This window comes from Melozone crissalis, unplaced genomic scaffold (assembly GCF_028551555.1).
Source record: "Melozone crissalis strain CALT ecotype California unplaced genomic scaffold, PUWL_Pcris_2 ptg000495l_1, whole genome shotgun sequence".
NCBI lineage: Eukaryota > Metazoa > Chordata > Aves > Passeriformes > Passerellidae > Melozone > Melozone crissalis.
The window spans coordinates 1-67820 of NW_026536204.1; the positions used below are offsets into that span (position 1 = coordinate 1).

At 62.6% G+C, this 67820-nt stretch overlaps 6 protein-coding genes across 6 annotated transcripts; 2 read left to right on the forward strand and 4 right to left on the reverse strand.

Annotated features, from left to right (window-relative positions):
* Window positions 1–3913: 3913 nt before the first annotated feature.
* On the forward strand, window positions 3914–8931 carry RDH5 (retinol dehydrogenase 5). Its single transcript, XM_054295084.1, has 4 exons — window positions 3914–4229; window positions 5163–5421; window positions 6497–6660; window positions 8691–8931. Exons 1-4 carry the CDS (start codon window positions 3914–3916, stop codon window positions 8912–8914), a joined length of 963 nt encoding a protein of 320 aa, XP_054151059.1. The 3' UTR covers window positions 8915–8931.
* Window positions 8932–10343: 1412 nt separating this feature from the next.
* CD63 (CD63 molecule) lies at window positions 10344–18641 on the reverse strand. The gene is made up of 8 exons (XM_054295086.1): window positions 18578–18641; window positions 17898–17975; window positions 15551–15730; window positions 13516–13590; window positions 12930–13025; window positions 11924–12067; window positions 11759–11842; window positions 10344–10560 (listed from the first exon to the last, which is right to left on the reverse strand). The coding sequence occupies exons 2-8, from the start codon at window positions 17961–17963 to the stop codon at window positions 10495–10497; spliced, it is 711 nt and encodes a 236-aa protein (XP_054151061.1). The 5' UTR covers window positions 17964–17975; window positions 18578–18641; the 3' UTR covers window positions 10344–10494.
* A 1104-nt stretch (window positions 18642–19745) lies between these two features.
* On the reverse strand, window positions 19746–23756 carry INPP1 (inositol polyphosphate-1-phosphatase). The gene is made up of 5 exons (XM_054295087.1): window positions 23553–23756; window positions 23416–23476; window positions 22551–22754; window positions 21660–21834; window positions 19746–20454 (listed from the first exon to the last, which is right to left on the reverse strand). Exons 1-5 carry the CDS (start codon window positions 23754–23756, stop codon window positions 19746–19748), a joined length of 1353 nt encoding a protein of 450 aa, XP_054151062.1.
* A 3339-nt stretch (window positions 23757–27095) lies between these two features.
* GDF11 (growth differentiation factor 11) lies at window positions 27096–38199 on the forward strand. Its single transcript, XM_054295083.1, has 3 exons — window positions 27096–27447; window positions 35119–35492; window positions 37819–38199. The coding sequence occupies exons 1-3, from the start codon at window positions 27096–27098 to the stop codon at window positions 38197–38199; spliced, it is 1107 nt and encodes a 368-aa protein (XP_054151058.1).
* A 9416-nt stretch (window positions 38200–47615) lies between these two features.
* On the reverse strand, window positions 47616–55851 carry SARNP (SAP domain containing ribonucleoprotein). The gene is given in 14 exon segments (XM_054295085.1): window positions 47616–47701; window positions 48661–48723; window positions 49825–49905; window positions 50700–50726; window positions 50728–50769; window positions 51257–51282; window positions 51557–51585; window positions 52168–52241; window positions 52385–52436; window positions 52563–52599; window positions 52602–52629; window positions 53695–53741; window positions 53850–53949; window positions 55799–55851. Coding segments are annotated over 13 exon segments (621 nt in total). The 5' UTR covers window positions 55835–55851; the 3' UTR covers window positions 47616–47701; window positions 48661–48681.
* A 1381-nt stretch (window positions 55852–57232) lies between these two features.
* Window positions 57233–66454, reverse strand: DNAJC14 (DnaJ heat shock protein family (Hsp40) member C14). Its single transcript, XM_054295088.1, has 6 exons — window positions 65234–66454; window positions 65047–65153; window positions 63292–63411; window positions 60110–60270; window positions 58230–58332; window positions 57233–57479 (listed from the first exon to the last, which is right to left on the reverse strand). The coding sequence occupies exons 1-6, from the start codon at window positions 66452–66454 to the stop codon at window positions 57260–57262; spliced, it is 1932 nt and encodes a 643-aa protein (XP_054151063.1). The 3' UTR covers window positions 57233–57259.
* Between the last annotated feature and the right edge of the window lie 1366 nt (window positions 66455–67820).

A 67820-nucleotide genomic window follows, 5' to 3' on the forward strand; every position in this document is an offset into this window, starting at 1 on the left:
ACCACCCCAAAACTCATCCCAAACACACCCTAAAACTCGCCCCAAAACTACCCCAAAACTATCCCAAACTCACCCCAAAACACACCCCAAAACTCACCCCAAAACCCCCCAAAACTACCCCAAAACCCACCCCAAAACTCACCCCAAAACTACCCCAAAACCCAGCCCAGAGCAGGTCTTGAGGAGCATCCAGGGGGTCCTGAGGAGCACCCAGGGGGTCTTGGGGAACATTTGGGGGTCCTGAGCAAAATCTTAGGGGTCTCAGGCAGCACCCAGGAGGTCCTAGAGGACCTTGAGGGACATCTTGGGGGTCTTGGGGAACATCTTGGGGGTCTTGGGCAGCACCCAGAGGGTCCTGGGGGGTCTTGAGGAACATCCTGGGGGCTTTGGGGAATATCTTGGGGGTCTTGGGGAACATTTTGGGGTCTTGGGCAGCACCCAGGGGGTCCCAAGGGGCACCCAGGGCGTCTTGGGGAACATTTTGGGGGCCTTGAGTGGCACCCAGGGGGTCTTGGGGGATCTTGAGGAACACCCAAGGGGTCTTGGAGAACATCTTGGGGGTCTTGGGCAGAGCTCAGGCGGTTCTGGGGGGTCTTGAGGAGCATCCAGGGGGTCTTGGGGAACATTTTGGGGAACATCTTGGGGGTCTTGGGCAGCACCCAGGGGGTTCTGGGGGACATCTTGGGGTCTTGGGGAACATCTTGAGGATCTTGGGCAGCACCTGGAGTGTCCTGGGCTGTCCTGAGGAGCACCCAGAGGGTCCCAGGGAGCCCCCAGAGCCCCTCAATGGAACAGGATGGGTGCCCCCCCGCCCAGGGGTGAGCCCCCTCCCCAAAATCCCCAAACCCCCCCACCCTCAGGAGATCGGCGACGTGGAGAACTGGGCCAGGAGCATCGAGCTGGACATGAGGACCATCGCCACCGCCCTCGAGTACGTCTACAAGGGGCAGCTGCAGCCCTCCAGCACCTGAGGGACCCCCAAAACCCCCCGCGACCCCCCAGAAACCCCCAGACCCAAATAACCAGTGGGGGTCTCACCATGCTGCCGCCCCCAGCATTGACAGCAATGGAATAAAGAGGGGGGTGTGGAATAAAGGGGGGGGGCACAGGGGGTGTGGAATAAAGGGGGGGGGGGGGGTCAGGCCGGGCCAGGGGGACCCTGGCACAGCCCCCCCCCCCCCCCAAATCCCCCCCTAAGCCCCCTCATCCTCTTTAGTACTTACCGAGGCTCTGAGGCTGCTTGATTGGGGACAAAGGGGCCATTTTTTGGGTGCTCGGAGCCCCGGGGGGGGTCCCCCTCATCCGGGGGGTGGGAGGGGTTTAATTCCATCATGGGGGGGGGGCGTGTTTGTTTTGGGGTGATTTTCCCCCATTGTGGGGGTTCAGGGCCCATTTTGTGGTGATTTTCCCCATTGAAGGGTCAGGGCCCATTTTGGGGTGATTTTCCCCATTAGGGGTATCAGGCTCCATTTTGGGGTGATTTCCCCCCATTGAAAGGGTGTTAAGGCCCATTTGGGGTGATCTTTCCCCATTGGGGGGACTCAGAGCCCATTTTGGGGTGATTTCCCCCCATTTAGGACTCAGGGCCCATTTGGGGGTGATTTTCCCCCATTGTGGGGGTTTCAGGTCCCATTTTGGGGTGATTTTTCCCCATTGAGGAGTTCAGGGCTCATTTTCCTGTAGTGGGGGGAGGTCAGGGCCCATTTTCAGGGCCCCATTTTGGGCTGATTTTCCTCCATTTTGGGGTGATTTTCCCCCATTGTGGGATCACGGCCCCATTTTGGGGTGATTTCCCCAAAGTTGCTCACCCCCCCTCCCCCCCCCGGGGATCTGTGGCCGTGCCTGGCACGGGGAGGAGCGGCCTTGGCCCCCCCCCCCCGCCGCCCCCCCCGCCCCAAATCCCCCCGGACCCCTCCCCTGCTCCCCGCCCCCCCCCGGCTCACACGGCCCCGAGGCCGCGGCCGGAGCAGCGCCCGCAGCCCCACAGCCCCCCAGGTACGTGGGGACCCCCCCTCTGCACCCCCAGGTACGTGGGGACCCCCTGAGGGACTTAGGGACCCCCGGAGGGAATTGGGGACCCCCCCCTCTGCAACCCCGAGGGTTGTGGGGACCCCCCGAGGGAATTGGAGACCCCCCTCTGCAACCTTGAGACAGTTGGGGACCCCCACTCTGTCCCAGTAAGGAGGTGGGGACCCCCCCCTTTGCCCCCCCAGAGGGACTTGGGGACTCCCCCTCAGCCCCCGAAGGATTTGGGGACCCCTCCTCTGTCCCCAGGAAGGATTTGGGGAGCCCCCTCCCCCCTCTGCACCCCCCCCATACCGGGGGTCTCCTGTTTGGGGGGGCTCTGGGAACACAGGGCGGACCCCCGGGGTCACCCTCAAACGCCAGGGTGAGGGGTAAAGGGGGGTCCTGAGACCCCAAATCCCTCTGGATGGGGGTCCTGACACCCCAGATTCCTCCGGATGGGGGTCCTGACACCCCAAAGCCCCCGAGGGGGGTCCTGGAGGGAGGGCACAGGACAAACCCCGGGTGTCCCCCCAAATCCGATGGTGGGGAGGGGGGTCCCTGCCGCCCCTTTGGGGGTCCGACCCCCAAACCAACAATGGGGGAGTCCCGACCCCCCAAAAACACCCCGGATGGGGGTCCTGAGACCCCAAAGCCCCCCCCAGGGGGGTCCTGAGACTGCAAGGTCCCCCGGATGGGGGTCCTGAGACCCCCAAATCCTCACTAAAGGGGTCCTGACACCCGAACCCCCCCCATGAGAGTCCTGAGACCCCAATTCCCCCATGGGGGTCCCGCAGGGGGGGCCCGGGGCCGTGGGGGGGTCACAGGGCCCCCATGGGCCCCCTCCCCACTCGGGCACAGCCGGGCCGGGGGTCCCGGGCCGGGGGTCCCGGGCTGGGCAGGGTCTGTCCCGGGGGTCCCGGGTCGCCGCTGCCCCGGGCGGGGGGATCGGGCCCGAGGGGACCCCCCCGGAGCCCCCCCGTGCCCGGCGGTGACGCGGCCCCGTTAATCCGGGCCTGGCCCGGGCCAGAGCGGGACACGGCGGGGCTGGGGGGGAGCTCCCGGCTCGGCCCGGCCCGGGAGGGGCTTTGGGGGGACCCCTCCCCACCCGACAGGGCCGGGACCCCCCCCCAATCGGGCACCCGTGGGGACACAGGAGGCGGAGCCAGGACCGGGGCCAGGCACGGGTCAGTCCTGAGGGGTCAGTCCCGAGTGACCGCTCTGTCCATGGGGAGAGACCCCCGTGCTCGGGCTAGGGTGGGGGGCTGGGGGTCCTGGCGGGGGTCCCATGTGTCCCTGATGTCCCCCCAGGCCATGTGGCTGTACCTGGCACTGGTGGCAGTGCTGGCACTGGCAGCGTCACACAGGGTGGGGGTCTCTCTCTCGGGGGTGTCTCTGGCAGGGATCCCTGATGTCCCCTGTCCCCGCAGGCCATGCGGCTGTACCTGGCACAGGGTGGGGGTCACACGTGTCCCCTGCCCTCCCAGGCCATGTTCCTGTACCTGGCACTGGCAGTGTCACACGTGTCCCCTGTCCCCCAGGCCATGTTCCTGTACCTGGCACTGGCAGTGTCACACGTGTCCCCTGCCCTCCCAGGCCATGTTCCTGTACCTGGCACTGGCAGTGTCACACGTGTCCCCTGTCCCCCAGGCCATGTTCCTGTACCTGTTGCTCCTGGCCCTGCTCTGGGCCCTGGTGGCACTGCCAGTGTCACACAGGGTTGATGTCCCTGTCCTCCAGGCCATGTTCCTGTACCTGGCACTGTCAGTGTCACACACGGCTGATGTCCCCTATGTCCCCAGGCCATGTTCCTGTACCTGTCGCTCCTGGCCCTGCTCTGGGCGCTGCTGCGGGACAGGGTGGGGGTCTCTCTCTCGTGTGTCCCTGATGTCCCCTGTGTCCCCAGGCCATGCTGCTGTACCTGTCGCTCCTGGCCCTGCTCTGGGCGCTGCTGTGGCTGCTGCGGGACCGGCGCACGCTGCCGTCGGTGCGGGACAAGCACGTGTTCATCACGGGCTGCGACAGCGGCTTCGGGCGCCTGCTGGCGCGGCGCTTGGCCCGCCAGGGCTACCGGGTGCTGGCGGCGTGCCTGACCCCGCAGGGCGCCGAGAGCCTGCGCGGGGACACCCCCGGGGGACACCTGAGGACCGTCCTGCTCGATGTCACCCGCTCCGACAGCATCCGCCGCGCCGCCGAGTGGGTGCACAGGGAGGTGGGGGACAAAGGTGAGGGACGGGAAAGAGGGGAGGGGGATTGGGGAAGGGGGAAAGGGGCTGGGGGCTTCGGGAGGGGCTGGGTGCACAGGGAGGTGGGGGACAAAGGTGAGGGACGGGAAAGAGGGGAGGGGGATTGGGGAGAGGGGGAAAAGGGTCTGGGGGCTTCGGGAGGGGCTGGGTGCACAGGGAGGTGGGGGACAAAGGTGAGGGACGGGAAAGAGGGGAGGGGGATTGGGGAGAGGGGAAAAGGGTCTGGGGGCTTCGGGAGGGGCTGGGTGCACAGGGAGGTGGGGGACAAAGGTGAGGGACGGGAAAGAGGGGAGGGGGATTGGGGAGAGGGGGAAAAGGGTCTGGGGGCTTCGGGAGGGGCTGGGTACACAGGGAGGTGGGGGACAAAGGTGAGGGACGGGGCGGAAAGAGGGGAGGGGGATTGGGGAGGGGCTGGGGGCAAGTGGGAGAGGGGGAAAAGGGGATGGAGGTTGGGGAGGGGAGAAAAGGGTCTGGGGGATTGGGGACAAGGTGGAGTCTTTGAGAGAGGGGAGGGAATGGCTCTGAGGGATTGGGGAGGGGGAAAAAGGGTCTGGGGGCTTGGGGAGGGGCTGTAGGGCAGGGCGGACGTGGAGGGACAAGGAGCAAAGGAGGGGACAGGGGACACAGGGGATGTGGAGACCCCAAGCAGGGGCTGGGACATGGGGGGGCACAAGGACCTGGGGAGGGGCTGTGGGGGATGTGGGGACACTCTGGGGGTCCCAGGGGACACTGGGGGTCCCATTTGGGAGTCCCCCACCCTCCATGTGTCCCCCAGGACTGTTTGGGCTGGTGAACAACACGGGCATCGCCAACCCCACTGACCCCAGGGCACACGGGGACACTCTGGGGGTCCCAGGGGACACTGAGGGTCCCAGGGGACACACTGGGGGTGCCATTCTGGGGTCCCCCCAGGGCTGTTTGGGCTGGTGAACAACGCCGGCATCGCCAACCCCATCGGGCCCACGGAGTGGATGGACATCGAGGATTTCCGGCGCGTGCTGGCCGTGAACGCGCTGGGCGCCATCGAGGTGACGCTGCAGCTGCTGCCGCTGCTGAAGCGCGCGCGGGGCCGCGTGGTGAACACGTCCAGCGTGCTGGGCCGCATCTCGGCCAACGGCGGCGGCTACTGCATCTCCAAATACTGCATCGAGGCCTTCTCGGACAGCCTCAGGTGGGCACCGAGCCCTGGGCACCCACTGAGGGCCGTGGGCATGGAGTGAGAGCCCTGGGCATGGACTGAGAGCTCTGGGCATGGACTGAGAGCCATGGGTATGGACTGAGATCAATGGGCATGGACTGAGAGCCCTGGGCACCCACTGAGGGCCGTGGGCATGGAGTGAGAATGGTCTGAGGGCCCTGGGCATGGACTGAGCCCTCTGGGCATGGACTGAGAGCCCCGGGCATGGACTGAGAGCTCTGGGCATGGACTGAGAGCTCTGGGCATGGACTGAGAGCTCTGGGTATGGACTGAGATCAATGGGCATGGACTGAGAGCCCTGGGCATGGACTGAGAGCCATGGGCACCCACTGAGGGCCGTGGGCATGGACTGAGAGCCCTGGGCATGGACTGAGATCAATGGGCATGGACTGAGAGCCCTGGGCACCCACTGAGGGCCGTGGGCATGGAGTGAGAATGGTCTGAGGGCCCTGGGCATGGACTGAGCCCTCTGGGCATGGACTGAGAGCCCCGGGCATGGACTGAGAGCTCTGGGCATGGACTGAGAGCCCCGGGCATGGACTGAGAGCTCTGGGCATGGACTGACCCCTCTGGGTGTGGACTGAGAGCTCTGGGTATGGACTGAGATCAATGGGCATGACTGAGAGCCCTGGGCATGGACTGAGAGCTCTGGGTATGGACTGAGAGCTCTGGGCATGGACTGAGGGCCATGGGTGTGGATTGACCCCTCTGGGCACAGACTGACCCCTCTGGGTGTGGACTGAGAGCCCTGGGCATGGACTGAGGCCTCCTGGTTTTGCCCTGACCCCTTTGGCCACCCCTCTAGCCACCCCTGTGACTCCTCTGACCACCCCTGACCATGGCCTGACCCCTCTGACCCCCCTGTGCCCCTCCCCAGGCGGGACATGCGGCACTTTGGGGTCAAGGTCAGCGTTGTGGAGCCGGGGTTCCTCAAGAACCCTCTGACCACATTCTGACCCCTCTGGCCACCCCATGACCCCTCTGCCCACCCTGTGACACCCCTGCCCACCCCATAACCCCTCTGTGACCCCCCTGTGCCCCTCCCCAGGCGGGACATGCGGCACTTTGGGGTCAAGGTCAGCATTGTGGAGCCGGGGTTCTTCAAGACCAACGTGACGGACCTGGACTCGCTGGAGGCGTCGCTGCGGCAGCGCTGGGAGCGCCTGGAGCCGGCCACGCGCAGCAGCTACGGGGAGCACTTCCTGCCCCAGTGTGAGCCCCCAGCCCCCCTTTCCCGACCAGCTGCGCACCCCCCGGACCCCAAAATTCATCGTCTCACCCTGCCTCAGTTTCCCTTTTCCTGCATTCCCCAAACCCCAAAATTCAGCGTCTCATCCCTGCCTCAGTTTCCCTTTTCCTGCATTCCCCAAACACCAAAATTCAGTCTCATCCCTGCCTCAGTTTCCCTTTTCCTGCATTTCCCAAATCCCAAAATTTGGCATCTCACCCTGCCTCAGTTTCCCTTTTCCTGACCAACTGTCCACCCCTCACAGACCCCAAAATTCATCATCTCACCCTGCCTCAGTTTCCCTTTTCCTGCATCCCCCAAACCCCAAAATTTGGCATCTCACCCTGCCTCAGTTTCCCTTTTCCTGCATCCCCCAAACCCCAAAATTCAGAGTCTCATCCCTGCCTCAGTTTCCCCTTTCCTGACCCTTCCCCACCTCCCAAGACCCCAAAATTGAGCATCTCATCCTTGCCTCAGTTTCCCTTTTCCTGACCCTTTTTCCACCTCCCTCCTCCCCTTTCCTGACCCTTTTCCACTTCTCAAAGTTCAGCATCTTTCCCCTGCCTCAGTTTCCCTTTTCCTGACCCTTTTCTACCCCCAAAATTCATCATCTCTCCCTGCCTCAGTTTCCCTTTTCCTGCATCCCCCAAACCCCAAAGTTCATTATCTCACCTTGCCTCAGTTTCCCCTTTACCGACCCTTTTCCACCCCTCACAGATCCCAAATTTCAGCATCTCTTCCCTGCCTCAGTTTCCCTTTCCTGACCCTTTTCCCTGCCTTTCAGCCCCCCAAAGTTTCCCTTTTCTTGCACTCTCCACTCCTGACCTTTTTCCACCTCCCCAGACCCCAAAGTTCAGCATCTCACCCCTGCCTCAGTTTCCCCTTTCCTGACCCCCCACCTCTCACCTCCCCTTTCCTGATCCTTTTCCCTGCCTCAGTTTCCCTTTTCCTGTATCCCCCAAACCCCAAAATTCAGCATCTCGCCTCTGCCTCAGTTCCCCCTGCAGACCCTTTTCCTGCATCCCCCAAATTCCACAATTTCACCCTCCCTGTCCCTTTTTGTCCCCCCAGACCTGCGCGTGCAGCGCCTGCTGCTGTCCCTGCTGTGTGACCCCGACCCTTTTCCACCTTTCACTTCCCCTTTCCTGACCCTTTTCCCTGCCTCAGTTTCCCTTCTCCTACATCCCCCAAAGTTCAGCATTTCACCCTGCCTCAGTTTCCCCTCCTGACCCTTTTCCTGCATCCCCCAAACCCCGAGTGTCACAATTTCACCCCTGCATCCCTGCCTCAGTTTCCCTTATCCTGACCCTTCCCCACCTCTCCAGACCCCAAAATTCAGCATCTCATCCTTGCCTTAATTTCCCCTTTCCTAACCCTTTTCCACCTCTCACAGACCCCAAAATTCAGTGTCTCACCCTGCCTCAGTTTCCCCTTTCCTGACCATTTTCCCTGCCTCAGTTTCCCTTCTCCTACATCGCCCAAACCCCAAATTTCACAATTTCACCCCTGCCTCAGTTTCCCCTTTCCCACCACCTCCCAGCTGTCCCCAAACCCCCCCTGACCCCTGTCCCTGTCCCTTTTTGTCCCCCCCAGACCTGCGGGTGCAGCGCCTGCTGCTGTCCCTGCTGTGTGACCGGGACCTGTCCCATGTCCTTGTGCCCCCCAGCTGTCCCACTGCCCCCTGACCCTTGTCCCTCACACCTGTCCCCAAACCCCCCTGACCCTTTTTTGTCCCCCCAGACCTGCGGGTGCAGCGCCTGCTGCTGTCCCTGCTGTGTGACCGGGACCTGTCCCATGTCCTTGTCCCCCCCACCTGTCCCCAAAGCCCCCTGACCCCTGTCCCTGTCCCTTTTTCTGTCCCCCCCAGACCTGTGCGTGCAGCGCCTGCTGCTGTCCCTGCTGTGCGACCGGGACCTGTCCCATGTCCTTGTGCCCCCCAGCTGTCCCACTGCCCCCTGACCCTTGTCCCTCACACCTGTCCCCAAACCCCCCCTGTCCCTTTTTTGTCCCCCAGACCTGCGGGTGCAGCGCCTGCTGCTGTCCCTGCTGTGTGACCGGGACCTGGCCAAGGTGACGCGCTGCATGGAGCACGCGCTGCGGGCGCAGCACCCGCGCAGCCGCTACAGCGCGGGCTGGGACGCCAAGCTGCTCTGGCTGCCGGCCTCCTACCTGCCCTCGGCCCTCGTGGACCTGGCCCTGGCCCTCATCCTGCCCAAGCCGGCCCTGGGCGGCCGCTGAGAGACCCCAGACCCAAATTAAACCCACCCAGGATGGGGAATAAATGCCCCAAGGATTGGGAATAAACGCCCCAAACTCACCTGTCCTTGCTCTGTCTAAGGTTAAAAGGGGATTTGGGGACACGGAGGTGGCACTTGGGGCATCACAGACCCGGCCCTGGCCGTCATCCTGCCCAAGCCGGCCCTGGGCGGCCGCTGAGAGACCCCAGACCCAAATTAAACCCACCCAGGATGGGGAATAAATGCCCCAAGGATTGGGAATAAACACCCCAAACTCACCTGTCCTTGCTCTGTCTAAGGTTAAAAGGGGATTTGGGGACACTGAGGTGGCACTTGGGGCATCACAGACCCGGCCCTGGCCGTCATCCTGCCCAAACCCGTCCTGGGCAGCCGCTGAGAGACCCCAGACCCAAATTAAACCCCCCCAAGAGTGGGGAATGAGCCCCCCAAGGGTGGGGAATCAATCCCCAAAGGGTGGCGAACAAACCTTGCGAACTCACCCATCCTTGCTCTGTTCATGGTCAGAAGGGGATTTGGGGACACTGAGGTGGCACTTGGGGCTCCATGGACCTGGCTCTGGCCCTCATCCTGCCCAAGCCCACCCTGGGCAGCCGCTGAGAGACCCCAGACCCAAAATAAACCCACCCGAGATTGGGGAATCAATCCCCCAAAGGATGGGGAGTAAATGCCCTGAACTTGTCTGTCCTTGCTCTGCTCGTGGTTAAAAGGGGATTTGGGGACATGGAGGTGGCACTTGGGGTGTCATGGAGCTGGCCCTGGCCCTCATCCTGCCCAGGCTGGCCCAGAGCCCCCAGACCCAAATTAAACCCCCTCGGAGTAGGGAATCAATCCCCCAAAGGATGGGGAATAAATGCCCTGAACTTGTCTGTCGTGCATCTGCTCATGGTTAAAAGATTTGGGGACACCGAGGTGGCACTTGGGGCTCATGGAGCTGGCCCTGGCCCTCATCCTGCCCAGGGAGGCCACTGAGAGACCCCAGACCCAAATTAACCCCCCCGGGGTGGGGAATAAACGCCCTGAACTCGCCTGTCCCTGTTTTCACTCAGCTCGGGGTGATTTGGGGACACCGAGGTGGCACGTGAGGATTTGGGGACATGGAGGTGGCACTGAGGGACACTGAGGATTTGGGGACACCGAGGTGGCACTGAGGGACACTGAGGATTTGGGGACACCGAGGTGGCACTCAGAGCCCCCAGAGCCACCAGGAGCAGTCCCTTGACCCCATGGGGTCAATGGGGGACCCCAAAACTCCAGGATGGAGCCCCCAACCCCATTAGAGACCCCCAAACCCCACGAGGGTCCTTGTCCCACCCAGGACGGACCCCCCCCACCCCAAAGACCCCCCAAAGGGACCCCCCCCAAAGCCACCAGAGACCCCCCAAACCCCCCAATCCCACTCATCTCTCCAGAAGCTTTTCCTCTTTATTGCAAACCCGGGGGTCCCCAAAGCCCCCCAGGACCCCCAAAGGGGGGGGTGGCACTTGGGCCCTGCTGGGACCCCCGGAGCCCCCACGGGACCCCCAGGGGGGGCAGGAATTTGGGGAGGGGGCTACACGGGGGCTACATGACCTCGTAGCCGCTGCGGATCCCCCGCATGAGGCAGCAGGAGAAGAGAACGCCCAGGACCTGCGGGGACAGCGACGGTGACAGTGGGGACAGTGGGGACAGTGGGGACAGTGGGGACAGGGACAATGGGGACAGGGACCTGCGGGGACAGCGACGGTGACAGTGGGGACAGTGGGGACAGTGGGGGGACATGGGGGGGGACAGGGACCTGCGGGGACAGCAACGGTGACAGTGGGGACAGTGGGGACAGTGGGGACAGGGATGGGGACAGGGACAATGGGGACAGGGACCTGCGGGGACAGGGACGGTGACAGTGGGGACAATGGGGACAGTGGGGACAGGGATGGGGACAGTGGGGACAGGGACAATGGGGGGACATTGGGGACAGGGATAGGGACACTGGGGGGACAATGGGGACAGGGACATGGGGGGACAAGGACGGTGACAGTGGGGACAGTGGGGACAGGGACAGTGAGGGGGACATTGGGGAGAGGGATGCTGACAGTGGGGACAGGGATGGGGACAGTGGGGATGGTGTAGGGGGACAGGGACGGTGGCAACGGGGACAAGGAGGACAGGGATGGGGACATCGGAGGGACAGGGCTGGTGACAATGGGGACAGGGACATGGCGGGGACAGGGACAATGGGGACAGAGGGGACAGGTAGAGTGACAATGGGGGGGACAGGGAGAGTGACAGTGGGGGCAGGGACATGGGGGGACAAGGACAAATGGGGGGACAGGGACGGTGACAATGGGGGGAGACAGGGACACTGGGGGGGGGGGGGTCAGTTTGACATGGAAGGGGTCTGAGCCCTCAAACTGAGGAGGGGTCTCAGCCCCATATTGGGGGGGGGTCACTCCAAATTTGGGGGGGTCTCAGATCCACTGAGGAAGGGTTCACCCCTAACTCAGGTTTCCCCCACATTTGGGGGGATCTCATCCCTTTCTGGGGGGTCCCAGCCCCAAATTTGGGGGTCCTCATCCCTCTCAGGAAGGGGTCTCAGCCCCTGTTTGGGGGGTTCGCAGCCCCCACATTTGGGGGGATCTCAGCCCCATTTTTTGGGGGTATCCCAGCCCCTATTTGGGGAGTCCCAGCCCCATTTTTTGGCGGTATCCCAGCCCCTATTTGGGGGATCTCAGCCCCATTTTTTTGGGGGTATCCCAGCCCCTATTTGGGGAGTCCCAGCCCCATTTTTTGGGGGTATCCCAGCCCATATTTGGGGAGTCCCAGCCCCATTTTTTGGGGGGTCTCTCACCTCGAAGAAGGCGATGCCCAGCGCCACGGCCGCCAGCACCAGCACGTTCCTCTTGACCCAGGCCTCGAGGCTGGGCAGGCACCCCTGGCATGGGGGGCACAGGGGGGTCAGGGGGGCTCAGGGACCCCCAAAGGGGCCATGTCAGGAATTGGGGAGGGGTCTCACCTCAGCGAACACGGTGCTGGGGGTCGGGTGGACGTTGCAGGCGGGGCCGGGGTGGCGGCAGCACGAGGCGGGCACGGAGTCGTTGGCACCGAAGGGCGCCACGCCCGCCCAGTCGGTGAAATTGTTCACCCCGCAGCAGGAAAACTGCCCAGAAACGGGTCAGGAACGGTGGGGAGGGGTCCTGGGGCAGCCCCCTCCCCAAATTGGGGTCACCCCCAGGCTGGAATCCACCCAGGTGCAGCCCCCTCCCCAAACTGGGGGTGAAGTGGGGTCACCCCCTGCTCAGCTCCTGCTGGAATCAACCCAGGAGGGGTCCTGGAGCAGCCCCCTCCCCAAATTGGGGTGACCCCCATGCTGGAATCCATCCTGGAGCAGCCCCCTCCCCAAATTGGGGTGACCCCCATGCTGGAATCCATCCTGGAGCAGCCCCCTCCCCAAATTGGGGTCACCCCCATGCTGGAATCCATCCTGGAGCAGCCCCCTCCCCAAATTGGGGTCACCCCCATGCTGGAATCCATCCTGGAGCAGCCCCCTCCCCAAATTGGGGTCACCCCCATGCTGGAATCCACCCAGGAGCAGCCCCCTCCCCAAATTGGGGTGACCCCTATGCTGGAATCCACCCAGGAGGGGTCCTGGAGCAGCCCCCTCCCCAAATTAGGGGTGAATTGGGGCTGACCTCCATGCTGGAATCCATCCAGGAGTAAGGAGCAGCCCCCTCCCCAAATTGGGGGTGAATTAAAGGTGACCCCCATGCTGGAATCCATCCTGGAGCAGCCCCCTCCCCAAATTAGGGGTGAATTGGGGCTGACCCCCATGCTGGAATCCATCCAGGAGTAAGGAGCAGCCCCCTCCCCAAACTGGGGGTGAATTAAAGGTGACCCCCACGCTGGAATCCATCCTGGAGCAGCCCCCTCCCCAAATTAGGAGTGACCCCTATGCTGGAACCCACCCAGGAAGGGGTTCTGGAGCAGCCCCCTCCCCAAATTAAGGGAGACCCCAGACTCACCTCCTGCTGGAACCCATCCAGGGCGGCGGCCAGGGACGGGTCCTGCTCGTAGCTCCTCACGGCCTCCCAGAGCCCCTCCTGCACCAGCCCGTGCACCTGGGGGGGCACCGGGGGGTCACGGGGGGGGGCAGGGACCCCCGGGGGTGGGGAGGGGTCGGGGACCCCCAGAGAGGGGAGGGAGAGGGGGAGGGGGAGGGGGAGGGGAAGGGGAGGGAAGGGGAGGGAAGGGAAGGGAAGGGAAGGGAAGGGAAGGGAAGGTTCCGGGAAGGGAAGGGGAGGGAAGGGAAGGGAAGGGAAGGGAAGGGAAGGGAAGGGAAGGGAAGGGAAGGGAAGGGAAGGGAAGGGAAGGGAAGGGAAGGGAAGGGAAGGTTCCGGGAAGGGAAGGGGAGGGAAGGGAAGGGAAGGGAAGGGAAGGGAAGGGAAGGGAAGGGAAGGGAAGGGAAGGGAAGGGAAGGGAAGGTTCCGGGGAGGGAAGGGAAGGGAAGGGAAGGGAAGGTTCCAGGAAGGGAAGGTTCCGGGAAGGGAAGGGGAGGGAAGGGAAGGGAAGGGAAGGGAAGGGAAGGGAAGGGAAGGGACCCCCACCCACCTTGTGCCTGAAGACGTAGCCGGTGATGGCGGCGGCGATCTCCACCAGGAAGATGAGGCTGAGCAGGACAGCGAACTGGGGGGGCACGGGGGGGGGGGGTCACAGAGGGGTCTGGGGGGTATCAGGGGGGTCTCGGGGGGTTTTGGCAGCTCTGGAGGGGTCGCAGAAGGGTCTGGGGGACTGGGGGTGCTGGGGAGGGGTCGCAGCTGAGGTTCAGGGGCAGGGCGGGGGGCAAAGGAGAGGTTAGGGGGGGTCCTAGTGGGGATTAAGGAGGGGCATGGGGGGGTCACAGGGGGGCTTATGGGGGGGGTCAGGGTGGGGGTCGGGTCATGGTGGGGAGTCACAATAGGGGGGTCTCGATAAAGGGAGGGTCACGGAGAGGAAATCAAGTTGGGGGGGGGCACAATGAGGGGCTGAGTTGGGGGGCCACAAGGAGGGGTTCACAAGGGGAGGTCCGATAGGGACGTTCATTGCGCTGTCCTCACAAAGGGCGGGGTTAGGGGGTCCTGGGGGATTCCCCCATTCTGGGTGGGTCAGGGGTCCCAGGGGTGTTCCCGGGGTGTCCCTGGGGGGTCCTGAAGGGTCTCGTGGGTGTCCCGGGGGGGTTTCCCCATTCCGGGCTGGTTCAGGGGTCCCAGGGGGTGTCCCTGGGTGTCCCGGGGCTGTCCCGAGCGCAGCCCCCCCAACAATGACCAGGGTGACCGTGAGGGGCTGGGTCTGGGGTCCCAGGGATGTTCCCCCATTCCAGGCTGGGTCTGGGGTCCCAGGGGGTCCCGGGGGTCCCAGCGCCCCCTCCCTCACCATGGTGACCATGAGGGGCTGGGGCTGGGTCAGGGGTCCCTGGGAGTCCCTGGGTATCCCCGGGGGTCCCAGCCCCCCCTCACCGTGGTGACCATGAGGGGCTGGGTCAGGGGTCCCTGCGGTTCCCCCATTCCAGGCTGGGTCTGGGGTCCCAGCGCCCCCTCCCTCACTGACCGGGGTGACCATGAGGGGCTGGATCAGGGGTCCCTGGGGGTCTCTGGGGGGGGTCCCGGGGGTCCCAGCCCCCCTTACCGTGGTGACCATGAGGGGCTGGGGCTGGGGTCCCTGTGGGTGTCCCCAGGGGTGTCCCCATTCCAGGCTGGGTCTGGGGTCCCTGTGGGTGTCCCGGGGGGTCCCGGGGGTCGCAGCCCCCTCACTGACTGTGGTGACCATGAGGGGCTGGGGTCCCTGTGGGTGTCCCTGGGATGTTCCCCCATTCCAGGCTGGGTCTGGGGTCCCTGTGGGTGTCCCTGGGATGTTCCCCCATTCCAGGCTGGGTCGGGGGTCCCTGTGGGTATCACTGTGGGTGTCCCCATTCCAGGCCGGGTCAGGGGTCCCTGTGGGTATCACTGTGGGTGTCCCCATTCCAGGCTGGGTCTGGGGTCCCTGTGGGTGTCCCTGGTTGTCACCGGGGGTCCCCGCCCCCCTCACTGACCATGGTGACCATTCCAGGCTGGGTCAGGGGTCCCCGTGGGTATCACTGGGGGTTCCCCCATTCCAGGCTGGGTCGGGGGTCCCTGTGGGTATCACTGGGGGTTCCCCCATTCCAGGCTGGGTCTGGGGTCCCTGTGGGTGTCCCCGGGGGTGTCCCCATTCCAGGCTGGGTCGGGGGTCCCTGTGGGTGTCCCGGGGGGTCCCGGGGGTCGCAGCCCCCTCACTGACTGTGGTGACCATGAGGGGCTGGGGTCCCTGTGGGTGTCCCTGGGATGTTCCCCCATTCCAGGCTGGGTCTGGGGTCCCTGTGGGTGTCCCTGGTTGTCACCGGGGGTCCCCGCCCCCCTCACTGACCATGGTGACCATTCCAGGCCGGGTCTGGGGTCCCTGTGGGTATCACTGGGGGTGTCCCCATTCCAGGCCGGGTCTGGGGTCCCTGTGGGTATCACTGTGGGTGTCCCCATTCCAGGCTGGGTCTGGGGTCCCCGTGGGTATCACTGTGGGTGTCCCCATTCCAGGCTGGGTCTGGGGTCCCTGTGGGTGTCCCCGGGGGTCCCGGGGGTCGCGGCCCGCCCCTCACCGTGGTGACCATGCAGTAGCTCTCCCGCCAGGCCCCGCAGCAGCCCCAGAAGGCCGTGAAGAAGATGACGACGCCCAGGGCCACCAGGGCCGCGGGGCTCCAGCCCGAGCCGCCCACCGGGGCCCGGCCCAGGGCCACGAGCGCGTAGATGCCGATGGCGACCAGGGCCACGCCGCACACCTGGGGGGGCACCGGGAGCTGGGGACCCCCCCGGCACAGCCCCCTCCCCAAAAACCCCATCCCCAGAAACCCCCTCCCCAAAAACCCCCTCCCCAAAAACCCCCTACCCAAAAACCCCCTCCCCAAAAACTCCATCCCCAAAAACCCCCTCCTCAAAAACCCCCTACCCAAATCCCCCCTCCCCAAAAACCCCATCCCCAAAAACCCCCTCCCCAAAAACCCCATCCCCAGAAACCCCCTCCCCAAAAACCCCCTACCCAAATCCCCCCTACCCAAAAACCCCCTACCCAAAAACCCCATCCCCAAAAACCCCCTCCCCAAAAACCCCCTACCCAAATCCCCCCTCCCCAAAAACCCCCTCCCCAAAAACCCCCTCCCCAAAAACCCCATCCCCAAAAACCCCCTCCTCAAAAACCCCCTACCCAAATCCCCCCTCCCCAAAAACCCCCTCCCCAAAAACCCCATCCCCAAAAACCCCCTACCCAAATCCCCCCTCCCCAAAAACCCCATCCCCAAAAACCCCCTCCTCAAAAACCCCCTACCCAAATCCCCCCTCCCCAAAAACCCCCTCCCCAAAAACCCCATCCCCAAAAACCCCCTACCCAAATCCCCCCTCCCCAAAAAGCCCATCCCCAAATCCCCCCTCCCCAAAAACCCCATCCCCAAAAACCCCCTACCCAAAAACCCCCTCCCCAAAAACCCCCTCCCCAAATTCCCCCACGGTGCCACGTTCTGCTCCAACTTGGGGACAAAATGGAGGGGGGGGGGAAACGGGGGGGCACCGGGAGTTGGGGACCCCCCCGGCACAGCCCCCTCCCTAAAAACCCCATCCCCAAATTCCCCTGAGGGACTGCATTCTGCTCCAATTTGGGGACAAAATGAGGGGAGGGGGACTCTAGGGGACACGGGGGGGGCACAGAGAGTTAGGGACCCCCCCGGCACAACCCCCTCCCCAAATTCCCCCACGGTGCCGCGTTCTGCTCCAATTTGGGGACAAAATGAGGGGGGGGGAAGAACACGGGGGGGGGGGGGGCACAGAGAGTTGGGGACCCCCCCAATGCACAACCCGCTCCCCAAAACCCCCCTCCCCAAATCCCCCCACGGGGCCGCGTTCTGCTCCAATTTGGGGACACAATGAGGAAGGGGGGGACAGAAGCGGAGACCCCCCCCCCCGGGGGGGGGCACAATGAGTTGGAGACCCCCCCCCCAGCACAACCCCCTCCCCAAATCCCCCCGCGGCGCCAATCTGGGGACAAACCGAGATGGGGGGGGGGGGGGGGGGACACCAATGGGGGGAGGGGACACGGGGGGGACACGCGGGGGGGGCACCGCGGGAAGTTCAGGAAGTTTCGGCCTTCCGGCCACGCGAGAGCGCGGGGGGGGCGCCGCCAACCGCGCTGGGGGTCCCGGGGGGGTCCGGGGGGTCCATCCCACCATCCCCCCCCCCCCCCTCAGAGACCCCTTCCCATGGGGGCGGGGGGGGTTGGCACCGTGTCCCGCCGTGTCACCGCGTCCCGTCCCCCCCCGCCGCGGCCACTCCGGGGGTGACTCAGCCGGGTGGGGACGGCTCCGGTCCGGCGGGGGGGGGGCGGGAAATGGCGCCGTGTCCCCCCCGGTGTCCCCTCAATGTCCCCTCAATGTCCCCCCCCGGCTCCGGCCGTTGGCTCCGCCGCTCTTTCCTCACCCCGACTTCCCCAAAACCCCGTCCCGCCCCCCCCGGGGGTCCCCCCAAACCCTCCCCGGTCCCCCCAATCCCTCCCGGTTCCCCCGGTGTCCCCTCCTCATTTTGGGGTCCCCCGTGCCCCCTTTGGGGACAGGACGTGGCTTCACCCAAAGTGACAAAGCGACAACAACTCCCCCGCACCGGGACCCCCCCCGGTACCGGGACCCCCAAATTGGGGTGACCGGGAGGGTCCCCCCGGTTCTGTCGGTACCGGGACCCCCAAATTGGGGTGACCGGGAGGGTCCCCCCGGTTCTGTCGGTACCGGGACCCCCAAATTGGGGTGACCGGGAGGGTCCCCCCGGTTCTGTCGGTACCGGGACCCCCAAATTGGGGTGACCGGGAGGGTCCCCCCGGTTCTGTCGGTACCGGGACCCCCAAATTGGGGTGACCGGGAGGGTCCCCCCGGTTCTGTCGGTACCGGGACCCCCCCGGTGGGAACTCACCCAGAAGATGAAGTTGAAGAAGAAAACCAAGAACTTCACGCATTTCATGCCGCCCTCGATCGCCATGGCCCGGCCGTGCTGCGGGAGCCGCCGCTCAGCACCGGCTCCGGTACCGGCAGCGGTACCGCTCCCCGCGGCCGCGGGACCGCCGGGCCGGGCCCCGCCCCGCTACCGGTACCGGCTCCGGTACGGCTCCAGCCCGGCCCGGTGCTCCCGGTGCCGCTCCCGGTGCTCCCAGTACCGCTCCCGGTACTCCCGGCGCCGCTCCCTCCCGGGTCCCGGTCCCGGTTCCGGTTCTGCTCCATCCCTCGTCCCCGGTGCTCCTGGGGTTGTTTTCCCCCTGCCCCGCTCCCGGTGCTGTTCCCCTTCCGGTTCCCGGGGGTCCCGGGGATCGCTCCCACCCACTCCCGGCGGTCCCGGTACCGCTCCCGGTGGTCCCGGTACCACTTTCCCCTACTCCCGGTGGTCCCGGTGCCGTTTCCCTCCCAGTACCCCCGATCCCGGTGCCGTTCTCTCCCCACTCCCGGTGGTCCCAGTGCCGTTTTCCCCCAACTCTCGGTGGTCCCGGTGCCGGTCCGTCCCCTCCCCGTCCTTCCCCGTTTTCCCCGGTCCCGGTGCCGTTTCCCCCCCGTTTCCGGTGGTCCCGGTGCCGTTCCCCACCCGCTCCCGGTCCCGCTCACCGCCGCCCTTCCCGAGGGCTCCGGATCATGTGACGGGGGCGAGCCCGGAGAGCCCCGGGACCGCCCCGGGACCGCCCCGGGACCGGCACCGGCACCGCCCCCCCGGGACCGGGACTGACACCGGCACCGGCACCGCCCCCCCGGGACCGGGACCGACAGCGGCACCGGCCCCCCGGGACCGGGACCGACACCGGCACCGCCCCCCCGGGACCGGGACCGACACCGGCACCGGCACCGCCCCCCCGGGACCGGGACTGAAACCGGCACCGGCACCGCCCCCCCGGGACCGGGACTGACACCGACACCGGCACCGCCCCCCGGAACCGGGACCGGCACCGGCACCGCCCCCCCGGGACCGGGACTGACACCGGCACCGCCCCCCCGGGACCAGCAAAACACCAACGGCTCCGAGCGACCCTTTATTGGGGGGGACATTTGGGGACATCTGGGGACACCGAGGGGACACCGGGGGTCCCACACAGGGGACCCGGGACTCGGGGCTCCCACCGCGATCCGCACCGGAGTCCCAGATCCCCCCCTGACCCCACACCGAGGATCCCTGTGACCCCTGACCCCATACCGGGGGTCTCAGATCCCCCTGACCCCACACCCGGGGGTCTCTGCTGTCCCCGCTGTCCCTCTGTCCCCGCTGTCCCCCCGTCCTTGGTCCCTGTCCCCCTGGTCCCGCACCCCGAGCTCCTCGGGACCCCCAGCCCCTCACCCGGGGGGTCCCAAACACCCCGGACCCTCCCCCTGGGGGTCCCAGCCCCTCCTGACCCCTCACCCCGGGGGTCCCTGTCACCCCCTGACCCCACACTCGGGGGGTCCTGACCCCGCTTTGCCCCACACCCGGAGTCCCAGCCCCCCAAATCCCCCACCCCAGTGCCCCCCAACCCCTCCTGACCCCAAGCTCGGGGTCCCTGCGCCCCTTTACGCTTTACCCGGGGTCCCAGACCCCCAAATCCCCCACCCCAATATCCCCCAGCCCCTTCCCCCGGGGTCCCAGCCCCTCCTGACCCCACCCCAATGTCCCCATTGCCCCCATACCCCACGTCTTGGGGTCCCAGCCCCTCAAATCCCCCACCCCAATATCCCCCAGCCCCCCCATACCCCCCACCCCGGGGTCCCAGCCCCCCAAATCCGCCTCCCCATTGTCCCCCAGCCCGTGTCACAAGCCCCCCGTGGTCCCCATGTCCCCATTGTCCCCATTGCCCCCCGTGTCCCCCGAACCCCCCACGCCCCCCGTGCCCCCCAAGTCCCCATCGCCCCCCGTGCGCCCTGTGCCACCCATGTCCCCATTGTCCCCCATGTCCCCATTGTCGCCCGTGTCCCCCGTGCCTCCCGTGTCCCCATTGCCCCCCACGCCCCCCGTGCCCCCCAAGTCCCCATCGCCCCCCAGCTCCCGCAGCCCCCGCAGCGCCGCCAGCACCGCCCGCAGCACCGGCGGATGCACGAACGCCACGAGCCCGTCCCGGTTCGCCCAGCGCTCGGGCCCGGTGCCCGGGCCGGGCCGGTGGTAGCGCAGCTCGGGGGGGTCCCCGGGGGCGCCCCCCGCCCGCAGCGCCCCCGCCAGGGGCAGCACGGCCCCGCCCAGGGCCCGGAGCACGGCGTGCGGGGCGCACGAGTCCCACGCGAACGTCGTGCCCTGCGACAGCACGAAGGCGTCCGCCAGCCCCAGCGCCACGCAGAGCAGCTTGTACCCGGCCCCGGCCGCCGACACCGGGGGACCCCCCCCCAGCGAGGCCAGAGCCCCCCGGACCGCCGCGCTCTCGGCCCGGCTCAGCACCACGCGGGGACGGGCACGGGGCACCGGGGGGGACAGCGAGCACAGGCGGGTGGCACCGTGAGCCACCCCCCAGTGGTAGCGACCCTGCCACCTGCGGGAGGGGACGCGGGGTGAGATTGGGGGACATGGGGGTGAGAGATGGGGGAGGATACAGGGGTGAGATTGGGGGGACACGGGGGTGAAATGGGGGGACACGGGAGGGTGAGATTGGGGGACACGGGAGGGTGAGATTGGGGGATATGGGGGTGAGATTGGGGGGACATGGGGGTGAGAGATGGGGGAGGATACAGGGGTGAGATTGGGGGGACACGGGGGTGAGATTGAGGGGGAACACGGGGGTGAAATGGGGGGACACGGGAGGGTGAGATTGGGGGACATGGGGGTGAGAGATGGGGGAGGATACAGGGGTGAGATTGGGGGGACACGGGGGTGAGATTGGGGGGGAACACGGGGGTGAGATTGGGGGGACACAGGGGGGGTAGGACTGGGGGGACACGGAGGTGAGATTGGGGACATGGGGGTGAGATTGAGGGGGATGGGATAGGGACAGTGGGGGGGGGGGGGATTGGGACCCCGACATGGGGGCAACGGGGACCCTGGGATGGGGGGAAATGGGGACCCGTGGGTTAGGGGTATGGGGTGCTGGGACCCCCCAGGTGGGGGGAAAATGGGGACCCCAATATGGGGGAAATGGGGACCCCAGGGTGAGGGGAATGCGAGAATGGGGACCCCGGGACAAGGGGGGAATGGGGACCCCAGGGTGAGGAGAATAGGGACCCTGGGATGAGGGAAATGGGGAAATCGGAATCCCAGGGTGAGGGGACTGGGGACCCCGGGATGTGGGGAATGGGGACCTCAATATGGGGGGAATGGGGACCCCAGGGTGGGGGGAAATGGGGTCCCCACTATGGGGGGAATGGGGACCCTGATATGGGGGGAAATGGGGGGCTGGGACCCCCGGGGTGGGGGAAAATGGGGACCCCAGGATGGGGGGAATGGGGACCCTGGGGTGGGGGGGAATGGGGGAATTACGACCTCAGGGTGTGGGGAATGGGGACCCCAGGGTGGGGGGAATGGGGACCCTGGGGTGGGGGGGAATGGGGGAATTACGACCTCAGGGTGTGGGGAATGGGGACCCCAGGGTGGGGGATCAGGGGGGACCCCGGGGTGCGGGGGAATGGGGACCGTGGCGTGAGGAGAAATGGGGTTCAGGTTCAGGGCTGTCAGGGGGTCCCAGGGATCTGGGGGTGCAGGTTTAGGGGTCCCGGGAGTCCCGTCTGGGGGCCCAGGCCGTACCTGTGTGTCTGGGGGTCCCTCTGGAAGAAGGGCTCGTTGATGACCCCCAGCACGGGGACCCCGCTGCGGCGCTCGAAGGCCCCCACGAGCACCAGGGCCGAGCGCAGCCCCCCGGGGGCGACGCCATCGACGGCGGCCACGTCCTCGCGGCCCCCGATGAACTCGTTGGTGGAGTCTGGGGGGGCCAGGGGGTGCCAGGGGGTCTGCGGGGTGCCCAGCCCTGCCCTGGCCCTGGCCCTGGCCCCATCCCATCCCTGTTCCCATCCCCATCCTGTCCCTGTTCCCATCCCTGTCCCTGTTTCTGTCCCCATTCTGTCCCCATCCCATCCCTGTCCCCACCCCACAACGTTCCCTGTCACCATCCTTGTCCCTGTCCCCATCCTTGTCCCTGTCCCTGTCCCCATCCTGTCCTTGTCCCCATGCTGTCCCTGTTCCCATCCCTGTCCCTGTTTCTGTCCCCTCTATCCCACCCCATTCCCATTCCCATCCCCATCCCACCCCTGTCCTTGTGCCTGTCCCCATCCTGTCCCTGTCCCCATCCCCATCCCACCCCACAACATTCCCTGTCCCCATGCTGTCCCCGTTCCTGTCTCCATCCTGTCCTTGTCCCCATCCTGTCCCTGTTCCCATCCCTGTCCCCATCTCCATCCCACCCCACAACATTCCCTGTCCCCATCCCTGTCCCTGTTCCTGTTTCTGTCCCCTCCATCCCATCCCATCAACCCCATCTGGTCCCTGTCCCCATCCCAGTCCCAATCTTGTCCCATCCCCATCCCTGTCCCCCCCCGTCCCCATCCCTGTCCCCATCCCATTTCTGTCCCTATCCCATCACCGTCCCCATTCCTGTCCCCATCCCATCCCCATCCCACCCCTGTCCCCCCCCCCTCTCACCAATGGGGTCTATCCAGATCCCGAGGTCCCCTGGGGACAATCCGGGGTCGATGCCATCCAGCTCCGCGTCCCCAAGTGTCACCTCCTGGTGCACGGCCTCTGCCAGCAGCTCGGCCGCCCGCGTGTGCTCGGGGCCCAGCACGGCCACCAGCAGGGCCACCGTGTCCCCCGGGGTGGCACCGACCTGGATCGTCACCGTGCCACCTGCAGGGACCCCAAATCAGCCCCTGGGGTGGCACCGACCCACACTGTCACCGTGCCACCTGCAGGGACCCCAAATCACACAGGGACATGGCACGGGGACACCCAGGGTGGCACCGACCTGCACTGTCACTGTGCCACCTGCAGGGACCCCAAATCACACAGGGACATGGCACGGGGACACCCAGGGTGGCACCGACCTGCGCTGTCACCGTGCCACCTGCAGGGACCCCAAATCACACAGGGACATGGCACGGGGACACCCAGGGTGGCACCGACCTGCGCTGTCACCATGCCACCTGCCAGGGACATGGCCCAGGGACCCCCGACTCAGCCATGGGAATGTGGGGACATGGGGACACAGGGACACGGGGACACAGGGACACGGGGACACGGGGACACTGGCAGGGTGACATTGGGATATGGGGACATGGGAATATGGGGACATGGGGACTCCCTCCCCGACCTTGACTCCACATCCCCATGTGTGTCCCCTCTGTCCCCCCTGTCCCTCTGTCCCCCCTGTCCCTCTGTCCCCACTGTCCCCACTGTCCCCTCCCTGTCTCCTCACAGTCCCCACTGTCCCCACTGTCCCCTCCCTGTCCCCTCACAGTCCCCACTGTCCCCTCGCTGTCCCCTCGCTGTCCCCTCTGTCCCCTCTCACCGTTGGCGTCCCTGAACTCGCTGCTCTCCTCACCGTGGATGTGTCCCCGGAGCTCGGGGAACTGCGGCGACACCGGGGGTGGCTCAGGGGACACCCCGGGAGCTGCCACCCCCCCGGGCCACCCTCAGTGTCCCCACCTGTGTCCCCAGGTCGTGTTTGATGAGCTCCTGGATCAGCACGTCCGCCAGGGTCTTGAAGTCGCGCTCGAAGCGGGCGCTGCGCTCCGGGCCCGACTTCTCGGCCACCAGGAGCCGGAACAGCGGCTCCTCCGCCCGGCAGCGCCGCGCCACCTCGGCCGCCTTCTGCGACACCGCCACCAGCGCCGGCAGCAGCCCCGCCATGGCCGCGACACCGCCGCGACACCGCCGCGATAGAGTCGCGATACAGCGGCGACACCTGGCGGGGGCAGCGCGGGGTCAGCGGCGCGCTCGGGAAGGGACCGGAGTGACCCCGAATAATGGGGACAGGGGGACACTGGGGACACGGAGAGTGGGAGTTTGGGGACACGGGGATGTGGGGACATTGGGACATTGAGACATTGGGACATGGAGAGTGGGATTTTGGGGACACGGGGATGTGGGGACAGGGGAATATGGGGACAGGGGGACAGGGGGACACAGGGACATGGACAGTGGGATTTCGGGGACATTGGGATGGTGGGACATGGGGATTTGGGGACAGGGGGACAGGGGGACATGGACAGTGAGATTTCGGGGACATTGGGATGTGGAGACAGGAGGATGTGGGGACAGGGGGACATTGGGATGTGGGGACAGAGGGACAGAGGGACATTGGGACATGGAGAGTGGGATTTTGGGAACATTGGGATGGTGGGACATGGAGAGTGGGATTTTGGGAACATTGGGATGGTGGGACATGGGGATTTGGGGACAGGGGGACAGGGGGACATGGACGGTGAGATTTCGGGGACATTGGGATGTGGGGACAGGGGAATACGGGGACAGGGGGACAGAGGGACAGGGGGACAGGGGGACATGGACAATGGGATTTCGGGGACATTGGGATGTGGAGACAGGAGGATGTGGGGACAGGGTGACATTGGGATGTGGGGACGGGGGAACAAGGAGACAGGGGGACAGGGGGGACATTGGGACATGGAGAGTGGGATTTTGGGGACAGGAGGATGTGGGGACAGGGTGACACTGGGATGTGGAAATTCGGGGATATGGACAGTGGAATTTTGAGGGCATTGGTATATGGGGACAGGGGGACAGGGAGACAGGGAGACAGGGGGACATGGTCACTGGGATTTTGGGGACATTGGGATGTGGGAATTTGGGGACAGGAGGATGTGGGGACAGGAAGATGTGGGGACAGGGGGACAGAGGGACGGGGGACATGAACATTGGGATTTTAGGGACTCTGGGATGTGGCAATTTGGGGACATTGGGACATGGACAGTGGGAGTTTGGGGACACGGGGATGGGCGGATTTGGGGACAGCAGGATGTGGGGACATTGACATGCGGATGTGAGGACACAGGGACGCGAGGAACGTGGTGATGTGCATGTGGGCACACGGGGGCACGGGGACAGGGTGCCACGGGGGTGCGGGGACACGGGGACATGGGCAGGCGGGGACACGGGGACACGGGGGAGGTGGCGATGCGGACACGGGGACACAAAGGCGGCCACGGGGAAACGGCCCCGGCGCTGTGGCCGCGGGGACACGCGGCTGTCCCCAGGCTGTCCCCAGGCTGTCCCCAAGGGGGGGTGGCGCTGTCCCGCGGGGACCGGACCCGCTGGGGCCGGGGGGGTCCCCGCTGTCCCCCCGGAAGGCTCCGAGCCACGCGGCCCCCCCGGAACGGCCCCGGAACGGCCCCAATCCCCCCCCATCCCCGCCACCCCCGCACCGGGACCCCCCCAGGCCGCGTCCCCACCCCTGGGGACACCCGGGGACCCGCGGGGACCCTGGGGCCGCCCCCCGCCCGCGCCGCCGTTACCGGGGCCGCTGACAGCTCCAGCCCGGGGGCGGGGACGGGGCCGCGTCACAGCCGCGCTTAACCCGCTCGGTGCCGGCCCCGCCTGCCGGGGTCACAGCGGAGCGCGGGGACACCGGGGGGGAACGGGACACCGGCGGGGAGGGGACACGGCGGGAGGCGACACCGCCGGGATTGTGGCACCGGGGACACCGCGGGGAGACACGCTCGGTGGCGGTGGCGGGTCCCATATCCCGTGTCGCTGTCGCTGTCCCGTGTCCCGTGTCGCTGTCGCTGTCCCCAAAGCGCCCCCGCTGCAGTTCCCGCCCCGGCCGCCAGGGGGGGGCGCCGTCCCCGGGGCTGCGGCACCGGCACCGACCCCGCCGGGTCCGGGGGGCAACGGGGCCGCTCCCCCCGCCCCCAACCCACCGGGACCCCCCCCCCCCCCCCCACCATGGCCGTGCCCACCCTCCCGAGCGCCCCCCCCCGGTGCGATTTCCCCTCTCCATGGTTCTGATGGGGCGGGATAAGGGGAGCGGGGGTCCCGGTCACTTTGGGGGTCCCCATGGTGATCTCAGGGTCGGGGTCCCCTCGTTGCTCCCCCGGCTCCTCCTGGGAGCGCTGCCCGGTGCCGGTGCGGGATGGGCAGGACCCTCCTGTGCCCCCCTCGTGTTGGGGATGGGACGCCCGTGATCCCCGGTGACCCTCGGTGTCCCCCAAACCGTGCTGGGACGTCCTTGTCCCTCCTGGGACCTCCCGGTGCTCCCGCAGCACTTCTCGGTGCCGCGATGCTCCAGACAGGGAACCTTTGCACTCCCTCCCCGAGTTTCAGCCCCCCCGGGGGTCTCTGAGCCCCCCAACCCCCGTTTGGGCACCCCCAGACCGGGCTCCACCTCTCCCCGTCCCTCCCGGCCGCTCCGGTGCCGGATCCCGTGCCCGGTTCCAGGATGCTCCAGACCGGGCACCTTCGCACCCCCTCCCGGAGTTTCAGCTCCTCCGGGGGTCTCCGAGCCCCCCAGTCCCAGCCGGGCACCCCCAGACCGGGTTCCGCCTCTCCCGGTCCCTCCCGGTCTCTCCGGTGGCCGAACCCGTGCCCGGTTCCAGCGGGGCCGGCCCGGAGCGGGCCCGGGGGCGCTCGGGGGGTCTCGGAGGTCCCCCGGGGGCGGGGGTCGCACTTGCCGGACTCGCGTCCATCCCGCCTCGCTCTCCGGGAGCCGCGGCCGCCCCCGGGCCCCCCCGAGGCGAGGGGCGGGCCGGGGGTGCCGGGGCTGCCCGGGCGGCGGCGGGGCCGTTCCCGGGGCTCGGGGGGCCGGCGGCGGCGGTGCCAAGCCCCTGCCAGAACCTCTTTTGTGCGCCCGCAGCCAATCAAGGCCGCTGACGACACACTTCTCTTGGGGTATAAAACCCCGGGGCCGCCGCTGCCGCCGCTTTTTTTCATCCCCCCCCCCCCTTCGGCCCCCCCCGGGGCTTCCCCGCCCCCGCCGCCGTTACCGCCTTCCCCCCCCTTGCGCGCTGCGGTGGAAGCGGGGCGGGGGGGCGGCCCGGTGGGGAAGGGTTTGCTTATTTTATTTTTGTTATTTTTTTATTATTAATTTTTTTTTTTAATCCCCTCCCTCTTGTTTCTCTGGGTTTTGTTTTTTTTTTTTTTTTTCCCTTCTTTTTGTTTTGTTGGTTTTTTTGTTTGTTTTGTTTTGTTTTTTTTTTTTTCCCCCCGATGTATTTTTTGCTGTCCCCCCCCGGCATGGCCCCGCTGTGGTGGCTGCTGGGCTCGCTGGTGGCCGCGGTGGCGGGCGGGGGGTCGGTGGAGCAGCCCCCGGCCCCCGAGCCCGCCTGCCCCGTGTGCCTGTGGCGGCGGCAGAGCAAAGAGCTGCGCCTGGAGAGCATCAAGTCGCAGATCCTGAGCAAGCTGCGGCTGAAGGAAGCGCCCAACATCACCCGGGAGGTGGTGAAGCAGCTGCTGCCCAAGGCCCCCCCGCTGCAGCAGCTCCTGGACCTCCACGACTTCCAGGGGGACTCGCTGCAGCACGACGAGTACCTGGAGGAGGACGAGTACCACGCCACCACCGAGACCGTCATCAGCATGGCCCAGGAAAGTCAGTGCCGCCCTTTGTTCCGCTGCAAACTTCGCCGCAGGACTCCCCCCCCCCGGCCCCGGGCCCCCAGCCCCGGCACGGAGCCCCCCCCCCCCCCGCTCCGCTCCCGGGTCCCGCTGCCCTCCTCGGTGCTCGGTACCGATGGTCCCGAGGGGCGCCCCGTCCTCACCGAGCCCCCCCCGGTGATCCCCGAGTCCCTCCCGGGGGTTCTCGACTCCTCTCGGGGGTCCCTGAGCCTTCTCCGGGGGCCACCGAGTCCCTCCCGGGGGTCCTTGAGTCCTTTTGGGGGTTCTGAGTCCCTGTCGGGGCTCCCTGAGCCTCCTCCGGGGGGTCCGTGAGTCCTTTCGGGGGTCCCTGAGTCCCTCTCGAGGGTTCCTGAGCCTCCTCCGGGGGTCTCTGAGCTTCTCCCGGGGGTCCCCGAGTCCCTCTCCGGGTCCATGAGCTCATCATGAGGGTCCCTGAATCCTCTCGGGGGTCCCCGAGCCCCCTTCGGGCCCTTCAGGTTCCCCCCAGTCCGTGCGGGTCCCGCGGGGCCGCTTCGTGTTTGCGGGGACAACGAGGGGACAGCGAGGGGACAAGGAGGGGACAGCGCCGGGAACTGGGACTGGAGAGGGGCCCCGAGCTGGGGAGCGGAGCTGGAACGGGGGACTGGGAACGGGGACAGGCTGGGGACACTGGGGAGGTGGCACTGGGGACTGGGATCTAGAAGCTGGGACTGGGGACAGAGGACTGGGAGATGGCACCAGGGACTGGGACTGGAGACTGGGAGCCGGTTGTGAGTGCTGGGAGTTGTTACTGGGAGCTGAGACTGGGGACTGGGGACATAGAGCTGGGACTGGGGACTGGGATCTGGTACTGGGAGCTGGTTCTGAGTGCTGGGAGCTGGGACTGGGAGCTGGGACTGGGGACTGGGACTGGGGACAGGGCACTGGGAACGGGACCTGGGACTGGGAACCAGGAGCTGGCACAGAGCGCTGGGGTTGGGGACTGAGGGCTGACACTGGGACTGGGAGCTGGGACTGGGAGCTGGGACTGGCACTGGGACTGGGAACACAGGACTGGGAACACAGGACTGGGGACACAGGACTGGGGACACAGGACTGGGGACACAGGACTGGGAGCTGGGACTGGGAACACAGGACTGGGAACACAGGACTGGGGACACAGAACTGGGAGCTGGTTCTGAGTGCCGGGAGTGGGGACTGGAAGCTGGCACTGGGAGATGGGACAGGGGACTGGGGACACAGAGCTGGGACTGGGCACAGGCGCTGGGAGCTGGCAGCAGCACCCGGCCCAGCGCTGGGACCTGGCTGGGGACTGGGATGAGGAACTGGGGACTGGGATTGGGACTGGGAACTGAGACTGGGGACTGGGGAGTGGGACTGGGACGGGGAAGACACTGGGGAGTGGGAACTGGGGACTGGGACTGGGGACTGAGACTGGGACTGGGAGCTCAGACTGGGAACTGAGACTGGGAATGGAGAAAGGGCACTGGGACCTGGGACTGGGACTGGGAACTGAGACAGGAGACTGAAACTGGGAACTGGGACTGGGACTGGGACTGGGACTGGGACTGAAACCAGGAACTGGGACTGGGACTGGGACTGGGACTGGGGACTGGGGACTGGGGACTGGGACTGGGGACTGGGGACTGGGACTGGGACTGGGACTGGGGACTGGGACTGGGACTGGGACTGGGACTGGGGACTGGGACTGGGGACTGGGGACTGGGGACTGGGACTGGGACTGGGGACTGGGGACTGGGGACTGGGGACTGGGAACTGGGGACTGGGACTGGGGACTGGGAACTGGGGACTGGGACTGGGGACTGGGAACTGGGACTGATACCGGGAACTGGGACTGGGACTGGGACTGGGACTGGGGACTGGGGACTGGGACTGGGACTGGGGACTGGGACTGGGGACTGGGACTGGGACTGGGGACTGGGACTGGGGACTGGGACTGGGACTGGGACTGGGACTGGGGACTGGGACTGGGGACTGGGAACTGGGACTGGGGACTGGGACTGGGGACTGGGACTGGGGTCTGGGACTGGGGACTGGGGACTGGGACTGGGGACTGGGGACTGGGACTGGGGACTGGGACTGGGGACTGGGACTGGGACTGGGAGCTCAGACTGGGAACTGAGACTGGGAATGGAGAAAGGGCACTGGAACCTGGGACTGGGACTGGGAACTGAGACAGGAGACTGAAACTGGGAACTGGGACTGGGACTGGGACTGGGGACTGGGACTGGCACTGGGACTGGGGACTGGGACTGGGACTGGGGACTGGGACTGGGGACTGGGACTGGGGACTGGGGACTGGGACTGGGGACTGGGGACTGGGACTGGGACTGGGGACTGGGGACTGGGGACTGGGGACTGGGACTGGGGACTGGGACTGGGACTGGGAACTGAGACAGGAGACTGAAACTGGGAACTGGGACTGGGGACTGGGACTGGGACTGGGACTGGGGACTGGGACTGGGACTGGGGACTGGGACTGGGGACTGGGACTGGGGACTGGGGACTGGGGACTGGGACTGGGGACTGGGGACTGGGACTGGGACTGGGGACTGGGGACTGGGGACTGGGGACTGGGACTGGGGACTGGGACTGGGACTGGGAACTGAGACAGGAGACTGAAACTGGGAACTGGGACTGGGGACTGGGACTGGGACTGGGACTGGGGACTGGGACTGGGACTGGGGACTGGGACTGGGGACTGGGACTGGGGACTGGGGACTGGGGACTGGGACTGGGGACTGGGGACTGGGACTGGGACTGGGGACTGGGGACTGGGGACTGGGGACTGGGGACTGGGGACTGGGACTGGGGACTGGGACTGGGGACTGGGACTGGGGACTGGGGACTGGGACTGGGACTGGGGACTGGGGACTGGGGACTGGGGACTGGGGACTGGGGACTGGGACTGGGGACTGGGACTGGGGACTGGGACTGGGACTGGGAACTGAGACAGGAGACTGAAACTGGGAACTGGGACTGGGGACTGGGACTGGGACTGGGAACTGGGACTGGGGACTGGGACTGGGACTGGGACTGGGGACTGGGACTGGGGACTGGGACTGGGAACTGAGACAGGAGACTGAAACCAGGAACTGGGACTGGGGACTGGGACTGGGACTGGGGACTGGGACTGGGACTGGGACTGGGACTGGGACTGGGAGTTGGCAGCAGGGACCGTGAGCGGTCACTGCGAGCTGGGAGCTGGCACCGGGCACTGGGGACCTGGGCACTGTCACCGGGCACTGTCCCCGCTCAGCAGCGCCACTGGGACCTGGCACTGGGCGCCGGGAGCAAACTGGGGACACGGGGCAGGTGGCACACGGTGACCTGGGTGACAGCAGGGTGACAATAGGGTGACAGCAAAGTGACAAACAGGGTGACAAAGAGGGTCACACCAGGGTGACAGCAGGGTGACTAACAGGGTGACAGCAGGGTGACTCACAGGGTGATGGTGACAGCAGGGTGACAAACAGGGTAGCAGGGTGACGTCAGGGTGACTAACAGGGTGGCAGCAGGGTGACGGCGAGGCCACAGCAGGGTGACAGCAGGTTGATGGTGACATCGGGGTGACAAACAGGGTGACAAACAAGGTGAGAGTGACAGCAGGGTGACAGCAGGGTGACAAACAGGGTTGTGATGACAGCAGGGTGACATGGGGGTGACATCAGGGTGACATCGAGGTGACAAAGGGGGTGACGGTGACATCAGGGCCCTGCTGGGGCCAGCCCGGCCCAGCCAGGGGGTCCCAGGGGGTCCCCACGGGGACTCGCCCGTGCCCGGCCCCGCCCCCCCCGTGCCTCAGTTTCCCCCGGGCTTTCTCCACCTGCTCCCGGGCGGGACCCCCGGGGGGGGGGAGCGGAAGGGAGGGAGGGGCGAGGCGCTGCCGCCCCCTCCCCGAATTTCCTTCCCAGGCATTAAATGCGCTCGGGCGGCTTTGAAATTTTATTACCCATAAAATTGACGACACGCTGGGGTTTTCCTCCCCGGGCCTCGGGCCCCCCCTCCCCGCCCCTTTGGCAGCTCGGGGCCCCCCAAAATAAAGGGCAGAGCCCCCTCCCCTCCTCCCGGGGGTCCCGCGGGTCCGGATGCACCCGAGGAGGGGAGGAGAAAGGGGAGGGGGCTTCTCTCCGTTATTATTTTGATTTTTTTTTCCTTTTTTCCCCGCTCTGGGCTCGACCCCCCCGGGCAATTCGGGGTTTTTATGGTTCCTGAACAGAAGGAGGGGAAGGCGCTTTATGGGCCATAAAGCTCTCGGGTTCCCCGGAGCCGCGAGGGTTAATTGGCTCCGAGCCCCCCCCCCCGAGGGGCCACCCGTGACCCCCGCGACCCCCGGGGGGGGTGGGGGAGATTAATGAGGCCCTTTTGGGGGGGGGGGGTCCGGGGGGGCTCAAGGTCAGCGGGACGCGGGGACAGCGACACAAGGACACAGGGACGGACAGAGGACACAGGGACGGACACAGGGACGGACAGGGGGACACAGGGACGGACAGAGGACAGAGGGACGGACAGGGGACACAGGGACGGACAGGGGGACACAGGGACGGACACAGGGACGGACACAGGGACGGACAGGAGGACACAGGGACGGACATGGGGACACAGGGACGGACAGGGGGACACGGGGACGGACATGGGGACACAGGGACGGACAGGGGGACACAGGGACGGACACAGGGACGGACAGAGGACACGGGGACGGACAGGGGACACGGGGACGGACAGGGGGACAGAGGGACGGACATGAGGACACAGGGATGGACACAGGGACGGACAGGGGGACACAGGGACAGACATGAGGACAGAGGGACGGACAGGGGACACAGGGACGGACAGGGGGACACGGGGACGGACACGGGGACACAGGGACAGACAGGGGGACACAGGGACGGACACAAGGACACAGGGACGGATGTGAGGACACAGGGACGGACAGGGGGACACAGGGACGGACACGGGGACGGACAGGGGGACACAGGGACGGACGGGGGACACAGGGACGGACACAAGGACGGACAGGGGGACACAGGGACAGACAGGGGGACACAGGGACGGACACAGGGACGGACAGGGGGACACAGGGACGGACATGAGGACACAGGGACGGACAGGGGGACACAGGGACAGACAGGGGGACACAGGGACGGACACAGGGACAGACAGGGGGACACAGGGACGGACACGAGGACACAGGGACGGACAGGGGGACACAGGGACGGACAGGGGGACACAAGGACAGACAGGGGGACACAGGGACGGACACAGGGACGGACAGGGGGACACAGGGACGGACAGGGGGACACAGGGACGGACAGGGGGACACCGCGGGCGGGGCGCGGGCAGCGCTCGGGGGGCCCCGAATGCCGAACAAAGAGCGGGGGGGGCTCCGGGGCCGCCCCCGCCCCGCCCGGCCCCAGCTGTGCCCGGTGTCCCGGTAACCTTTATCCCCCGTTGCCATGGAGACGGGAGGAGCATCCTGGCAACGCCCCCCCCCCCCCCCCCAGCCAGACCCCCCCCCCTCACCGAGCCCGGGGTCCCCCGGGATGGGCAGAGAGACCCCCGGGATGGGGGGGACACCAAGGAGGGGCCTGGGGGGCTTCTGGAGACCCCAAATCCTCACCTGGAACCCCAAAAATCCTCATCTGGAACCCCCCAAAATCCCCACCTAGACACCCCCCCAAATCCCCACTCGGAGTCCCCTCCAAATTCCCACCTAGAGCCCCCCAAAATCCTCACCTGGAACCCCCCTAAATCTTCACCTGGAGTCCCCCGAAATCCCCACATGGAGACCCCAAAAATTCCCACGCGGAGCCCCCCCCAAAATCCCACCTGAAACCCCCAAATCCCCACCTGGAACCCCCCAAATTCCAACCTGGAACCCTCCCCATAAATTCTCACCTGGCGCCCCCAAATCCCACCTGGAGCCCCCAGATCCCCACCTGGAACCCCCAAATTCCAACCTGGAACCCCCAAATCCCCACCCGAAGCCCCCAAATCCCACCTGGAGCCCCCCAGGTCCCCCCCAGCACCCACCGGCCCCGCACCCCCGGGTGCCAACCCCCCCCCTCAGCTTCTCCGGGGGTGTTTGGGGGGTCCCCGCCGCCCCCCGCCCCATTTGGGGGGGGGTCCCCGCCGCCCCCCGCCCCATTTGCGACATTGGCGCTGTCGCGACCCCCGCGGGGCCGGCGCACAAATGGCCGCGGCTGCAGCTGGGGGTGATTAAACCTGACCAGGCCGGGGGGGGCAAATTCCCACCTCAATTCGAGCCAGATGTGGGGCCGGGGGTGCTCGGGGGACCCCCGGGCCGGGGGGTGCTCGGGGGGGGTCACCGGGTTCGTCACCTCCCGGTTTTGGGGGGCTGCGGGAGCCCCCCGAGGCGTGGGATGTGTGGGGTTTGGGGGGTGGGAGACGCAGCGCTCTGGGACCCCCACACAGGTCGGGACCCCCGCCCCATTTGGGACCCCCCCCCCCACGCGGGGCCGTGGGTCAGGGGGCGACCCCCGGGCCGGGCTCTGACCCGACCTTCACCTCCCGGCAGGGGCTGCCCCGACCCCGCCGCTCTCGGGGGTCCCGGGATGGGGCTGGGGGGTCCCAGAGAGGGGCTCGGGGGTCCCGGTGTGGGGCTGGGGATTCCAGAGAGGGGCTTGGGGTCTTGGCATGGGCCTGGGGGGTCCCAGAGAGGGGCTCGGGGGTCCCAGAGTGCGGTTCAGGGGTCCCAGAGTGCAACTCGGGGGTCCCAGTGTGGGGCTGGGGATTCCAGAGGGGGTCCGGGGGGGGGTCCCAGAGAGGGTCTTGGGTTCCCACAAGGGGCTCAGGGGTCCCAGAGTGTGGTTCAGGGGTCTCGTCATGGGGCCTGAGGGGGTCCCAGAGAGGGTCTCAGGTCCCCACAAGGGGCTCGGGGGTCCCAGAGTGCGGTTCAGGGGTCTCAGAGTGAGGCTTGGGGGTCCCATCATGTGGCTCTGGGGTCCTGGTGCAGGTCTGGGGGATCCCCGAGAGGGTCTCAGGTCCCGGTGTGGGGTCTGGGGGATCCCATAGAGGGTCTCGGGTCCCTGAATGGGGCTGGGGGGGATCCCAGAGGGGGTCTCAGGTCCCAGAGTGCGGCTCAGGGGTCCCAGAGTGCGGTTCAGGGCTCGGGGGTCCCGGTGTGGGGTCGGGGTGACCCCGCAGCGAGTCCTGCCTGTCCCCAAGTGTGGTTTGGGGGTCCCACCGATGCCCCCAGTCCCACCCTGACCCCTCCTGACCCCACAGCGAGCCCTGAAGCGCCGTTTGGGGGTCCCACCGAGGGTTCTAAGCCCACCCTGACCCCTCCTCTCCCTCCTGACCCCACAGCGAGCCCTGAAGCGCGGTTTGGGGGTCCCACCGAGGGTTCTAAGCCCACCCTGACCCCTCCTGACTCCACAGTGAGTCCTGCCTGTCCCAGATCACCGTTTGGGGGATCCCACCTGGGGTCCCAATCCCACCCTGACCCCTCCTCTCCCTCCTGACCCCACAGCGAGCCCTGAAGCGCGGTTTGGGGGTCCCACCGAGGGTTCTAAGCCCACCCTGACCCCTCCTGACCCCACAGCGAGCCCTGAAGCGCGCTTTGGGGGTCCCACCGAGGGTTCTAAGCCCACCCTGACCCCTCCTCTCCCTCCTCGCCCCGCAGCCGACCCGGTGGTGCAGATCGAGGGCAACCCGCACTGCTGCTTCTTCAACTTCAGCCCCAAGATCATGTTCACCAAGGTGGTGAAGGCGCAGCTGTGGGTGTACCTGCGGCCGGTGCAGCACACCTCCACCGTGTACCTGCAGATCCTGCGCCTCAAGCCCGTCACGGACGAGGGCAGCCGCCACATCCGCATCCGCTCGCTCAAGATCGAGCTCAACTCGCGCGCCGGCCACTGGCAGAGCATCGACTTCAAGCACGTCCTGCAGAACTGGTTCAAGCAGCCCCACAACAACTGGGGCATCGAGATCAACGCCTTCGACCCCAACGGCAACGACCTGGCCGTCACCTCGCTGGGGCCCGGCGCCGAGGGGCTGGTGGGTGGCGCTGGCACTGCCAGGGGGCACAGAGGGGCTGGGGGGTGGCACTGCCAGGGGGCACCGAGGGGCTGGGGGGTGGCACTGGCACTGCCAGGGGGCACAGAGGGGCTGGGGGGTGGCACTGCCAGGGGGCACAGAGGGGCTGGGGGGTGGCGCTGGCACTGCCAGGGGGCACCGAGGGGCTGGGGGGTGGCGCTGGCACTGCCAGGGGGCACAGAGGGGCTGGGGGGTGGCACTGCCTGAGGGGCTCAAGGTGTTCCCAAAGGGGCTGGTGGGTGGCACTGGCACTGCCAGGGGGCACAGAGGGGCTGGGGGGTGGCACTGGGAGACATGGGGGGGTTAGGGGTGTCCTCAGAGGGGCACAGAGGGGCACTGGGTGGTTGGCACCGCCCTTGTTCAGGGTGTCCCCAAAGAGGCTGGTGGGTGGCACTGCCAGGGGGCACAGGGTGTCCCCAGAGAGGCTGGTGGGTGGCACTGCCAGGGGGCACAGGGTGTCCCCAGAGGGGCTGGTGGGTGGCACTGCCAGGGGGCACAGGGGGTTTGGGGTGTCCCCAGAGGGGCTGGTGGGTGGCACTGGGAGACACGGTGGGGTTGGGGTGTGCCCAGAGGGGCACAGAGGGACTGGTGCCTCAGTTCCTGGGGGGACAGCGTGTTTGGGGTGTCCCCAAAGGGGCTGGCGGGTGGCACTGCCAGGGGGGTACAGGGTGTTTGGGGTGACCCCAGTGGGTGGCACTGCCCAAGCGGACAGCAGGTTTGGGATGTCCCCAAAGGGGCTCGTGGGTGGCACTGCCCAGGGGGCATGGGGGGCTCAGGGTGTCCCCAAAGGGGCTCCTGGGTGGCACTGCCCCCCGGTTCAGGGTGTCCCCAGAGGGCACTGAGTGGATGGTGGGGTGGCTCTGGAGGCAGGGGATGAGGCTGGGGGGCAGTGACAGCTCCGAGGGGTGGTGGCAGTTTTAGGGATGATGATCACAGGTTGTGGGGACAGTGACGGTTCTGTGGGGCTGGTGACAGCCTGGAGGTCACAGGTGTGGGTGGCAGTGACGGCTCTGTGGGGCTGGGGACATCTCGATAGACTGATGGCAGTTCCACGGGGCTGGTGGCAGTTCTGTGGGGACACTGCCACCTCCATGAGGCACAGCACAGCTGGGCTGGACGGAGCAGTGTGCAGTGGGGATGGTGTGTCACCATTGTCCTCACCATTGTCCCCTGTGTCCCCTCACCACTCTCCCCTCGACACTGTCCTGTGTCCCTCACTGCTGTCCCCTCGTCACTGTCCCTTGTGTCTCCTCACCACTGTCCCTGTCCCCTGCGTCCCTTCCCGGCTGTCCCTGTCCCCTCACTGCTGTCCCCCGTGTCTGCTCCTGGCCGTCGCTGTCCCCTCACCACTGTCCATGTCCCCTCACATCTGTCCCTTCACCACTGTCCGTATTCCCTCACTGCTGTCCCCTGTGTCCCCTCCTGCCTGTCCCCCCTGTCCTCTCCCTGCTGTCCCTGTCCCCTCGTGTCTGTCCCCTCGCTTCTGTCCCCTGTGTCCCCTCTCGGCTGTCCCTGATCCCTCCTGGCTGTCCCTGTCTCCTCATCCCTTTCCCTATCCCCTCATGGTTGTCCCCTCACCACTGTCCCCTCACTGCTATCCCTGTCCCCTCCCGTGTGTCCCTGTCCCCTCACCACTGTCCCCTCACTGCTGTCCCTGTCTGCTCCCATCCGTCCCTGTCCCCTCCCTGCTATCCCCGTGTCCCCTCCTCGCTGTCCCTGTCCCCTCACCCCTATCCCTTGTGTCCCCTCCTTGCTGTCCCTGTCCCTTCACTTCTGTCCCTGTCTCCTCACTACCGTCCCCTCACTGCTGTCCCCCTTGTCCCCTCCTGGCTGTCCCTGTCCCCTCACCCCTGTCCCTGTCCCTTCCCGGCTGTTCCCCGTGTCCCCTCCCTTGGTCCCTGTCCCCTCCTGGCTGTTCCTGTCCCCTCCCTGCTATCCCCGTGTCCCCTCCCTTGGTCCCTGTCCCCTCCTGGCTGTTCCTGTCCCCTCCCTGCTATCCCCGTGTCCCCTCCCTTGGTCCCTGTCCCCTGTGTCCGTCCCTGTCCCTTCCTGGCTGTCCCTGTCCCCTCCCTTGGTCCCTGTCCCCTGTGTCCGTCCCTGTCCCTTCCTGGCTGTCCCTGTCCCCTCCCTTGGTCCCTGTCCCCTGTGTCCGTCCCTGTCCCTTCCCGGCTGTCCCTGTCCCCTCCCTTGGTCCCTGTCCCCTCTCCCCTGTGTCCGTCCCTGTCCCCTCTGTCCGTCCCTGTCCCCTCCCTTGGTCCCTGTCCCCTGTGTCGGTCCCTGTCCCCAGCACCCGTTCATGGAGCTGCGCGTCCTGGAGAACAACAAGCGCTCCCGGCGGAACCTGGGGCTGGACTGCGACGAGCACTCGACGGAGTCGCGCTGCTGCCGCTACCCGCTCACCGTGGACTTCGAGGCGTTCGGCTGGGACTGGATCATCGCCCCCAAGCGCTACAAGGCCAACTACTGCTCGGGCCAGTGCGAGTACATGTTCATGCAGAAGTACCCGCACACGCACCTGGTGCAGCAGGCCAACCCGCGCGGCTCGGCCGGGCCCTGCTGCACGCCCACCAAGATGTCCCCCATCAACATGCTCTACTTCAACGACAAGCAGCAGATCATCTACGGCAAGATCCCCGGCATGGTGGTGGATCGCTGCGGCTGCTCCTAGAGCCGCGCCGCCTCCCTCGCCTGCGCTGCCCCGGCCCGCCGAGCCCCGCTGCCCCCGCGGCCTCCGCTGCATTTTTTCCGCTCTTTTTTTTTTTTTTTTGCGGTTTTTTTTTTTTTTTTTTTCATTTTGTTGTTGGTTCGGGGCGGGGCGGGAAGCGCAAAGTGACAAAGGCCAAGCGTTGAAATCGGTTTGGATGGTGGAGGAGAGAGGAGGAGGAGGAGGAGGAGGAGGAGGAGCAGCGAGCCCGCGATCCCACGCGCATTGTGCAATAAAAGCGACCGGACGGAGAAGGGAACGGGGAGGGGGCACCGGGACCCCCAGGCCGCGGTGGCGACACGGGGACACGGCGGGGACACGGCCCCGGGTGGCGGGGAGAGCCGAGCCCAGCGGGGAGAGCAGCAGCACCGCGAGGAGGAGGAGGAGGATGAGGAGGATGAGGAAGAGCAGCGAGCGCACCCCGCGTCTCCCCGCGCTCCTGGAGCAGCGCTGGTGACACCGCTGGTGACACCGAGGGGAGGGGGCGACCCCGGACCTCGCTGCGGCCGCGGGGCCCCCGGCACCGGGAGGAATCCGCCTCCCTTCTTTAATTTATTTATTTATTAATCGCCCTCCCGGCCGGCGCTCGCCCCGCTCCCTCCGCGGGGACCCCCGGGGACCCCCGGGCACGGAGCGGAGCCTCGGGCCGGCCTTGGCCCGCGGCCCTGGCACCGGCCCCGCTCCGCCGGGGGGCGAGGGCGGCCCGGGGGTCACCCGGAGGCGACACCAGAATTGCTGGGAGGCTCCGGCTGGGGCCGAAATTCCGCTTACGCCGCACGTTCGCCTCGCGCTGCCCTCGGAGGGTTTTGGGTTTGTTTCTTTTCTTTTTTTGTGTTTTTATTTTTCTTTTTCCCCCCCCCTGTTGTTTGTGTTTGTTTCACGTGAGAACGAACCCCCCGCGCGTCCCGCGGTTCCCTCCCGGCCCCGGGCGATGCGGGCGGGAGCGGAGGAGGCGCCGGGACCCGGGAGCGGCCCCCGCGGCCCCCCCAGCACTTAACCCGGGAGCGGCCCCGGCCCGGGGGGCTCCGGCCCCGCAGCACTTAGGGGGACACCGGGGCCACTCGGGATCTTTAGCACTTGTCGCGACAGCTCCGTGACAGCCCCGCAGCGCTCACGGCGCCGAGGGGACCCCCCCGGACACCCCCGGACCCCCATCCTGGCGCCGCAGCACTTAAGGGGCCCCTCGTGCCAGGCCGGTGTCACCACCCGGTGTCACCGCCCGATGGCACAGCCCGGTGGCACCGCCCGGTGGCACCGCTCGGTGTCACTGCCCGGTGTCACAGCCCGGTGGCACTACCAGTGTCACAGCCTGGTGGCACCGCCCTGGTGGCGCCGGAGCGAGGGGACTGGGATGGGGACAGCCAGGAAGGGGAGGGGGAGGTCCCGCAGACCCCAAAAGGGGCACAGCCTGGTCCGGTGGTCGCCAAGCCCTTCGTGGGGACCTCCAGACCCTCATGGTGACCACCAGAGCTTCATGGGGACCACCAGACCCTCATGGTGACCTCCAGCCCCTCGTGGTGACCACCAGACCCTCATGGTGACCTCCAGCCCCTCGTGGTGGCCAGTCCGGGCTCGGGGCTCCCCCCGTCGGTGCCCGGGGGGCTCCGGGGCTGAGGGGGGCAGGGACCCCCCCCGTGCCCACCGGGAAAGGTCCAGAACCGCCGGGAGGGGCCCTGGAGCCCCAAACCCGCGGGGCCGCACCCCAAAAACCCCGCGGGGCCCCGGGGCTGCCACGGGCGGGGGGCACAAAGGGGACAGGATGGGGAGGGCGGGCACTGGGACCAGTCAGAGCTGGAAACTGGGACCAGTCAGAGCTGGGCACTGGGACCAGTTACCCTCAGGTACTGGGACCAGTTCAGGACTGGGCACCGGAACCCACCGGCTCCAGGCACTGGGACCAGTCAGAGCTGCAAACTGGGACCAGTTACCTCTGGGCACTGCACCGGTCACCCCAGTGGGCAGCACTGGGACCAGTACCTGGGGGTAACTGGTCCCAGTACCCAGTGCTGACTGGTCCCAGTGCTCGGGAATAACCGGTCCCAGTGCCTGGGACTGACTGGTCCCAGTATAGACACTGACTGGTCCCAGTACTGGCTCTAACTGGTCCCAGTACCCAACACTGACTGGTCCCAGTATGGGCACTGACTGGTCCCAGTGTCCGGGACTGACTGGTTCCAGTGCTGACTGGTTCCAGTATGGGCTCTAACTGGTCCCAGTACCTGGGGGGTAAATGGTCCCAGTACCCAACACTGACTGGTCCCAGTGCCCAGGACCAACTGGTTCCAGTATGGGCACTGACTGGTCCCAGTACCAGGCACTGACTGGTCCCAGTATGGGCTCTAACTGGTCCCAGTATGGGCTCTAACTGGTCCCAGTGCCCAACACTGACTGGTCCCAGTTCCCAACACTGACTGGTCCCAGTACCAGGCACTGACTGGTCCCAGTTCCCAACACTGACTGGTCCCAGTATGGGCTCTAACTGGTCCCACTATGGGCTCTAACTGGTCCCAGTTCCCAACACTGACTGGTCCCAGTATGGGCTCTAACTGGTCCCACTATGGGCTCTAACTGGTCCCAGTTCCCAACACTGACTGGTCCCACTATGGGCTCTAACTGGTCCCAGTTCCCAACACTGACTGGTTCCAGTATGGGCTCTAACTGGTCCCAGTACCTGGGGGGTAAATGGTCCCAGTACCCAACACTGACTGGTCCCAGTGCCCAGGACCAACTGGTTCCAGTATGGGCACTGACTGGTCCCAGTACCAGGCACTGACTGGTCCCAGTGCCCAACACTGACTGGTCCCAGTTCCCAACACTGACTGGTCCCAGTATGGGCTCTAACTGGTCCCAGTTCCCAACACTGACTGGTCCCAGCTCCCAACACTGACTGGTTCCAGTATGGGCTCTAACTGGTCCCAGTTCCCAACACTGACTGGTCCCAGTATGGGCTCTAACTGGTCCCAGTTCCCGGGACCGACTGGTGCCACAGGCAGGGGGTGCTGGGGGGGTGTGGCGGCCCCCCCGAGTATGTGATTATTCTAATTATTCTAATTAATTATTGGAATGGTTTCCCGCTCCCGGGCTGTGCTGCCGCCCCAGGTTCCTTTTCCGTTGGTCCGTCCGTTGTTCCGTCCCTCGTTCTGTGGCTCCGGGGGGGGGTCCCGGGGGAGGGGGGGGCGGGGCCGAACTCAGCACTTGAACAGCAAAAATATAAAAAAGAAAGAATAAAAAAAAAAAAAAATTCCCAAAAAAAAAATTAAAAATGTTTTTTAAAAAATAGAGAAATAATCTGAAAGTTCCGAGGTTTCAGGCCATGTGTCCCCTCATTGTCACCTTTGTCACCTACAGGGGGGGTGGGGGAAGGATTTGGGCTCTGGAAGGTTCCAGAGGGGACCTTAGGGTGACATCGAGGGGACAGGGGACACCCCAGGCTGGCACGGGGACAATGCCACCACTGCTGACCCTGGGTCCTTGGGGACATGGGGACATTGGGGACATTTGGGGTCCTGGCACAGCCCCTTGGCTGTAAAAGGGGATTTTAAAAGGGGATTTTAAATTTTGAATGGGGGATTTTAGGGGAGGATTTTAATGGGATTTTTAAAGGGGAATTTTAATGGGGGAGGATTTTAAGGGGGGATTTTAAAAGGGGAATTTAAGGGAGGATTTTAAGGGGGGATTTTAAAAGGGGAATTTAAGGGAGGATTTTAAGGGGGGATTTTTAATGGGGGAGGATTTAAAAGGGGAATTTAAGGGGGGATTTTAAGGGGGGATTTTTAATGGGGGAGGATTTTAAAGGGGGAATTTAAGGGGGGATTTAAAAGGGGAATTGAAGGGGGGATTTTTAATGGGGGAGGATTTTAAGGGGGAATTGAAGGGGGGATTTTACGAGCGGCCCCAGGAGCCGGCCCTTTATGGAGCCTCATTAGGGGCTGCAGCTATGCCGGGAATGTCCCCTGGCTAATCAGGGCTGAGGGGACAGCGAGGTGTCACCGAGGGGAGGGGGACACTGGGCAGGGGAGGGCACAGGGTGGGCAGGGACCCCCGGTGTCCAAGCAGGGACTGGACACAAGGCCTGGACACAGGGACGTGGCTCCAGTGGGCTCTGCTGGGTTGGTGGCCCTGTGGTCTCCGGCCATGTCCCCAATGTCCACTCCGGCCATGTCCCCAGTGTCACCTGCGGCCATGTCCCCAATGTCCCCTCTGTCCACTCCAGCTGGATCCTCCAGGACACCTCTGAGGCCTCCCCATGCAGGCCTGGTCACCTCCGAGTGACCACAGTGACCACTGTCCCTGTCCCCACAGTGACCGCTGTCCCTGTCCCCACAGTGACCCCTGTCCCTGTCCCCACAGTGACCACTGTCCCTGTCCCCACAGTGACCGCTGTCCCTGTCCCCACAGTGACCCCTGTCCCTGTCCCCAGAGTGACCGCTGTCCCTGTCCCCACAGTGACCCCTGTCCCTGTCCCCACAGTGACCCCTGTCCTTGTCCCCACAGTGACCCCTGTCCCTGTCCCCAGAGTGACCGCTGTCCCTGTCCCCACAGTGACCCCTGTCCCTGTCCCCACAGTGACCACTGTCCCTGTCCCCAGAGTGACCCCTGTCCCTGTCCCCAGAGTGACCGCTGTCCCTGTCCCCACAGTGACCCCTGTCCCTGTCCCCAGAGTGACCGCTGTCCCTGTCCCCACAGTGACCGCTGTCCCTGTCCTGTCCTGTCCCCTGCAGCCGAGCCTGAGGGGGCACTGGAGGGACTGGGGGGCACTGGGGGGGGATTTTGGTTTTTGTTTCTCCACTCCGAGGACTTGAACGAGCGCTCGCTTTTGTTCTGTTCCACCGTTCCCATTCCCAGCCCTGTTCCCGTTCTCTTGCCCATTCCCATCCCCTTTTCCTGTTCCCATCCCCTTTTCCTGTTCCCATCCCCTTTCCCCATTCCCCTTTCCCGTGCCCCTTTTCCTGTTCCCATTCCCCTTTCCCGTGCCCCTTCTTCCTTTCCCCATTCCCCTTCTCCTATTCCAGCTCCCCTTCCAGTCCCCATTCCCTTTTCCCTTCTGTGCCCCTTTTCCCGTTCCCTTTTTCCCATTTCTGTTCCCATGCCCATTCCCCTTTCCCTTTTCCCCATTCCCCTTTTCCCATTCCCCTTTCCCTGTTCCCTTTCCCCACTCCCATTCCCCCTTCCCATTCTTGTTCCTTTTTCCCATTCCCACTCCCCTTTTCCTTTTTCCCATCCCCATTTTCCCTTTCCCTGTTCCCCTTTCCCCATTCCCGTTCCTGCTCCCCTTGTCCTGTTCTCATTCCCCTTCCCCATTCCCTTTTCCCACTCCCAATCCCCTTTCCCCCTTTCTCCTTTTCTCATTCCCACTCCCCTTCGCTCCTTTCCCCATTCCCCTTTTTCCTATTCTTATTCCCCCTTTCCCCTTTTCCCATTCCTGTTCCCTTTCCCCTTTTTAAGGGGGATTTCTAAAGGGGGAATTTTCCCCTTTTCCTTCCCCCATTCCCATTTTCCCTTTTCTTGTTCCCCTTTCCCCATTCCCATTCCCCAATCCTATTTTCCCTTTTCCCATTCCCCTTTCCCGTTTCCTCTTTCACATTCCCCTTTTCCCATTCCTCTTTTCCCTTTCCCTATTCCCAATCCCCTTTACCCCTTCTCCTTTTCCTCATTCCCATTCCCCATTTCCTTTTTCCCACTCCCATTTCCTTCTCCCCATTCCTGTTCCCCTTTCCCCTTTTCCCGTTCCCATTCCCCGTTCCCCTTTTCTCTTTCCCATTCCTGTTCCCCTTCCCCATTTTCCCTTTCCCCATTCCTCTTTTCCCTTTTCCTATTCCCCCTTCCCTGTTCCCGTTTCCCTTTTCCCATTCCCAATCCTCTTTCCCCATTCTCCTTTTCCATTTCCCCATTCCCATCCCCAATTCCTTTTCCCCATTCCCATTCCCCTTTTCCCCATTCCCTGTTCCCCTTTTCCCATTCCCGTTCCCCTTTCCCCATTCCCATTCCCTGTTCCCCTTTTCCCATTCCCGTTCCCCTTTCCCCATTTCCCTTTTCCCCTTCCCCATTCCCCGTTCCCCTTTCCCCATTCCCATTCCCATCCTGTTCCCCATTCCCCTTTTCCCCTTTCCCCATTCCCGTTCCCTGTTCCCCTTTCCCATTCCTCATTCCCCTTTTCCCCTTTCCCATTCTCCTTTTCCTGTTCCCCATTCCTGTTTCGCTTTCCCCATTCCCATTCCCATCCCTGTTCCCCATTCCCCATTCCCCATTCCCCTTTTCCCCATTCCCATTCCCCTTTCCCCATTCCCGTTCCCTGTTCCCCTTTCCCATTCCCCATTTCCCCTTTCCCCATTCCCATTCCCATTCCCATTCCCCTTTCCCCATTCCCGTTCCCTGTTCCCCTTTCCCATTCCCCATTTCCCTTTTCCCCTTTCCCCATTCCCATTCCCCTTTCCCATTCCCGTTCCCCTTTCCCCATTCCCCTTTTCCTGTTCCCCTTTTCCTGTTCCCATTTCCCCTTTTCCCCATTCCCCTTTTCCCCTTTCCCATTCCCCATTCCCCATTCCCGTTCCCCTTTTCCTGTTCCCATTTCCCCTTTCCCCATTCCCCATTTTCCCATTTTCCCATTTTCCCATTCCCCATTCCCGTTCCCCTTTCCCCCGTTCCCGTTCCCCGCTGCCGGCCCCGCTGCCCTGACCTAGTTCGGAGCCCCGGGGACACAAACGCGGCCCGGGGACATCCGGGGCCACCCACGGCGACAGCGGCCGCGGGCCCGGCGGCGACACGGGCGCTAATGAACGCAATTAACGCAATTAACGCCGGGAACGCGGCCGCGGCCGAGCCCGCCTGGCCCGGGGCCACCGGGAGAGAGCGGCGGCGGCAGCGAGGGGACGGAGAGGGGACCGGGACTGCGGAAAACACCGGGAAAAACGGGATTGAGCACCGGGGATCCATGGGAAACACCGGGAAAAACGGGATTGAGCACCGGGGATTGCTGGGAAACACCGGGAAAAACGGGATTGAGCACCGGGGATTGATGGAAAACACCGGGAAAAACGGGATTGAATGGCGGGGATTGCTGGGAAACACCGGGAAAAACGGGATTGAGCACCGGGGATCCATGGGAAACACCGGGAAAAACGGGATTGAGCACCGGGGATTGCTGGGAAACATCGGGAAAAACGGGATTGAGCACCGGGGATCCATGGAAAACATCGGGAAAAACGGGATTGAGCACCGGGGATCCATGGAAAACACCGGGAAAAACGGGATTGAGCACCGGGGATCCATGGGAAACACCGGGAAAAACGGGATTGAATGGCGGGGATTGCTGGGAAACACCGGGAAAAACGGGATTGAGCACCGGGGATCCATGGGAAGGGAAAAACGGGATTGAGCACCGGGGATTGCTGGGAAACACCGGGAAAAACGGGATTGAGCACCGGGGATTGCTGGGAAACATCGGGAAAAACGGGATTGAGCACCGGGGATTGATGGAAAACACCGGGAAAAACGGGATTGAGCACTGGGGATCCATGGAAAACACCGGGAAAAACGGGATTGACAGCAGGGATTCATGGAAAACACCGGGAAAAACGGGATTTAACAACGGGGATTGCTGGGAAACATCGGGAAAAACGGGATTGAGCACCGGGGATTGATGGAAAACACCGGGAAAAACGGGATTGAATGGCGGGGATTGCTGGGAAACACCGGGAAAAACGGGATTGAGCACCGGGGATCCATGGAAAACATCGGGAAAAACGGGATTGAATGGCGGGGATTGCTGGGAAACATCGGGAAAAACGGGATTGAGCACCGGGGATTGCTGGGAAACACCGGGAAAAACGGGATTGAGCACCGGGGATCCATGGAAAACATCGGGAAAAACGGGATTGAATGGCGGGGATTGTTGGGAAACACCGGGAAAAACGGGATTGAGCACTGGGGATCCATGGAAAACACCGGGAAAAACGGGATTGAGCACCGGGGATTGATGGAAAACACCGGGAAAAACGGGATTGACAGCAGGGATTCATGGAAAACACCGGGAAAAACGGGATTTAACAACGGGGATTGCTGGAAATCACCAGGAAAAACGGGATTAAACACCAGGAAAACCGGGATTTAACATCAGGAATTCCTAGAAAACCGGGATTTAACATCGGGGATTCCTGGAAATCACCGGGAAAAATGGGATTGAACACCAGGAAAACTGCAGGAAAACCGGGATTTAACATCGGGAATTCCTGGAAAACCGGGATTTAACGTCAGGGATTCCCGGAAATCATCGGGGAAAAACGGGATTCAACACCGGGGATTCCTGAAAAAAATCTCAGGAAAATCTGGATAACACCAGGAAAACTGCAGGAATTCCTGGAAAACCTCGGGAAAACCAAGATTGAACACCGGGAAATCCTGGAAAACCGGGATTTAGCACCAGGGATTCCTGGAAAATCTCAGGAAAATCTGGATTTTGCACCGGGGATTCCTGGAAAACACCGGGAAAACCGGGATTGAATATTGGAAAATCCTGGAAAGCCAGGATTTAACATCAGGAATTCCTGGAAAATCTCGGGAAAACTGGGATTGAACACCGGAGATTCCCAGAAATCATCGGGAAAACCGGGATTTGACACCAGGAATTCCTGGAAAATCTGAGGAAAACCTGGATTTAACACCAGGAAAACCTCAAGAACTCCTGGAAAAACTGGATTTAGCACCAGGGATTCCTGAAAAAGGAAAATCTGGATAACGCCAGGAATTCCTGGAAATTCGGGAATTTTAAAGTCTGGATTTTAACATCAGGAAAACTGCAGGAATTGAATTCCTGGAAAATCTCAGGGAAACCTCGAGCAAACCCGGATTTAGGACCAGGAATTCCAGGAAAACCTCAGGAAAAACTGGATTTAACACTGGAAATTCATGAAAAACCTCAGGAAAATCTGGATTTTAACACCAGGAAAACTGCAGGAATTGAATTCCTGGAAAACCTCAGGAAAACCTCGAGCAAACCTGGATTTAAGACCAGGAATTCCTGGAAAACCTCAGGAATACTCCAGGAAAGGAGGGAATTCCCACAGTTCCAGCCCCGCATGCAAACCCCTGGAATAAAACGGGATTTCCTTGGAAAAGGGAAGATTTTTATTGGGAAATGTGGGATGAGGGCAGCGCTGACCCTTCCGAGGGAAAAACCGGGAAAATACAAAAAACCGGGAATACAAAACCTGGGAAAAACCGGGGAAAAAAACGGGGAAAAAACGGAGGATTTTGGGGATGGGAAGGAGCATCCTGGGAATTTCTGAGGTTCCCGAGGATGGGAAATGGAGAATTCCCAAAAAAATAGAATCTCTGGGGCTGGGAATGGCCCCGGAATTCCGGGATGGCCCCGGCCCCGCCGCTCCCACGGCTCCGGGAGGAGATTCCCGAAATTCCAAATCCTGGCAGCTCGAGTCTTCAACAGGGGAAGGGTTCAGGCAAGGCCCACCTGGAAATCCAAGAAATCTCTGGAATTGCTGCTTGGATCTCATGGGAAAATCCCAAAAATCCCACGGGGTTGGGATGGCGTGATTCCCAGGGGAGCTGCTCCGTGAATCCCCCCAAAATCCATGGGAAAACAGCCCAAAATCCATGGGAAAACGGTCACAAATACCTGGAAAAATGGCCACAAGTTCCTGGGGAAGTGGCCACAAATCCCTGGAAAATTAACCCAAAATCCCTGGGAAAACAACCCTAAAATCCCTGGAAAATGAGCCCCAAATCCCTGGGAAAATGGCCACAAATCCCTGGAAAAATAACCCCAAATTCCTGGGAAAACAGCCCCAAAATCCCTGGGAAAATGGCCCCAAATTCATGGAAAACCACCCCAAAATCTCTGGGAAAAGAGCTCCAAATTCCTGGAAAATGAGCCCCAAAATACCTGGAAATACAGCCCCAAATTCATGGAAAAACACCCCAAAATTCCTGGAAAAATAACCCCAAATCCCTGGACAAAGAGCCCCCAAATCCCTGAGAAAATGGCCACAAATCCCTGGAAAAACAACCCCAAAATACCTGGAAAAACAACCTCAAATTCCTTGGAAAAATGGCCCCAAAATCCCTGGAAAAATATCCCAAATTCCTGGGAAAACAGCCCCAAAATCCCTGGAAAAACAGCCCCAAAATCTCTGGAAAAAAACATCCTAAAATCCCTGGAAAAAGAGCTCCCAAATCCCTGGAAAACACCCCCCAAATCCATGGAAAACGCCGACATTTCGGGAATTGTGCCCAGGATTTGGGAACTCCCTCCCTCCCAAGCTCAGCTCCTCCTTTTCCCTTCCATTTTTCAGGAAAAAAATTCAAAAAACTGAGGAGCAAAATCCTCCAAGGAAAGGAGAATTCCCTGGGTGGGGGGTTTGGAAATTCCATGGAAAATCGGGAATGGGGGAAAAGGGAAAAATTCCTGACCTGAGGAGAGGCCGGAGCACCTCAGACGATCCCGAACCTTTCCGCCCTTTTCCGCTTCTTTGCCTGGATTTGGGAAAGGCCCAAAAGAGAGAAAATTCCAGAAATTCCATGAGGAGAATCCCGGGAAAGAGAGGGAGACGGAAGGGGTGGGAATGGGGAAATTTTTGATCCCAAAATGTGGGAAAATCCCGGGATTTGGGGGGGTTTTCCTGAGCAAAAATGGTACAAAACACAGGGAATTCCAAAGCCTGAATTCCTGGCGAAAAGGCCCCAAAATTCCTGGGAAAAAGACCCCAAAATCCCTGGAAAATTGGACCCAAATCCATGGAAAAAACTCCCTAAATCTGTGGAAAATGTGCCCTGAATCCATGGAAAATCCCCCCCAAAATCCCTGGATCTCTCAAGGGTTGGGAATTGGGAGGTGGTTTTGGGGCGAGCCCAGGGATCCCAGGAATTCCTGGCTCCAAATCTTAGGAATTTCCCAGCCCCAAATCCTGGGAATTCCCAGCTCCAAATCCCGGGAATTCCCGACCCCAAATCCTAGGAATTCTTGACCCCAAATCACAGAATTCCTGACCCCAAATCCTGGGAACTCCCAGCCCCAAATCCTGGTAATTCCTGACCCCAAATTCCAGAAATTCCAGCCCCAAATCCCAGCAATTCCTGACCCCAAATCTCAGGAATTCCAGCCCCAAATCTCAGGAATTCCTGACCCCAAATCCCGGCAATTCCTGACCCCAAATCCCAGGAATTCCGGCCCCAAATCCCGGGAATTCCAGCCCCAAATCCTGGCAATTCCTGACCCCAAATCCCAGGAATTCCAGCCCCAAATCCCGGCAATTCCTGACCCCAAATCCCAGAATTCTGGTCCCAAATCCCGGCAATTCCTGACCCCAAATCCCAGAATTCTGGTCCCAAATCCTGGCAATTCCTGACCCCAAATCCCAGGAATTCCGGCCCCAAATCCCGGGAATTCCAGCCCCAAATCCCGGCAATTCCCGACCCCAAATCCCTGAAATATAGCCCCAAATCCTGGGAATTCCTGACCCAAATCCCAGGAATTCCTGACCCCAAATCCTGGGAATTCTTGTCCCCAAATCCTGGGAATTCTTGTCCCCAAATCCCGGAATTCTGACCCCAAATCCCGGGAATTTCCAGCCCCACCTCGGAGTCCTCAGCGGCGCCGGCCCCGGTGACGATCCCGAACCTTTCCTTCCTCTTCTTCAGCTTCTCATCCTCCTCACTCTGGGAACGGGATCGGGAATGGGATCAGGATTGGGAATGTTGGGAATGTTGGGAATGGATCCCTGGGATCCCTCCTGATCCCATTCCAGGGCAGGGAAACATTGCCACTATCCCTGGATGACCCAATTCCCAAAAACCCAAAATCCCCAAAAACCCCAAATTCCCAAAAACCCCAAATTCCCAAAACCTCAATTCCCAAAAACCCCCAATCCCCCAAACCACAAAATTCAAAAAAACCCAAAATTCCCAATAATCCCAACTCCCAATAATCCCAAATCCTAAAATTCCCAAAAACGCAAAATTCCCAAACCCCAAAATTCCAAAACACCCAAACTCAAAATTCCCAAAAAACCCAATCCTCAAAAACCTAAAATTCCCAAAAATCCCAATCCAAAAAAAACCCAAAATTTCAAAACACCCAAACCCCAAAATTCCCCAAAACCCCAATTCCCAATAAACCCAAATTTCAAAAAACCCCAATCCGCAAAACTCCAAAATTCCCAAAAACCCAAACCCCAAAATTCCCAAAAAACCCAATCCTCAAAACCCCAAAATTCCAAAAATCCCAAAATCCAAAATCCCAATTCCCAAAAACCCAAACCCCAAAATTCCCAAAAACCCCAATCCCCAAAATTCCCAAAATATCCCAATTCCCAGAAACCCAAATTCTCAAAAAACCCAACCCGGGGCTGGAAAATTTGGAATTTTGGGATAATCCTGGGGTGGGGAGAGCGCCCTGGCATTCCCAAAAATCCCCAAAATTCCCCAAAATTCCCCAAATTCCCAAATCTCACCTTCTTGGAGAGGGAGGAGACGTTGAGCGCCGAACCTCTGGGCCCTTTCCTTGAGCTTCTCCAGGTTTATCTGGGAAAAGGAAATTTGGGATTTGGGATCCCTGGGACTTCCAAAAATTCCCAAAATTCCTCAGCTCTGGGGGCTTTTCCAGAGGGGCTGATCCTGGGAAAATTCCAGGGGTTTTTTTTGGGGAATTTCGACCCAAAATTCCAACTGAATTCCCAAAATTCCACCCTAAATCCTCAAAATTCCACCCCAATTCCCAACGGAATTCCCAAAATTTCACCCAAATTCCCAAAATTAGATGGGAATTCCCAAAATTCCATGGGAATCCTCCCCCAAATTCCAAAAATTCCACCCAAATTCCCCAAATTCCCATGGGAATCCCCCCAAATTCCACCCAAATTCCCATTGGAATTCCCCAAATTCCACCCAAATTCCCCAAAATTCCACTCAAATTCCCCAAAATTCCACCCAAATTCCCAAATTTCCCATTGGAATTCCCCAAATTCCACCCAAATTCCCCAAATTCCCTGGGAATCCCAGATTTCCTCACCGTGGGTTTGGAGTCTCCTGAGAGCCCTGGAAAAGGAGGAAAATCCCCATCAGGAATTGGCCAAAATTCCCAAATTTCAGCCCAGAACTGGGAGTTCTCAGGAATTCCAGGAAAATCCCAAGCCTGGATTTTTTTGGGATGAGAAATCTCAGAAAAATCCAGGAAAATTTGGGGTTTTTTCCATCAAATCCCAAAATTCCTGCTCCCAGAAATGTGGGAAAAGGGGGATTTGCAATTCCAGGGAATTCCAGAATTTCAGGAATTCCCAAAATTCCCATTCCAGGAATTCTCTCTCCTCACCTTTTGTGGGAATTGTGGCCAAGCCAAACCTGTGGGAATGAAAAAAAAAAGGGAATTAGGGCAGGAATTTTGGGAATTAGGGCCAAAATTCCCATAAATTCCCTTTTCCCAGAGTTCCCCAATCCCAGGGATGAACAATTCCAAAACACCCAAAAATCCCACAAGATTCCCAAAAAAATCCTTCAATTCCCACAAAGTCCTGCAAAATTCCCAATAATTCCTGCAAAATCCCACAAAATCCCAAAAAATTCCTGCAAAATCCCACAAAATCCCTTTTCCCCAAAATTCCCGGATCCCAAGGATTTGGAATCCTCTGGAAATTCCAGCCCAGCCCCTCCAGGCAGGGATCCCATCCCAAATTCCCAAATTTCCTCCCAAAATTCCCAAATTTGCCCCTAAAATTCCCAATGTTCCCCCCAGAATTCACAAATTTCTCCCTCAAATCCCCAAATTTCCCCCCCAAAATTCCCAATTTTCCCCCCAAAATTCCAACATTTCCCCTCAAAATCTCAAATTTCTCCCTCAAATCCCCAAATATCCTTCTAAAATTCCGAAATTTCCTCCAGAATTCCCAATTTTCCCCCCAAAATTCCCAAATTTTCCGTGCTCACCGTGCTGCCCTCGCTGCCTTTTTGCTCTCCAGGCTGACGGGGACGTTGAACCTCTCGGCCCTTTTCTGCATCCTCTGGGAAATGGGGGAAATAAAAAAGGGAATTTTGGGGAATTTACGGCGGGAAATTGGGATTTTCCAGCAAAAAAATTGGGGGTTTTTTTGGAGAAAATTGGGGGTTTTTTTTGGAGAAAATTGGGATTTTCCAGTGGTTTTACCTCCATCTGGGAGATTTCTGAGGAGATTTTCACCACTTTTTTCTCCTGGATCCTGGAAAAAGTTTGGGGAAAAAATCAGGGAATGCTCCAGAGGGATTTGGGATTCCCAAAATTCCCAAAATTTCCCCTTTTCCAGCCCCTCATTCCCCAGGTTTTCCTGGGAATTCTCCTCACTCACACGTCGGGCGACTTCGCCGGCGCCTCCTCCACCTTCACGGCGGCTCCGGCGCCTTGGGCTCCTCCTCCTGAAAATCCATAAAATCCATGAAAATCCATGGGAAATCCAGAAAAAAACCCATAAAATTCATAGAAAATCCATGGAAAATCCATGGGAAATATGAAAAAATCCATGGAAAATCCATGAAAAATCCATAAAAAAAACCATAAAATTCATGGAAAATACGGGAAGTCCATGGAAAATCCATAAAAAACCCATAAAATCCATGGGAAATCCATGGGAAATCCACAGGAAATCCATGGGAAACCCATAAAATCCATGGAAAATCCATGAAAAATCCATTAAAAAACCATAAAATCCATGGAAAATATGGAAAGTCCATGGAAAATCCATAAAAAACCCATAAAATCCATGGGAAATCCATGGGAAATCCATAAAACCCATGGGGAAATCCATAAAAATCCATGGAAAACCCATAAAATCCATGGAAAATATGGGAAATCCATGTGGGAATTCCACATGGGAAAACCATAGGAAATCCATGGAAAGTCCATGGGAAATCCATAAAATCACTGAGAAATCCATGGAAAATCCAGGGAAAAACCTATAAAATCCATGGGAAATCCATGGAAAACCCATAAAATCCATGGGAAATCCATGGACAACCCATCAAATCCATGGGAAATCCATGGAAAATCCATAAAAACCCCATAAAATTAATGGGAAATCCATAAAAAACCATAAAATCCATGGACAATATGGAAAATCCATGGACAATCCATAAAAAACCCATAAAATCCATGAGAAAATCCATGGAAAATCCAGAAAATCCATGGGAAATCAATAAAAAACCCATAAAATCCATGGGAAATCCATGGAAAATCCAGAAAATCCATGGGAAATCAATAAAAACCCCATAAAATTAATGGGAAATCCATAAAAACCCATAAAATCCATGGGAAATCCATGGAAAACCCACAGAAAAGCAGGAGCATCCCAGGCACCAAACCCAACGGATTTAACCCCCAAAAAAGACGGTGAAAATGCAGAAACGATCGAAATTCTGGAATGCTGCCCTCGTTCCCACCCCAAACCCCCCCAGAAAATCGGGATGATCCCCAAAAATCCTCACCTCAATCTCCTCTCCCAGCACGTCCTCCTCGTTGGGCTCCTCCTCAGCTGGGAAACAAAAGCAGGGAAAGGTCAAAATTCTTTGAAATCCCAGGAAAACGAGGATTTTTTGGGGGATTCTGTGGGGTTTTTGGGGGGGTTTTGGGGGGCACCCACCGTGCTCCTCCAGGTAGGCCTGCAGCCGGTGGATCAGGTCCTGCTTGTTGCCCTTGGCCTCCAGGCCCCGCGCCAGGCACTCCTGCTTCAGCTCTGCCAGCTGGGCACGGAGGGGGCACCTCAGGGACCCCCGTAAAGGAGCCCCGGATCCCCCCTCAGGGACCCCCATAAAGGACCCCCAGATCTCCCTCAGGGATCCCCCAAATCCCCCTCAGGACCCCTGCCCAGGACCCCCCCCCCAGGACCCCCTCCCCCAGGACCCCCTCAGACCAATGCCAGGATCCCCTCAGGATCCCCATACAGGAGCCCCCAGATCCCCCTCAGGGGACCCCCATAAAGGACCCCCGGATCCCCCTCAGGGATCCCCCAAATCCCCCTCAGGACCCCTGCCCAGGACCCCCCCCCCAGGACCCCCTCCCCCAGGACCCCCTCAGACCAACGCCAGGATCTCCTCAGGACCCCCCATACAGGAGCCCCCAGGGATCCCCAGATCCCCCTCAGGGACCCCCAGATCCCCTTCAGGACCCCTGCCCAGGACCCCCACCCAGGACCCCCTCAGACCAACGCCAGGACCCCCCATACAGGAGCCCCCAGGGACCCCCTCAGGACCCCCTCAGGGATCCCCCAGATCTCCTCCTCAGGACCCCCACTCAGGACCCCCCTCAGACCAACGCTAGAATCCCCTCAGGACCCCCATACAGGAGCGCCCAGGGACCCCCAGATCCCCCTCAGGGACCCCCAGATCCCCTTCAGGGACCCCCCACCCAGATCCCACCCAGGACCCCCTCAGGGATCCCTCAGGACACCCCATCCAGGAACCCCACATCCCCCTCAGGACCCCCACCCAGGACCCCCACCCAGGACCCCCCTCAGAATCCCCCCAGGGACCCCCACCCGGGATCCCCTCAGGGCCCCATCAAAGTCCCCTCAGGACCCCCACACAGGACCCCCACCCAGATCCCCCTCAGGGACCCCCAGATCCCCCTCAGGACCCTCACCCAGGACCCCCTCAGGGATCCCTCAGGACCCCCCATCCAGGAACCCCCCAAAGGACTCTCAGGGTCCCTTCAGACCCTCAGAGCCCCCCAGGACCCTCTCAGACCCAACTATCCCCTCAGACTCTGAGATCCCCCTCAGGGCCCCCCAGATCTCCCTCAGGACCCCCACCCAGGATCCCCTCAGACCCAAAGATCCCCCAGATCCCCCTCAGGACCCCACCCAGGATCCCCTCAGGACTCCTCAGACCAACTCCACGACCCCCTCAGGGGCCCTCACAGGCCCAAAGATCCTTCTCAGGACTCCTCAGACACCTTGAGATGCCTCCAAATCCCCCTCAGGACCCCCACTCAGGACCCCCTCAGGGACCCCCATATCCCCCTCAGGACCCCCTCAGGGGACCCTCAGAGCCCCCCAGGGTCTGTTCAGACCCTCAGAGCTCCCTCAGAACCCTTCAGAGCCCCCCATATCCCCCTCAGGACCCCCCAAACTCCCCCAGATCCCCCTCAGACCCTCAGAGCCCCCTCAGAGACCCCTCAAAGTCCCCTCAGATCCCCCTCAGACCCCCCCTCAGGGGCCCCTCAGACCCTCAGAATCCCCTCAAAACCCTCCCAGATCCCCCTTAGGACACCTCAAAGTCCCCTCAGACCCTCACGGCCCCCCTTAGAACTCCCTCAAGACCACCTCAGAGCCCCCTCAGGGCTACCTCAAAGCCTCAGACCCTCCTCAAGGACCCTCAGAGCCCCCTCAGACCCGCATGGTCCCCCCAGAGCCCCCGGCCCGTTTCCCCGCCGTTCCCCGCCGCGCGTTCCCTCAGTCCCAGCCGCTCCTCCCGGGGCTGTCCCGCTTGCCGCGCTCTGTCCCCGCTCCCCCCGGGGCTGTCCCGGTTCCGGGGCTCTGTCCCGGCTGTCTCCCCGCCGTTTTCCCGGCCCCGCTCCCGCTCCCAGCGGCACCTTCAGCTTGTGCAGCTCCACCGGCTCCGCCGCCATCTTGTCACCCCCTCGCCGACCCCGCCCCTCACACCGCCCCGGCCAATCAGCGCCGCGCGTCCTCCGCCGCCCCGCCCAAACGCGCCGCTCGCCATTGGTCAGCGCTGCCGGCAGCATCCGCCGATGAATTGGTCGGTCGGGCGCTGGGGGCGGGGCGGTATTGACTGACGTGCAGGTGAACCAATAGAAATAGGGAAGTGCTAAGCGGCGGCCAATGGAAAGAGAGGGCGGGAAAGCAGACTTCCGGGAGGTGTGGCCGCGACCAGAGCGGGGTCATTGAGGGACTCGGGCGTAATTAATTATTAAAAATTATCTCAGTCTATTGGGCTATTGGTATTCCTAGATAGATTTAGACAAGTATTATCTAGTAGCTCTATTTATTATGTGCTTATCGTTTATAATGTTGTTATATTCCTTGTGACATTTTTGTTTATCAAAATATATTATTTGCTATGACTTAACCTGTTAATTATCTATTTATTAGGTAAAAATTGCTTCTGTTGTAGTTATTTAATTAAACTATTATGTATTAAATACTTTTTATTAATTGTTTATTGTAAGTTTGCTCATTAATTATTGTCCTGTACCCAGGGGTGCAAAGCACAAATTTGGGGTAATTTTCCAGAATATTCCAGAGTTTCCCTCTCCAGGTGCGGCTCCCAATGGCTGCTGGTTTATTCCGTTATTAAATTGATTATGATTTAATTTATTCGCATTGTTATTAAGTAGTATCATGTATTTCACCCTGCTTCCTGCAGCTCCTGAACCACAACCTCCCTCATTAATAATTAAAATAACTTAAGTAATTTAAATAATCAACAACTAGAGTAATTAAAATAATTCGAGTTATTAAAATAATTCTTTTTGGGTGGGGCGGCCGCCATGATGGATTGCGGCCGCCATGTTGGATTGAGGCCGCCATGTTGGATGTGGATGCCGCCATGTTGGACGTGGAGGGCGCCATGTTGGATGTGGCAGCCGCCATGATGGGAGTGGCCGCCTCTCCGTCAGGCCAGGCCGTGTCTCCCGCACTAACCGGCCACGCCCCCACCCCACGGCTCCGTCCCGGCCGCTCCGGACCCGCCATCACCCCGTTAACGGCGCCTGAAGCGCCCCCAGCAGGGCCCCGCCCACACTCAAGATGGCGCCGCACTCTGAGGCCTCACAGGAACCTCCAACATAGCGGCGCCCACTGCGGCGCCGTCAGTGACGTCATTCTTTTTCCGGCGCGGAACGGAAGTGGCTCAACCGGGAGCTCCCGGCGCTTTGGGGACCCCCAAATCCCCCCCTCTTTCCACCGCCCTTTTTTATTTTTAACACAAAAAACACCACTCGATTTTCTTTAAAAAACCCGAAAAAAAAAGAAAAAAAATAGATTTTTTTATTTCAAGCCCTTTTTTTTTTTGTTTTGGGGTGGGGGTCTCCTCATCGCGGCAGCGGCCGCCTCCCCTTCTTCCTCCTCTTGTGCTTCGTGTCCCCCCTGGGGGGGCCCCCTTGGTTTTGGAGGGGTCCCTGGGGGGGTCCCGCGGCCCCGGGGGGGGCGGGGAAAGCCCCCCCGGGCTCTGGGCCCGGATTTCCCTGGAAAACGCGGGCCAGGAAATCCTGGAGGTCAGCGGGGGTCGGGGGGCTGCCCTTGGGGGGGGCCCTGGGGGGAGAGAGAAAAGGGGTTGGGGTACGGCTGGATGGACCTGGGCACACCTGGATGTACCTGGGCACACCTGGATGTACCTGGGCACTGCCTGGATACACCTGGGCACAGCTGGATGTACCTGGGCACGCCTGGATGTACCTGGGCACTGCCTGGATACACCTGGGCACAGCTGGATGTACCTGGGCACACCTGGATACACCTGGGCACTGCCTGGATGTACCTGGGCACACCTGGATGTACCTGGGCACCGCCTGGATGTACCTGGGCACTGCCTGGATACACCTGGGCACACCTGGATGTACCTGGGCACTGCCTGGGCACACCTAGATGTACCTGGGCACTGCCTGGATACACCTGGGCACACCTGGATGTACCTGGGCACCGCCTGGATGTACCTGGGCACTGCCTGGATACACCTGGGCACACCTGGATGTACCTGGGCACTGCCTGGGCACACCTGGATGTACCTGGGCACTGCCTGGGCACTGCCTGGATGTACCTGGGCACACTTGGGCATTCCCTAGACACCCCCTGGGCACACCTAGATGTACCTGGGCACACCTGGGCACACCCTGGATACACCTGGACACCCTTGGGGACCCCCCTGGACACCCCCTGGACATTCCTGGAGACCCCTAGACATCCCCTGGACACCCCTAAACACCCCCAGACACACCTGGACACCCTCAGGGACACACGTGGGGACACCCCAGGACACCCCCAGGACACCCCCCCAGCACTGACCGCTGGCGTCCGGCCGGCGTGGCTGTCCTGGCGCCGAAGGACAGGTGGTAGGGGACACGGTGGCTGTCCGGGGAGATGGCCACGCGCTGGCAGCCCGCCCACTCTGGGGACACGCAGGGGACACGGTCAGGGTGGCACCAGAGAGACCCCAGGGATGGTCATGGTGTCCCCTGGGTCAGGGTGGCACCAGGGAGATCCCTGAGATGGTGACACCAGAGTCACCTGGGCATGGTGTCCCTCTGGTCATGGTGGCACCAAGGACATCCCAGGGATGGTGACACGAGAGGTCTCCAGGATGGTGACACCAGGGACACCCCAGGGATGGTCATGGTGTCCCTCTGGTCATGGTGACATCAGGGAGATCCCTGGGCATTGTGACACCAAAGACACCTGGTCATGGTGTCCCCTTGGTCATGGTGGCACCAGGGACACCCCAGGGATGGTCATGGTGTCCCTCTGGTCATGGTGACATCAGGGAGATCCCTGAGATGGTGACACCAGAGTCACCTGGGCATGGTGTCCCTCAGGTCATGGTGACATCAGGGAGATCCCTGAGATGGCGACACCAGAGTCAAATGGGCATGGTGTCCCTCTGGTTATGGTGACATCAGGGAGATCCCTGAGATGGTGACACCAGAGTCACCTGGGCATGGTGTCCCTCAGGTCATGGTGACATCAGGGAGATCCCTGAGATGGCGACACCAGAGTCAAATGGGCATGGTGTCCCTCTGGTTATGGTGACATCAGGGAGATCCCTGAGATGGTGACACCAGAGTCACCTGGGCATGGTGTCCCTCAGGTCATGGTGACATCAGGGAGATCCCTGAGATGGTGACACCAGAGTCACCTGGGCATGGTGTCCCTCAGGTCATGGTGGCACCAAGGACATCCCAGGGATGGTGACACTAGAGAGGTCTCCAAGATGGTGACACCAGGGACACCCTTGGGATGGTCATGGTGTCCCCTTGGCCATGGTGACACCAGAGAGATCCCTGGTCATGGTGACACCAAAGACACCTGGTCATGGTGTCCCCTTGGTCATGGTGACATAAGAGAGACCCCCAGGATGGTGACACCAGAGAGGTCCCCAAGGATGGTCATGGTGTCCCCCAGAGTGACCGGGACATGGTGTCCCCTTGGTCATGGTGACACCAGAGAGACCACCCTGGTTGTGGTGTCCCCAGAGACCCCTTGGTCATGGTGACACGAGAGACCCCCAGGGATAGTCATGGTGACATCAGGGACACCCAGTCATGGTGTCCCCAGAGACTCCTGGGGATGCTCATGGTGTCACCTTGGTCATGGTGACACCAAAGACCCTGGGATGGTCATGGTGACCACCCAGGAGTGACCCGTTCACGGTGTCCCCTTGGTCATGGTGACACCACAGAGACCCCCAGGATGGTGACACCAGAGAGACCACCCCGGTCACGATGTCCCCAGAGACCCCTTGGTCATGGCGTCCCCCAGAGTGACCCGGTCATGGCGTCCCCTTGGTCATGGTGACACCAGAGAGGTCCCCAGGATGGTCATGGTGTCCCCCAGAGTGACCCGGTCATGGCGTCCCCTTGGTCATGGTGACACCAGAGAGGTCCCCAAGGATGGTCATGGCGTCCCCCAGAGTGACCTGGTCATGGCGTCCCCTTGGTCATGGTGACACCAGAGAGGTCCCCAGGATGGTCATGGTGTCCCCCAGAGTGACCTGGTCATGGCGTCCCCTTGGTCATGGTGACACCAGAGAGGTCCCCAGGATGGTGACCCCAGGGATCTGTCACCCCCCATTCTGTGTGTGTCACCCCTGTCTCCATGGCCGTGCCCCACCAGGTGTCCCCGTGCTCTGTGTCACCCCCCAGGTGTCCCCCCACCAGGTGTCCCCTCACCGGTGACGTCGTAGATGTGGCCGTCCATGCGGGCCAGGTAGGTGACCTTGAGGCCCATCAGGCTGGACTCTGCCCACAGGTCACCCTCGTCGGCCGCGTGCCACCCCCCGCACGGGCCACACCAGCGGGCACCGCGCGGGTCCCTGTCCAGCTGGAACCGCCTGCGGGGACAGTGGGGACACTGTGACACCCACAGGGACACTGGGACACCCCCAGGGACACTGGGACACCGCCAGGGACATTGGGGACACTGGGACACCCACAGGGACACTGTGACACACCCAGGGACATTGGGGACACTGTGACACCCACAGGGACATTGGGGACACTGTGACACCCACAGGGACACTGTGACACCCCCAGGGACATTGGGGACACTGTGACACCCACAGGGACACTGGGACACCCCCAGGGACATTGGGGACACTGTGACACCCACAGGGACACTGGGACACACCCAGAGACATTGGGGACACTGTGACACCCACAGGGACACTGGGACACCCCCAGGGACATTGGGGACACTGGGACACCCACAGGGACACTGGGGACACTGTGACACCCACAGGGACACTGTGACACACCCAGGGACATTGGGGACACTGGGACACCCACAGAGACATTGGGGACACTGGGACACCCACAGGGACACTGTGACACCCACAGGGACATTGGGGACCCTGGGACACCCACAGGGACATTGGGGACACTGTGACACCCACAGGGACACTGTGACACCCACAGGGACATTGGGGACACTGGGACACCCACAGGGACACTGTGACACACCCAGAGACATTGGGGACACTGTGACACCCACAGGGACACGGGGACACCCCCAGGGACATTGGGGACACTGTGACACCCACAGGAACACTGGGGACCCTGGGACACCCCCAGGGACATTGGGGACACTGTGACACCCACAGGGACACTGGGGACCCTGGGACACCCCCAGGGACATTGGGGACACTGTGACACCCACAGGGACACTGTGACACCCCCAGGGACATTGGGGACACCGTGACATCTCCATTGACACAGTGAGACCCCCAGGACGCAGAGTCACCCCAACCCTCCAGGACATGTCACACAATGTCCCCCCCAGTGCTGTCCCCACTGTCCCCACAGTGTCCCCACTATCCCCAGTGTCCCTGCTGTCCCCAATGTCCTCACTGTCCCCATTGTCCCCACAGTGCCACCACTATCCTCACTGTCCCAGGTGTCCCCATTGTCCCTGCAATGTCACAGGTGTCCCACAGTGTCCCCATTGTCCCTGCAGTCCCCATTGTCCCAGCACTGTCCCCATTGTCCCTGCAGTGTCACAGGTGTCCCTGCAGTGTCCCCATTGTCCCTGCAGTGTCACAGGTGTCCCACAGTGTCCCCGTTGTCCCTGCAGTCCCCATTGTCCCAGCACTGTCCCCATTGTCCCTGCAGTGTCACAGGTGTCCCACAGTGTCCCCATTGTCCCTGCAGTGTCACAGGTGTCCCTGCGGTGTCCCCATTGTCCCTGCAGTGTCACAGGTGTCCCACAGTGTCCCCGTTGTCCCTGCAGTCCCCATTGTCCCAGCACTGTCCCCATTGTCCCTGCAGTGTCACAGGTGTCCCACAGTGTCCCCATTGTCCCTGCAGTGTCACAGGTGTCCCTGCGGTGTCCCCATTGTCCCTGCAGTGTCACAGGTGTCCCACAGTGTCCCCGTTGTCCCTGCAGTGTCACAGGTGTCCCTGCGGTGTCCCCATTGTCCCTGCAGTGTCACAGGTGTCCCACAGTGTCCCCATTGTCCCTGCAGTGTCACAGGTGTCCCTGCGGTGTCCCCATTGTCCCTGCAGTGTCACAGGTGTCCCACAGTGTCCCCGTTGTCCCTGCAGTGTCACAGGTGTCCCTGCGGTGTCCCCATTGTCCCTGCAGTGTCACAGGTGTCCCACAGTGTCCCCGTTGTCCCTGCAGTCCCCATTGTCCCAGCACTGTCCCCATTGTCCCTGCAGTGTCACAGGTGTCCCACAGTGTCCCCATTGTCCCTGCAGTGTCACAGGTGTCCCTGCGGTGTCCCCATTGTCCCTGCAATGTCACAGGTGTCCCACAGTGTCCCCGTTGTCCCTGCAGTCCCCATTGTCCCAGCACTGTCCCCATTGTCCCTGCAGTGTCACAGGTGTCCCACAGTGTCCCCATTGTCCCTGCAGTGTCACAGGTGTCCCTGCGGTGTCCCCATTGTCCCTGCAGTGTCACAGGTGTCCCACAGTGTCCCCGTTGTCCCTGCAGTGTCACAGGTGTCCCTGCGGTGTCCCCATTGTCCCTGCAGTGTCACAGGTGTCCCACAGTGTCCCCGTTGTCCCTGCAGTCCCCATTGTCCCAGCACTGTCCCCATTGTCCCTGCAGTGTCACAGGTGTCCCACAGTGTCCCCACGGTGTCCCCACCTGTGGCGCCCCCCGCAGCGGGTGCAGCCCATGGCGTCCCTATTAGTCCCATTGCCCCTGCAGTCCCCACTGTCCCCGCAGTGTCCCCACTGTCCCCACAGTGTCCCCATTGTCCCTGCAGTGTCACAGTGTCCCCACACTGTCCCCACAGTGTCCCCACTGTCCCTGCAGTGTCGTAGGTGTCCCACAGTGTCCCCATTGTCCCCCCGGCGCCCCCACCTGTGGCGCCCCCCACAGCAGGTGCAGCCCATGGCGTCCCAACTGTCCCACAGTGTCCTGCAGTGTCCCCATTGTCCCTGCAGTGTCACAGGTGTCCCCACAGTGTCCCCATTGTCCCTGCAGTCCCCATTGTCCCTGCAGTGTCACAGGTGTCCCACAGTGTCCCCATTGTCCCTGCAGTCCCCATTGTCCCTGCAGTGTCACAGGTGTCCCACAGTGTCCCCATTGCCCCTGCAGTCCCCACTGTCCCCGCAGTGTCCCCACTGTCCCTGCAGTGTCCCCATTGTCCCTGCAGTGTCACAGGTGTCCCACAGTGTCCCCATTGTCCCTGCAGTCCCCATTGTCCCTGCAGTGTCACAGGTGTCCCACAGTGTCCCCATTGTCCCTGCAGTCCCCACTGTCCCCGCAGTGTCCCCACTGTCCCTGCAGTGTCCCCATTGTCCCTGCAGTGTCACAGGTGTCCCCACAGTGTCCCAGGTGTCCCCACAGTGTCCCCATTGTCCCTGCAGTGTCCCAGGTGTCCCCACAGTGTCCCCGTTGTCCCCACCTGTGGCGCCCCCCGCAGCGGGTGCAGCCCATGGCGTCCATGGCGTCCCTGAGCTCCTCCTGCAGCCGGCCCAGGAATGCGCCCAGCGCCCGCGCCAGCTCCCCCTGCGCCAGCTGCTTCCTGGGACACAAAAACGGGGAATTAGAACTCAAAATATGGGATTGGAACCCCTGGAAATGGGATTGGAACCCCAAAATATGGAATTGGAACCCAAATACTTGGGATTGGCACCCCAAAAATGGGATATACAGCCCTAAAAATGAGAATGACAGCACCAGGAACGCGCCCAGCGCCCGCGCCAGCTCCCCCTGCGCCAGCTGCTTCCTGGGACACAAAAACGGGGAATTAGAACCCAAAATATGGGATTGGAACCCAAAACATGGGATTGGCACCCCAAAAAATGGGATTGGAACCCAAAATATGGGATTGGAACCCCAAAAATGGGATATACAGCCCTAAAAATGAGAATGACAGCACCAGGAACGCGCCCAGCGCCCGCGCCAGCTCCCCCTGCGCCAGCTGCTTCCTGCACCCAAAACATGGGAATTAATACCCAAAATATGGGATTGGAACCCAAAATATGGGATTGGCACCCCAAATACAGGATTGGCACCCCAAAACCTGAGATTCACCCCCAAAACCTGGGATTCTGAACCCAAAACCGGAGGTCCCGTTGCCCCGAAACCACAATCCCCGCCCAGGATTCCCACTCCAAAATCCGGGATCCTCGCCCCAAAATATGAGATTTACACCCCAAAATCAGGGGTTCCTGCCCCAAAATTCAGGGTTCACGCCCCAAATTCACGCCTGGTACTCGCGCCGCCTCTCGGGGCTGCTCACCTGCTCCCAGCCCACCCCAAAACTGGGATTTACACCCAAAAATATGGGATTTACACCCCAAAACACAGGATTCCCGCCCCAAAACACGGAATTCCCATCCCAAAATTTGTGATTGACATCCCAAAATTGGGGATTCATGCCCCAAAATTCGGTATTTTCACCCCGAACTCACGCCTGGTACTCGCGCCGCCTCTCGGGGCTGCTCACCTGCTCCCAGCCCACCCCAAAACCGGGATTTACACCCAAAAATATGGGATTTACACCCCAAAACCCAGGATTCCCACCCCAAAATTTGTGATTTACACCCCAAAACCCGGGATTTCACCCCAAACTCACGCCTGGTACTCGCGCCGCCTCTCGGGGCTGCTCACCCTCTCCCAGCCCACCCCAAAACCTGGGATTTACACCCAAAAATATGGGATTTACGCCCCAAAATTCGGTATTTCCACCCCAAAACCCGGGATTCCCACACCAAAATTTGTGATTTACACCCCAAAACCCGGGATTTCACCCCAAACTCACGCCTGGTACTCGCGCTGCCTCTCGGGGCTGCTCACCCTCTCCCAGCCCACCACAAAACTGGGATTTACACCCCAAAATATGAGATTTACACTCCAAAACCCGGGATTCCCACCCCAAAATTTGTGATTTACATCCCAAAATTGAGGATTCATGCCCCAAAATTCGGTATTTTCACCCCAAACTCACGCCTGGTACTCGCGCTGCCTCTCGGGGCTGCTCACCCTCTCCCAGCCCACCACAAAACCGGGATTTACACCCCAAAATATGACATTTACGCCCCAAAATTCGGTATTTCCACCCCAAAACCCGGGATTCCCACCCCAAAATTTGTGATTGACATCCCAGAATTGAGGATTCATGCCCCAAAATTCGGTATTTTCACCCCAAACTCACGCCTGGTACTCGCGCCGCCTCTCGGGGCTGCTCACCCTCTCCCAGCCCGCCCGCAGCACCTTGAACGCCGCCTCCGCCCGGGGGTCGCGGCTTTTATCGGGGTGCACCTGCCAAGACACGACCCTCGATGTCCCCCAAAACGTCCCCAAAGCGTCCCCAACCCCTCGGGGATGTCCCCAACACCCACCAGCACCGCCAGCCTCCGGTACGCCCTCCGCAGCTCCGCGTCCGTGGCCGTGGGCTCCACGCCGAGCACCCGGAACGGATCCAGCTCCTCCTCGGCCACCTCGGCCATCGTCACCAAACGTGTCACCTCCTCGTCGCTGTCACCACCCCGGCGGCTCGCCCGGGGCCGGAACCGCTCGGCCAGCAGCTCCCGGGAGCGGCGGAGCCCCGCGGAGGCGGCGCGGAGGAAGGAGCGGAGGAGGAGGAGGAGGAGGAAGAGCAGCGCAAGGAGGGCGCCGAGGAGGCGCAGGCAGAGCGCGACCCCCGCCCGGGCCGCCCGCAGGGACCCGCGGTGTCCCCCCGCCGTGGTGGCACCGGGGTCCTCGTGGTGGTGGCGGTGTCCCCTGGCGGTGGCGGCACCGGGGTTGTCGCAGTGGTGGCGGTGTGGCCGGGGGGCGCCGGGGGGCGCCGGGGGTCGGCGGTGGCGGCAGCCGAGGCCGCACGGGAGGTCCCGGGAGGGGCTCGGGGGAGAGGCCGGGGGGCACCGGCAGCTGCAGCGACCCCCGGGGCTGGGGACATTGCCGGGGGTGGGGACAGTCCTGGGGTTGGGGACACCCTCAGGACCGGGGATAGTCCCAGAGTTGGGGACACCCTCAGGGTTGGGGACACTCCCGGAGTTGGAGACACTGCTGGGGCTGAGAACACTCCTGGATTTGGGGACACCCTCAGGACTGGGGACACTCCTTGTGTTGGGGACACTCGGGGAGTTGGGGACCCTCCTGGGGAGCCCAGGGTTGGGGACATCCCCGGAGCTGGGGACACTCCCGGGACCGGAGACGCCACCAGGGCTGGCAACACCCTCAGGGTTGGGGACACTCCCAGAGTTGGGGACACTCCAGGAACCGGAGACACTTCCGGGGTTGGGGACACCCTCAGGGTTGGGGACACTCCTGGGGGTCCCGGGGACATTCCTGGGGCTGGGGACACCCTCAGGGCTGGAGACAGTCTCGGTGTTGGGGACACCCTCAGAGACACTCCCAGGATTGGGGACACTCCCGGGCCCGGGGACAGCAATGTCGCGCTCGCCGCTCTCGTCGTCCTCGCCCCCCGCCGTGCCGGTGCCGGTGCCGGTACCGATGGTGGCACCGGGGGCGCGGCCGCAGCTCCCGTTCCAGGCGGCGCTGGAGCCCCCCCCCGGCCCGCTGCCCCCGGGCGCCGCCTCCCGGTACCGGGGCCGCTCCATCGCTGCGGGCTTAGGTCACGGCCATCCCTGGGACACCGGGGACAGAGAGGGGACAGCGGGGTCAGCACCCAGGGAGCGGCACCGGGACCCCCGAGCCGAGCACCGGGACCCCCAGAACGGCACCGGGACCCTCCAGAATAGACCCGGGACCCCCGAACCGAGCCCTGGGACCCTCCCGAATGGATCCAGGACCCTCCAGAACGGCACCGGGACCCCCTAGAACGGCACCGGGACCCCGGAACCGAGCCCCGGGACACCCAGAACGGGCCCGGGACCCCCTGAATGGACGCGAGACCCCCTGAGCCTCACCGGGAACCCCCCGAACCGAGCCCCGGGACCCTCTGAGCCGCACCGGGACCCCCAGAACGCCACCGGGACCCCCCAAAATGGACTCGGGACGCCCCAACCGAGCCCCGGGACACCCAGAACAGCCCCGGGACCCCCTGAGCCGCACCGGGACCTCCAAACCGAGTCCCGGGACCCCCCCGACCGAGCCCCGGGACCCTCAGAACGGCCCCCGGGACCCGGGGATCCCCCTGATCAACCCCCGCGACGGCCCCGGGAACCTCGAAATCCGGCCCCGGGGACCTCCTGGAGGGAACCGGGAGCCTCGAACCGGCCCCGGGACCCCCCGGACGCTCGGAGCCCCGGTACCGGGGGGATTCGGAGGTGGTTCCGGGGGGTTCTGGACTCACCACGCCGGTACCGGCGGGGGGGGGGGGGGGGGGGGTCGTGCCGCCGCCCCCCCCGGGTCCCCTCACGGCCGCACTTCCGCTTTCCGCCCGCCGCCGCGCTGGCCACGCCCACTTCCGGGGTGGGGCAGCACGCGCGAGCGGCTCGAGGCGCACTCCTTAGTAGGAAATGGCCACGCCCCCTAACCGGCATGAGCCTGTCCTTAAATGGTGCGACCACGCCCCTTAAAGTATTGGCACCACCCTCTAAATCTGCATAGCCACGCCCCTTAAATGGTTAGAAGCACGCCCTTTAAAGGGGCAACGCCGCCGTCCCATCACCGCGGTGGGACCCAGTGCTCCCAGTTCTGCCCAGTTCCCCCTCCCAGTTCCCCCAGTCTGGGCTCTCTCCTGTACCCTCTTCAATCCAATCCCCTCAGGACCCCCAAATCCCCCCCAGGACCCCCCAAATTCCCCCAGGACCCCCCAAGGATCCCCCAAATCCCCCCAGGACCCCCCAAACCCCTCTGGGACCCCCAAAATCCCCCCAGGACCCCCCAAATCCCCCCAAAATCCCCCCCAGGACCCCCCAAATTCCCCCAGGACCCCCTCAGGACTCCCCAAACCCCCCCAAATCCTCCCCAGGACCCCAAAGGATCCCCCAAATCCCCCCCCAGGACCCCCCAAACCCCTCT

Coding starts and splice junctions, on each gene's coding strand:
- RDH5 (XM_054295084.1), top strand. CDS start 3,914: ATGCTGCTGTACCTGTCGCTCCTGGCCCTGCTCTGGGCGCTGCTGTGG. Junction 4,230..5,162: donor CAGGGAGGTGGGGGACAAAG/GTGAGGGACGGG, acceptor GGGTCCCCCCAG/GGCTGTTTGGGCTGGTGAAC. Junction 6,661..8,690: donor GGAGCACTTCCTGCCCCAGT/GTGAGCCCCCAG, acceptor TTTGTCCCCCAG/ACCTGCGGGTGCAGCGCCTG.
- INPP1 (XM_054295087.1), bottom strand. CDS start 23,756: ATGGCGGGGCTGCTGCCGGCGCTGGTGGCGGTGTCGCAGAAGGCGGCC. Junction 23,477..23,552: donor AACACGACCTGGGGACACAG/GTGGGGACACTG, acceptor GTGTCGCCGCAG/TTCCCCGAGCTCCGGGGACA. Junction 20,455..21,659: donor AGGGACCCCCAGACACACAG/GTACGGCCTGGG, acceptor CCCCTCCCGCAG/GTGGCAGGGTCGCTACCACT.
- DNAJC14 (XM_054295088.1), bottom strand. CDS start 66,454: ATGGAGCGGCCCCGGTACCGGGAGGCGGCGCCCGGGGGCAGCGGGCCG. Junction 65,154..65,233: donor ACCGGAGGCTGGCGGTGCTG/GTGGGTGTTGGG, acceptor GTGTCTTGGCAG/GTGCACCCCGATAAAAGCCG. Junction 63,412..65,046: donor AGGCGGCGCGAGTACCAGGC/GTGAGTTTGGGG, acceptor TTTGTGTCCCAG/GAAGCAGCTGGCGCAGGGGG.
- GDF11 (XM_054295083.1), top strand. CDS start 27,096: ATGGCCCCGCTGTGGTGGCTGCTGGGCTCGCTGGTGGCCGCGGTGGCG. Junction 27,448..35,118: donor CATCAGCATGGCCCAGGAAA/GTCAGTGCCGCC, acceptor CTCGCCCCGCAG/CCGACCCGGTGGTGCAGATC. Junction 35,493..37,818: donor GGCCCGGCGCCGAGGGGCTG/GTGGGTGGCGCT, acceptor CCCTGTCCCCAG/CACCCGTTCATGGAGCTGCG.
- CD63 (XM_054295086.1), bottom strand. CDS start 17,963: ATGGCGATCGAGGGCGGCATGAAATGCGTGAAGTTCTTGGTTTTCTTC. Junction 12,068..12,929: donor TGGATGGGTTCCAGCAGGAG/GTGAGTCTGGGG, acceptor GTTTCTGGGCAG/TTTTCCTGCTGCGGGGTGAA. Junction 11,843..11,923: donor CCAGCACCGTGTTCGCTGAG/GTGAGACCCCTC, acceptor CCCCCATGCCAG/GGGTGCCTGCCCAGCCTCGA.